Below are 72,089 nucleotides of genomic sequence, written 5' to 3'. Positions count from 1 at the left end.
GTAAGCACGAAGCTTAGTGAGTTCCCCAAAATATAACTTACGCACATACGCCTTTCCAGGCCCGGACCTTCCGGTCCATTTGTCTCAGGGGACTTCCGCCCCTGCTGGGTAAACCTTCCGGTCCTACCCACGCCAACCTTACGGTCCACATTGCAACGCCTTCCGGCCCATAACATATTCGCCTTTCGGCCCATAACATAATGCCTTCCGGACCACATAAATCATATATAGCACATATAACAATTAACTTATCACACATAGCACATATGTCTCATATCATATCCGACCTTCCGGTCACACAGTCAAACCCTTCCGGGTACAGTATAGTGAGAAGACTCACCTCGTGAATATCGAAAGCTAGCAAATCCCGAAGTCACTCGTGCTCGATCCGCCGAGCTACAATCTCCCTATAACATCATACATCTCTTATTAACACTTTTATCTTCTAAGTTTGACTATCCCTAAGAAGTCAAACATAGGTCAACTCTGGTCAACGGTCAACGGTCAACTTTAACCGGACTCGGCGAGCGCTAGGGCGACTCGGCGAGTCTAAACGTCCTCACCAATTCTCTAAGATTCCCTTTCTACATGTCGAGTATCCCCACTGACTCGACGAGTTCCTCCTGGAAGAATCGCGGGGCCACCCCGACTCAACTCGCCGAGTCTGAAGAACAACTCGGCGAGTCCCAGTTCGACTCCGACCACCTGTTAACCCTCTCCAACTCGCCCTGACTCACCGATCCAACCCATAACCCGGACAGGACCATTCTAAGGCAATCTTTAAGCTACTCGCCGAGTCTGTTCATCGGACTCGGCGAGTCCATGCCATGCAACCGCTCAAACTGCTTTCTAAGGTCAGATCTGCTCCGGCAATTCATAGGTCTGGCCTTCCTAGACTGGTGCATCACGTAAAGTCCTTATTTCGGTGCTCATAATACACCCCATGACTCATAATTGACATTTTGACCTAAGGCATAAGGATTCCAATCCAAAACCTCCATTGATTCCCGAAAAGCTCAGGCATGTGACACTCTGGACCTCCAAGGGTCCCAATATAGGGTTCCAATCGCTTGGGGGACTAAGGAAACACTCAATCTAGCCAAAAAAGGGTTCCATAAACCCTAAATCCATATACACATCAACATAGAAGGGAACAACTCGAAAATATTACCTGAATAACGTTGCTCTGTGTCCCCAACCCTCAGAATATGGCTTCTCCTGTTGTTCCCTTAACCAAGTGTAACAGCCCGGAATCTCAGGTATTGTTAAAATTATGTTTTTGGGGTGTTTTAAGAGGGGACTCGGCGAGTTGGAGCCTAGACTCGCCGAGTAGGATCGCAGACCTGGTCGCGGGTCCGCGATTGGACTCGACGAGTCCAGATATGGACTCGGCGAGTCTGCGCTGTTTAGCGAAAACCCTAACCGTTCAGGTTTGGGACGTATAAAAGGGACTTATTGGCCGTCATTGTTCATTTTAGCCTTCTGAGAGGAACCCTAAATCGATTGTGTGCATCTGGAGCAAGGTTAAAGGCCATTGGTGATTTTGAAGGAGTTGTTGTGCAAGGAAGAGAAGGGCTTGGCTAAATGAACAGCAAGGGAGTCACGTTCTGAGGATTGGGGACACAGAGAGTACATCATCCAGGTAAGAATTCGAGTATACTCTGCTATGGTGATGTGTTTAGAGAATTAGGGTTTATGGAACCCTTTTGTGGATAGATTGAATGTTACCCTAGTCCCCCAAACGATTGTAACCCTGTATTGGGACCCTTGGAGGTCCAGAATGTCCCATGCCTGTGCATTTCGGGAATTGAGGAAGGTTTTGGATTGGAATCCTTATGCCTTAGGTCAATATGTAAATTATAAGTCTTGGGGTGTATCATGAGCACCGAAATGAGGACCTTACGTGATGGACCAGTCTAGGAAGGCCAGACCTATGAATGGTCGGAGCAGTTCTGACTTTAGGAAGCAGTTTGAGCGGTTGCATGGCATGGACTCGCCGAGTTCGATGAACAGACTCGGCGAGTAGCTTGAAGAATAACTGGGACTCGTAGAGCTGTTCTTCAGACTCGGCGAGTTGAGTCGGGGTGGCCCTGCGATTCTTCCAGGAGTAACTCGTCGGGTCAAGGAGGATACTCGACGAGTAGAAGGGGAATCTTAGAGGATTGGAGGACGTCTAGACTCGCCGAGTCGCCATGGCACTCGCCGAGTCAGGCCGAGTTGACCGTTGACCGTTGACCAGAGTTGACCTAGGTGTGACTTCTTAGGGTCAGTTAACCTAGAAGATAAAAGTGTTAATAAGAGATATGTGATGTTATAGGGAGTTTGTAGCTCGGCGGATCGAGCACGAGTAATTTCAGGATTTGCTAGCTTTCAGTATTCACGAGGTGAGTCTTCTCACTATACTGTACCCGGAAGGGTTTGACTGTATGACTGGAAGGTCAGCTATGATATGTGATATGTATGCTATATGTGGTAAGTTATTTGTTATATGTTCTATGTACGTCATGGGCCGGAAGGCGATTATATTATGGGCCGGAAGGCAATATGTTATGGGCCGGAAGGCAATATGTTGTGTGATGGACCGGAAGGTCGGCGTGGGTAGGACCGGAAGGTTTACCCAGCAGGGACGGAAGTCCCCTGAGACACATGGACCGGAAGGTCAGGGCCTGGAAAGGCGTATGTGCGTAAGTTGTATATTAGGGAACTCACTAAGCATTTATGCTTACAGTGGTTATGTATGTGTTTCAGGTACTAGCGAGGACCGTGGGAAGGCGCCGGCGTGATCTGTACACACTGAAGGATGTTTTTATGATCTTGGGATTTAGACAATTTGTATTTGACATGACACGTAAATTATTTATGCCTTGTTTTGAATGGAAATACTTTATTTTAAAATGAAAAATTGGTTTGAAAATTTACGTTGTTACAATTGGTATCAGAGCCTTGGTTTGAGGGAGTCGGGTACACCTTCGGGCGTAACTGAACTCAAACCGAGGATTTGAGGAAAACTTTTAAAAATAAAGGCATAAACTTTTATAAATGATTTTGTGGTAAGCAAGAAAGAAGCAGTGTGTACGATCAGTCAGCGCCCGAACGGTAAAGATCCCCAAAATACCTTACAATGTTATGTTATGAGATGAGTTATGATATGAATTGTTATGCATGCCAGAAGACTAGGTATTCATGGTAGGACTAGAGTGGCTTGAATTGTGATGCCTTAGTCTAGGGAAGTTTGCCGATATGAGATGCTTTGCTAGTGTATGAGTAGATAGTGCATAACAGAAGTAGAGTACTCACTACCCGGGGTTTGGGGAGGAAGATTTGGGATGAATGCTGATGCGGTGTGGTCGGTAGTATTGGGCCCGTACTAGCGAAGACACCGGATCAGTGGGAGACCCAAGTAAGAATCCCTGGGATCGGAGACTGAGTAGGGTTGTGTTATCGAGTGCGATTATACTCGATGGAGTCTCTGATAGTTTTATGTTGTATTTCAGAGACATCATGGTTAGACCACGCCACGGAGCGAGTTCGAGCGGTGTGAGTGACGAGGAGATTCGTCAGATGATTCACGAGGAGGTAGCCACGGCGATCCGGGCTGAGATCCCGGAGATGTTTGGGTCTATTAAGACCACCCTAATGGAGACGTTTGAGGAGCGGTATGCCGCATTGACTGAAGCTGCAGCTACCGCAGCTGTGGCCGCTGCCAGGCCACAGGGGGGTGACTCGTTGCTGTTCCAGGAGTTCAGCAACACGAAGCCACCTGAGTTCGATGGGATGCAGGATCCGATTGCTGCGATGAGGTGGATCACGGATATAGAAGGGTGCTTCTACACTTGTTCATGCCCGGAGCACCTGAGGGTACGGTTCGCTTTGAACCAGCTCCGTCTAGGAGCGAAGGATTGGTGGAAGTTCGTGATGGCGAACTTCACTTTGGCAGAGATTACAGCAGTGACATGGGAGGGGTTTACTGCTATGTTCAGGGACGAGTACGTTCCCCCGGTGGAGAGGGAACGATTGGTTCAGGAGTTCTTGACCCTCAAGCAGGGTGCTGATTCTGTTGCGGTGATCACGCGGAAGTTTCATGAGAGGACGATGTTCTGCCCCGAGCTTGTGTCCACTGATCAGGCTCGGATGAGCCGGTACTTGGGTGTGTTGAGGAGGGATATCCGGGATTTTGTGTCAAACTCCACCTACCATACTTTTTTTGAGCTTCAGGCGAATGCTAGGAAGCGCGAGATTGAGTTGGAGACCCAGGCCAGGGAGGAGGCCGAGTCTCAGCGGGTGGACCGGCGGCCGGCTCAGTCTCAGCCGGCAGCCAAGCGGACCAAGTCCGCTGATTCGAGGACGGGAGGTCCGAAGGGCCGCACTTGCGGAAAGTGCGGCAAGGGTCATGATGGGGCGTGTCGATCTGGTGCTTGCTACAAGTGTGGCAAGGAGGGGCACATTGCTAGGGAGTGCCCCAAGGGGTTTACGGTTTGCTTTCATTGCAACCAGACAGGCCATCAGAAGGCCGAGTGCCCCCAGCTTCTTCAGGGATCTGCACCTGCTGCCAGAGCTACTGCGAATCGACCGGTGAAGGCCGAGGCCCCGAGGGCTCGTGGGAGGGCCTTTCAGCTGACTGCGGAGGAGGTCCGCGCTGCGCCCGATGTTGTGGCAGGTATGCTGTAATTCATGTATTTATTTTAAATTCAAGATGTTATGCTTATGTTATTATATGCGTAGGTACCTTCCTTGTGAACTCTATGCCTGCTTTAGTATTATTTGACTCGGGTGCGAGTAGGTCCTTTGTATCGTTGGCTTTTAGTCAGCATATCAGCGTTAGTCGTGAGTCGTTGAGTCGGCCTCTGAGAGTTTCTATAGCTGACGAGAGAGTGATTTGTGCCACGAAGGTTCTCCGGGGATGCGTGCTAGAGATTTTCGGGGTTGAGTTCCCAATTGACCTGATTCCTATTGCGATGGGTGATGTCTGTGTCATCGTGGGCATGGACTGGTTGAGCCGATTCGGCGCTGTCATCGACTGTGAGCGTCAGCTGGTGACTATACGAGACCATAGTGGGGGAGTTCTTTCGGTGTACGGCGAGGGTACCCGTTTGGGATCAGCTTTTTGTTCGGCCGCTAGGGCGAGACAGTGTCTACAGCAGGGCTGTAAGGGTTTTGTGGCGTATGTAATGGATACACGGGAGGTTTCCGAGAGACCGAGGTCAGTGGAGGAGCTGCCAGTGGTGCGTGAGTTTCCAGATGTTTTCCCTGAGGAGCTGCCGGGAGTACCTCCTGTGAGGCAAGTAGAGTTTGGTATCGATCTGGTTCCTGGGGCCGCACCTATTGCTAAGGTGCCTTATCGTCTTGCACCCCCAGAGATGCAAGAGTTGTCCTCGCAGCTCCAGGAGTTGCTGGGGAAGGGATTCATTCGGCCGAGCAGCTCGCCATGGGGAGCACCTATTCTGTTCGTCAAGAAGAAGGATGGTTCACACCGGATGTGCATTGATTACCAGGAGTTGAACAAGTTGACGGTCAAGAACCGTTACCCGTTGCCAAGGATCGATGATTTATTCGATCAGTTGCAAGGAGCATCCTGGTTTTCCAAGATCGATCTGAGGTCAGGGTACCATCAGGTGAGAGTGCGGGATGAGGACGTCCAGAAGACAGCGTTTAGGACGCGATATGGGCATTATGAGTTTGTGGTGATGCCTTTCGGGCTCACCAATGCCCCGGCTGTGTTCATGGATCTCATGAACAGGGTATGCAGGCCGATGTTGGATCGGTCAGTGATTGTATTTATCGACGACATCCTAGTGTATTCGAGATCTAGAGAGCAGCATGAGGAGCATTTGAGGGAGGTCCTTGAGGTATTGAGGTCGGAGAAGCTTTATGCAAAGTTCTCCAAATGTGACTTCTGGCTGCGGGAGGTCCAATTTCTAGGACATGTTGTTAATCAGGAAGGGATATTGGTCGATCCGGCCAAGTTTGAGGCTGTGATGAGTTGGGAGGTGCCGAAGTCACCCTCTGAGATCAGGAGTTTCCTTGGGTTGGCAGGGTACTATCGGAGATTTATTAAGGATTTCTCCAAGATCGCAGTGCCGCTCACCAGATTGACCCGGAAGGGTGTTGCATTCTCATGGGGACCCGAGCAGCAGACTTCCTTTGAGACACTTCGCCAGAGGTTGTGCGAAGCCCCGGTATTAGCTCTCCCGGAAGGGATGGAAGATTTTGTTGTATATTGTGACGCATCGATTTCGGGACTGGGTGTAGTGTTGATGCAGAGGGGTCATGTGATAGCTTATGCGTCGAGGCAGCTGAAGCCTCATGAGGCGAGATACCCCACGCATGATTTAGAGTTGGGGTCAGTAGTGTTCGCTCTCAAGATTTGGCGTCACTACCTATATGGGGTTCGATGTACGATATACACGGACCATAAGAGCTTGAAGTATTTGATGGATCAGCCCAACCTAAATATGCGTCAGAGGAGGTGGTTGGATGTGGTCAAGGATTATGATTGTGAGATCCTGTACCACCCAGGCAAGGCTAATGTGGTAGCCGATGCATTGAGCCGCAGGGCGGAGAGCACTCCATTGCGAGATGTATGTCTGAGACTGACTGTGATGACTCCAGTATTGGATGCTATTCGTGGGGCACAGGCCGAGGCTGTGAGACCAGAGATGCAGAAGAAAGAGCGGGTCGTTGGGTTAATTTCAGAGTTTGTTAAGGATGGTCGAGAGCTTCTGACGTTTCAGGGTCGGATTTGGGTACCGTTCGTGGGCGGTACGCGTATTACTTTGATGGAAGAGGCTCATAGATCGAAATTCTCGATCCATCCCGGTGCTACGAAGATGTATTTGGATTTGAGGAAAGAGTATTGGTGGCCCTGTATGAAGAGGGACATCGCATGGTTCGTTGAGAGGTGCTTGACCTGCCGTAGGGTTAAGGCCGAACACCAGAGACCGCATGGCAAGTTACAGCCATTGGAGATTCTTGAGTGGAAGTGGGAGCAAATCACTATGGATTTCATCACCAAATTGCCGAGAACTGCCAGGGGAGTTGATGCAATTTGGGTGATTGTGGATAGGTTGACGAAGAGTGCACACTTCCTTGCCATCAGCGAGAGTTCTTCAGCGGAGAAGTTGGCGGAAATATATGTGAAAGAAGTAGTATCTCGGCATGGAGTGTCGATCTCGATTGTTTCAGACCGTGATGTGCGCTTCACTTCCAGGTTCTGGAAAAAATTCCATGAGGAGCTGGGTACTAAATTGCATTTTAGTACCGCATACCATCCCCAGACAGACGGTCAGAGCGAGCGGACGATTCAGACGCTGGAGGACATGCTCTGAGCGTGTGTATTAGATTTCGGGGGTAGCTGGGATGCGTATTTACCCTTAGCAGAATTTTCCTACAACAACAGCCATCATTCGAGCATTGGTATGCCACCCTTTGAGCTGTTGTATGGCAGGAGATGTCGAACCCCCATTTGCTGGGGAGAGGTGGGGCAGAGAGTGATGGGCAGTACAGAGATTGTGCTTCAGACGACAGAGCAGATTCAGCAGGTTAGGCAGAGGTTATTGACCGCCCAGAGTCGACAGAAGAGTTATGCAGATAGGCGCCGATCCGAGCTTGAGTTTCAATTCGGCGACTTCGTTCTCCTGAAGGTCTCTCCTTGGAAAGGAGTGATTCGATTCAGGAAGAGGGGCAAGTTGGGGCCCCGGTATATTGGGCCATTTCGTGTGATTGCAAGGATAGGCCGGGTGGCCTATCGTTTGGAGTTTCCAGCGGAGTTGGGGCAGATCCACGACACTTTTCATGTGTCGCAATTGAGGAAGTGCATAGCCAATGATTCGGCAGTGGTCCCATTAGAGGACATTCAGGTGGATGCGAGCCTGAATTATGCTGAGAGACCAGTGGCCATCAGGGATCGGAAGATCAAGGTTCTGAGGAACAAGGAGGTACCTCTGGTGTTGGTTCAGTGGCAACACCGGAAGGGATCGGAAATGACTTGGGAGCCGGAACGTGAGATGCGGGAGCAGCATCCGGAACTATTTTCAGAGTGAGACTTCGAGGGCGAAGTCTAATCCTAGTGGGGGAGAATTGTAACAGCCCGGAATCTCAGGTATTGTTAAAATTATGTTTTTGGGGTGTTTTAAGAGGGGACTCGGCGAGTTGGAGCCTAGACTCGCCGAGTAGGATCGCAGACCTGGTCGCGGGTCCGCGACTGGACTCGACGAGTCCAGATATGGACTCGGCGAGTCTGCGCTGTTTAGCGAAAACCTTAACCGTTCAGGTTTGGGACGTATAAAAGGGACTTATTGGCCGTCATTGTTCATTTTAGCCTTCTGAGAGGAACCCTAAATCGATTGTGTGCATCTGGAGCAAGGTTAAAGGCCATTGGTGATTTTGAAGGAGTTGTTGTGCAAGGAAGAGAAGGGCTTGGCTAAAGGAACAGCAAGGGAGTCACGTTCTGAGGATTGGGGACACAGAGAGTACATCATCCAGGTAAGAATTCGAGTATACTCTGCTATGGTGATGTGTTTAGAGAATTAGGGTTTATGGAACCCTTTTGTGGATAGATTGAATGTTACCCTAGTCCCCCAAACGATTGTAACCCTGTATTGGGACCCTTGGAGGTCCAGAATGTCCCATGCCTGTGCATTTCGGGAATTGAGGAAGGTTTTGGATTGGAATCCTTATGCCTTAGGTCAATATGTAAATTATAAGTCTTGGGGTGTATCATGAGCACCGAAATGAGGACCTTACGTGATGGACCAGTCTAGGAAGGCCAGACCTATGAATGGTCGGAGAAGTTCTGACTTTAGGAAGCAGTTTGAGCGGTTGCATGGCATGGACTCGCCGAGTTCGATGAACAGACTCGGCGAGTAGCTTGAAGAATAACTGGGACTCGTCGAGCTGTTCTTCAGACTCGGCGAGTTGAGTCGGGGTGGCCCCGCGATTCTTCCAGGAGTAACTCGTCGGGTCAAGGAGGATACTCGACGAGTAGAAGGGGAATCTTAGAGGATTGGAGGACGTCTAGACTCGCCGAGTCGCCATGGCACTCGCCGAGTCAGGCCGAGTTGACCGTTGACCGTTGACCAGAGTTGACCTAGGTGTGACTTCTTAGGGTCAGTTAACTTAGAAGATAAAAGTGTTAATAAGAGATATGTGATGTTATAGGGAGTTTGTAGCTCGGCAGATCGAGCACGAGTAATTTCAGGATTTGCTAGCTTTCAGTATTCACGAGGTGAGTCTTCTCACTATACTGTACCCAGAAGGGTTTGACTGTATGACCGGAAGGTCAGCTATGATATGTGATATGTATGCTATATGTGGTAAGTTATTTGTTATATGTGCTATGTATGTCATGGGCCGGAAGGCGATTATATTATGGGCCGGAAGGCGATTATATTATGGGCCGGAAGGCAATATGTTATGGGCCGGAAGGCAATATGTTGTGTGATGGACCGGAAGGTCGGCGTGGGTAGGACCGGAAGGTTTACCCAGCAGGGACGGAAGTCCCCTGAGACACATGGACCGGAAGGTCAGGGCCTGGAAAGGCGTATGTGCGTAAGTTGTATATTGGGGAACTCACTAAGCATTTATGCTTACAGTGGTTATGTATGTGTTTCAGGTACTAGCGAGGACCGTGGGAAGGCGCCGGCGTGATCTGTACACACTGAAGGATGTTTTTATGATCTTGGGATTTAGACAATTTGTATTTGACATGACACTTAAATTATTTATGCCTTGTTTTGAATGGAAATACTTTATTTTAAAATGAAAAATTGGTTTGAAAATTTACGTTGTTACACCAAGCCTCCTCCTCCTTGCAAAATAACACTTCTAAGATCAATAATGGTCTTCCACCTTGCTCCAGATGCTCACAATCGAATTAGGGTTTCACTCAAAGGACTAGGGTGAACAATGACGGCCATAAGGCCCCTTATATATGTCCCAAACCTGGAAAGTTAGGGTTTTCGCTAAACAGCGCGGACTCGCCGAGTCCAGTCGCGAACCTGCGACCAGATCCGCGATCCTACTCGCCGAGTCTGAGCTCCAACTCGCCGAGTCCCCTCTTAAAACACCCAAAATCATAAATATAACAATACATGGAATTCCGGGCTGTTACAGTTTCCATAAACAAATGTTCATTTCTAAAATAAGTAAATAAGTTTTCCTGAATAGAAGTCTGTTGCTAAAGCATGTAATAAAGTTTCCATAAATAGAAACATATTGCAAAAATGAGTATTAATTTTGCATAAACAAAGTTCGTTGTCATAATGAGAGATAAAGTATGTTGCCCAAATGAGATGCAATGTTCATATTCTCATGAGAAATAAATTTTGTGACTAAAATGAGTAAACAAGTTTCATTGCTATAATGAGCAATAAAGTTCGTTGCTACAAGGAGCAAACAAGTTTGTTACTATAAGGAGCAACCAAGTTTGTTTCTAAAACATGTAAATTAGTATTTAGTAACAAATGTTTGTGGTTATAATGAGATACAAAGTTTATTGCTATAACAAGTAACGAGTTTGTATATGTTTGAGCAAACAATGTGTGACAACCCGAAATTTCTTTTGGTCAAACCCTAAAACTCAATCACTTCGTACCGTGATTTAATATCATTGTTTCTTATTTTTAAGAAATATAAAGTTCGTTTAATTATTTTATTATTATTTTTAAACGAACGGGTGAAAGAAAGTGTCGTCTCGGGTTTTTATTTTGAAAACCGCAAACACTTCGCGTATTAGAATCACCCGACTAAACTTTTATGTTTTGGGTTTAGGAATCACCCAAAAACCGTAAACTCATGCCTATGTATGAGTTTACTCCCCAATAAACTAGTCATTGTGTTTACTCCCCAAATAGTGAAAAGAGTAAACTCCCAAAAACTCTCTCAACTATCATCCAACATTTAATTCCAAAACTCCGATCTTGTAAGTGTTCTAACCATTTCAAGTTAGTAAAACACTTAATCTAGTGTTTGTGCATCTATTCATCCATTCATTTCCGGTTTTTGTTTAGATTTTCCAAAACACCAAGAACACACACTAAGTGTTCTTGGCCCTTTTAGCTCGAATCAAGCAGCATTATAGTAAGTACTCTCATACTTAAGTGCTTGTAAGCTAGTATATCAAACAAACATCAAGGAAATCAGCCAAGAACACCATGATTGAGGTGTTCACGGTCCAAGAAGATGCTTGGACCGCAAACACCATAAGGTCCCTCAAATTTGGCTTAAGTCCCATTTTAAGCCCTAGTTTGAAGCCCTAGACTTACCTTAACATAGTTGAACCTTCCATTGATATGTTTAAGCTTTAAAAAACATCAAATACCACAAAATATAGGTGTTTACGGTCTAAGGATGCCCCAAAACCGTAAACACCCAAAAAGGTATTTAAATGAGTTATATTCCTTTCTTAACCCTAAAGACTAACTTAGATGTTTACCTAGTTGTGATAAGGACTTAAAACAATGGAAATACCACTTCCCATAAGGGTTTACGGCAGTAAACCCAAGGGAAAATACCCTTAGGCCATAAACACCTCAAGGAGGGTGTTTTGTGGTCTTAATCCATTCCAAGAGCTAAACCACTTAGCAAGGTTACTTCTATGGACTTGTTAAACTCCAAAACAACTCATGGATTGCAATATTTGGAGTTTGGACCATAAACCCTAGAGTTTACTGCCGTAAACTCCAATGGTAAAGGTCATTTAGACCGTAAACTCCCAAGGAGTTTACCCTTGGACCCCAAACACTCTAGTTATGCACTACTAGCACTCAGATGCAAACCTCGTGAACTTTAACACTTGAAACAAAGTGTTTTCAGGTTCTAGAGTGTCCCAAATCATATTATTAGTTATAATAAGACTAATTAGTTATACATATGTTCATTATATGATAACTAGGCTTGTGCGTGTGTACAAGTCTCCGTTTGCCACCTAGCACGGTATCCAATACTTCAATCCAATCCACTCACCACAAGTGAGTTCATACCCCTTTAATTAACCTTTGAAATGATTTTAAATGTTTTAAATACTTTATGGGGGGATACAAGTTAAATACTTATAGTTATTACATAAATCACATGTGATTACATTAATCACATGCGATTAATAACTAGAAAACCAATGATTTTATCACTGTTCTAACGGTTTATCAAACTGTTTTACTTCAAAATGTTTTACAAACTCTTTTGCTTATCAAATGCTTTTATTAAACTTTGTTTTACTTCTTATAAATTTCATGCCCATATATGTATAGATATATAAGAAATGTTTAAAGGGCTTAGGAAGGCCATCCGCCCTATTTCTAGATCAATGAGTCAATTCATTTATGAGTCAATACTTATTACTATGAGAACATATACATTACATTACTATGAGTACATATACAACTATACTATAATGAGTACATATATAACTATACTAGAGAAGAACATATACAACTATACTAGAGAAGAACATATACAACTATACTAGAGAAGAACATATACAACGATACTAGAACAAGTAACATTACATTACATATACATGAATACGTTAACAATTGTGATCCACTGTATCGGAGCATGCCTTAAATGTCATGGCCCGAGTTGTAGCCAGAATTCTCTTGGAGGGAGAGCGTGAGTTTGCGTATAGATTTATACAAAATTGACTATCCTACACCTTGCTGCTAGCTACAGTCGGACCTGCAGGTCTGTGGGTGCCAAACGTCATATCATTTTACGACCTACATTTTTCGTTGTTTATCCAGTCGATAGTATGGTACAATTAATCACATGATGCCTTAATATAAACCCGGTTTAAGGTAGTTAGTACAGCAGTAGTTCCTATAATACAACACTACAGTACTACATTAATTTACTCTTTACAAAATTAGTGATCTTTTCACTTAATCATTTATGTACAAACTATATTTTGAGAATGATAGTTGCACTTGAGTAAATTACACACTTTTACAGCAAACGAACATACCAAACAGTTAAGCCTTGGTAGAAGGCTACTTTAATAGAAAGTATAGGTTTTTTTGAGAGATTCAAACTTTTACAAACACTTACAAATATTTACATACATTTTACAAACTTACACTTGAGACATGTTCAAACTTTTTGATAACAAACACCGACACTAAAATACTTATGGACTCACTAGCTTTATGATGATAAACTCTTTCAAATTAACTTGTATTCTCAGGTCATCAATAGACAGGTACCGAGACCAGCTTTTGGGAAGATGGAGCGCATCCAAGACTCATCTTATTATTTTCATTTACATTATTTTTGGTGTCTATAACTGTACAGAACACGCTTGTATTAAAATTTTATATTTAATGCAATGGATGATGTTGTTTGCTTATTTACTGTTATGCTGTGTTGTGATACTTTACATGACGTCCTCCACCCCAGAACGTTTCCACCATTCATGGTTTTGGGGTGTACAGATTGGTATCAGAGCATTGTTTATAATGAATCAAGTATATCAACCCATAAAAGATATACTAAACTATAAACCCATTTGGGATTAAAACACTCTGACCAAAAGTCTATACATCAAATATTAAAATATTTAATTAAGTATACTAGTCTACATTCATACTAAAACCAGTTTCATAACGACAAGAACAAAAGTATTACAATTGTTAAATATCATAGGTAAGCTCGGGGATGTATGGTCAGTCCTGTGAATGGCATAGCCTGATCAACTATGCTGGTCCGAGGAGTGATTAGCATATGCCCTAGAATGGTTGTGATATGTTAACAAGTCTAAAAACTTACCAACAATACCACACATCGATCAGTAAAGCCTAAAATACTATAGGAGTATTTTGTACTACTACGAGCTACTTATATACTACATTCTTATACCTCTCTTCTCGCGTAGATTTAAATGGCTGGATTCCATCACGGCGACCCGTACTTTCCGAATGAAGGCAACGCAGGATGGCTCGAAGCAGAGTCCGCTGATGAGCACCAAATTCCGTTGGATGATCATCAAGCTGAAGGCTTCTCGGATGGATAGGACTCTGAGCCCGAAGTCAACAACCTACCTCTAGTAGGACAAGCCCCGAACAACAACCCTCAACCAGCTTTTCCAGGTCCCACTCCCTTGTGGGTAAACAACTTGAATCGCTGGAGTGATGAACAAGGTCAACCCTTACCTTACTTTGGGGACCGAACCTTTTACCACGTTAGCCATGGTGGCTCTGCGGATCGAGCTCTGCCCGTCATGATCCGCAGAATAGCTCGCAATGATGAACAAGGTCGAGCGGCCATCGACCGAGTCATGGAGATTGATGCCAACTCTAGTGTCAACACAGTCCACATCCGCCGTCTCGAAGAAGACATGGAACGGACCCAGAGAACCAATGAAACCCTCCAGCAACATCTGGTTGCCTCTCAAGCAGAAGTCATGGAACTTCGAGCTCGTCAAAGGGCTCATGAACGACACCTTCAAGAAGTGATCCGTCAAATGAGAGACACAGGGTTCTCCCGAGGAATACTCATTGCCGTTAGAAGATGTCTAGTACATATTTATCTTTTGGGTTAAGGATTAGCCTTTAACATCTGTGCTCTAAGTAGAACTTATCTGTAAAATATTCCTAACTTTCAGTACTCTAATTAGGAATCTACGAACCGTCAAACTTTCCGTATAGTATGATGTAAGACCTACTGTTAGGTCGATTTTCATTGAACTCATTACATCAGTAATACCAGTATTATTGACAACTACCTACTCTGTGGGAAGAATCTTTACACTTGTGTTTTCTTACTAATCTTCCTTGTTATGATCTCAAACACTCATTCAACTATTGGGCTATGGTTAGTTAGTCCATGTGTCACTCTCACCTTACTTACAAATTGATTATTACCACTTTGCTTATCTTTATAAACTTATAGCTGAAAGATGCCTTGTCACACCCCAAAACCAAGAACGGCGGAAATGTTCTGGGGCGGAGGACGTCATGTAACGTATCACAACACAGTAAATGTAAATAAGCAAACAACATCATCCATTGCATTAAATATATAATTTTAATACAAGTGTGTTCTGTACATTATAGACACCAAAAATAACGTAAATCAAAATAATAAGATGAGTCTTGAATACGCTCCATCTTCTCAAAAGCTGGCCTCGATACCTGTCTACTGATGATCTGAGAATACAAGTTATTTTGAAAGAGTTTATCAGCATTAAGCTGGTGAGTTCATAAGTATTTTAGTGTCGATATTTGTCATCCAAAATGTTTGAACATGTATCAAGTATAAGTTTGTAAATTGTATGTAAAGGTTTGTAAGTGTTGGTAAAAGTTTGAATCTCTCAGAAAAACCTATATTTTCTATTAAAGTATCCATCTACCAAGGCTTAACTGTTTCGTAAGCTCGTTTGTTGTAAAAGTGTGTAATTTCCCAAGTGTAACTATCATTTATCAAAATATAGTTTGTACATTAATGTTTAAGTGAGGTTGTCACTAAAATATGTAATGGGTAATTCATGGTAGTACTGTAGTTTTGTATTATAGGAACTACTGCTGTACTAAGTACCTTAAACCGGATTTATATTAAGGTATCATGTGATAAATTGCACCATACTATCGACTGGTAACAACGACATATGAATGGTCGTAATAACGGAATGACGTTTGGCACCCGCAGACCTGCAGGTCCGGTTGTAGCTAGCAGCAAGGTGTAGGTTAGTCAATCCAGTATAGATCTATACTCAAACTCACGCTCTCCCTCCAAGAGAATTTTGGCTACAACTCGAGCCATGACATTTAAGGCATGCTCCGACACAGTGGATCACAATTGTTAACATGCTCGTGTATATGTAATGTTTCTCGTTCTAGTATAGTTGTATATGTTCTGTTTCTAGTATAGTTGTATATGTTCTGTTTCTAGTATAGTTGTATATGTTATGTTTCTAGTATAGTTGTATATGTTCTGTTTCTAGTATAGTTGTATATGTTCTGTGTTACCCCGATGGTAACTAACTATTGATGTACTGATAAGTATGAATATGGAAGTACTTTTATGTCTATACATGTATATATGATATATAACTAATATTGAAACGACCCTCGGATGGTCACCCGAAATCCCACCAGACCACATCCAAATCGAGGAAAAGGAAATAGGGCGGATGGCCTTCCTAAGCCCTTTAAACATTACTTATATATCTATACATATATGGGCATGCAATTTATAATAAGTAAAACAAAGTTTAATAAAAGCATTTGATACGTAAAAGAGTTTGTAAAACATTTTGAAGTAAGACAGTTTGATAAACAGTTTGAACAGTGATAAAATCATTAGTTTTCTAGTTATTAATCGCATGTGATTAATGTAATCACATATGATTGATGTAATAACTATAAGTATTTAACTTGTATCCCCCCCCCCCTCCATAAAGTATTTAAAACATTTAAAAGCATTTCAAAGGTTAATTAAAGGGGTATGAACTCACTTGTGGTGAGTAGATTGGATTGATGTATCGGATACCGTGCTAGGTGGCAAACGGAGACTTGTTCACATGCACGAGCCTAGTTATCATATAATGAGCATATATATATATAACTAATTAGCCAAATAATAACTTAACAAAATAAGTTGAGACACTTAGGAACATGTAAACACTTTGTATAAGTGTTAAAGGTCCTAATGGTTGCATCTAAGTTGATACGGGACAAGGAAAAAGGGTTTGAAGCTTCAAAAGGCCTTTTATAAGAGTTCACCACCCAACAAACCCCACCTTTGGAGTTTACGGTCGTAAACCCTTGATTTTACGGCCGTGAACTCCACACTTGGTGGTTTTGGGTGTTTTAAGGTGCTATCTAAATCCTAGAATAAGCCTAGTACTTGTGGAATAATTCTTGAAGTAGTTTAAGGCCTTAGAATGCTCCATAGAGGAGTTTATGGCCTAAAGACCATATCCCCTAGAGTTTACGGTCGTAAACTCCTATGGGGTGTTGGTTTTAATTCTTTTAAGTCACTTGCACATGTAGGATAGCTTCTATGTTTTTGTTTAAGGCTAAATGGGACATTAGGCACACATTTGTGCCTTTACTTGGAGTTTACGGCCCAAGAGATGTTCCTTGGCCGTAAACTCCCTTCTAGGGATGATTTTGATGTAATTTACTCCCCATTCAAGTTACAAGTATCAAAGGGTAATTGTCTTAAAGCCTTAGGGGTGTTTAGGGCACTCTTAGCCCTTGAAAAAGGGGTTTACGGCCCAAGAGCATATCCTTGGCCGTAAACTCCTATATCTTGTGGTTCTTAATTGATTTCTAGCCTCTAATGTTCATACATATTGTCCTTAATTAGATACCTAACATGGAAATGAGACTAGGTAGCTTTTAGGCTTCGTTTTGGAGTTTACACCCCAAGAACGTTCTTGGGCCGTAAGCTCCCGGATCTTGTACTTTAGACATGTAATCTATGTTATAAAGCATAAAACAAGTAATAAAACACATCTAGGAAAGTAGACTCACAATCTGGGATGAAAACCCGAAGATCCGTGAGAGAGAAAATGGCTTTTCTCTAGTTGGAAATGTGAATAATGAATGAATTTAGTTCAGAAATCTATTTATAGTCCTGAAATATTTTGACAGAAAATATTTTTATCCCGGAAATGATTTCTAATATATCCGAGTGTTGGAATAACAGTGTTGCACAAAACCGTAGCGCATCCACTCTCCTAATGTTTACTGAAGTGTAAACCCTAAATTACTCCAACTTATACGAAAAGTCTGAAAATCGACTATGACTGTTATAACTTCTATTGAAGTGATACTGTTTGTATAGAATGGAAATTTCGGGTTGTCACATGCCTCCTCGCAAATCTCCCCGAAATAACCCTACACCTCCACCGCCTCCTCCACCTCCAGTCATCGATAAAGCAGCCCTAAATGTTGCCGTAGCTGCAACAGTGGCAACTGCCATGGCACAGTGTCACTCTATTGATGCCACCAGAGGTGGAACCCCTGTTAACTCTATTCCGGTGGAAACTTAGTGCGCTCGAGAGAGTGATCTTACAAGGATTTCACCAACTGCAAGCCGAAGTCCTTCCATGGGACCGGCAGAGTCATTGCCCTCTCGCAATGGTTCGAGAAGACTGAATTAGTCTTCGAAATTTGTTCATGCCCTGCTGCGAGCAAAGTCAAATATGCTGCATGCACCTTTGAAGGAAACGCCCTGACATGGTGGAACGGCCACGTTAAAGCTCTAACCCTCGTCGTCGCCAACGAGATAGGCTGGGAGACGATAAAAGACCTCATGATTGAGGAATACTGCCCAAGGGGTGAAATCCAGAAACTAGAGCAGGAACTTTGGAGCCTGACCATGAAGGCCACCAACATTGTTGCTTATATCGCCAGATTTAGCGAACTGGTGGCCCTCTGCGCCAATATGGTTCCCACGGAAGGGAAAAAGATCGAAAGGTACATATGGGGGCTAGTGCCTCCATATCAGGGGAATGTCCTATCATCAAACCCCGCTACCTTCGACAGTGCCAAGCGACTGGCACAGCGACTCATTGACCATGGAGTCAAAACCCCTGCAACAACAACCATCCTAGCCATCCCGGAACCCTCCAAACCCGCCGAAACTAAGCGGAAGTTTTGGGAAGACAAGAAGAAACAACGAGCTGCTAAAAAGCAGCAAGTTGTGGCTGTTCATGCCGCGATAACCCCTGCTGCTGATACTGCTCCGGTGAGACAGTATGCTAGAAGTGTGCCTAAGTGCAACAAATGCAACTTCCACCACAACGGCCCATGCTATGAAATGCAGTGCTCTAACTGCAATAGGAAAGGACACACCGTCCGTTTCTGTAAATCCCCGGCGAGGCCGATCACGCAAGTCCCCGGCTTTGGCGCGAGCCCAACCTGCTATGGATGTGGTGAAATAGGCCACTACAAGAGGGACTGCCCCAAAGCGACGAATGCTGGCAGAGCAGGGAGGGTACTGGCAATAGGCCATGGGGAAGCAGTTGCTGACCCGACGGTGGTAACTGGTACGTTCCTCCTTGATAACTCCTATGCATGCATTCTATTCGATAGTGGAGCGGAGCGAAGCTTCGTGAACCATAAATTTGCCCGCATGCTTAAACAACAACCACACGCACTTAAAGAACAATTCACAGTAGAAATGGCTAATGGGAAAACAGAAAACACCAATAGCATATACTTAGGATATACCCTAACTCTAGATAACCATTCATTCCCAATCGACCTTATGTCGGTCTCGATTAAAAGCTTCAACGTTATCATCGGCATGGATTGGTTGAGCCTTCATTGCACCGACATCATGTGCTTCGAGAAAGCAGTCCGTCTAAACCTCCCGTCTAACGAAACTCTTATCGTCTACGGCGACAAATCCGGTGCGAGTCTCCGTATTATATCAAGTATTCAAGCACATAAATATCTGCGTAAAGAATACCATGCATTCCTTGCTCACATTATCGACACGAACCTCAAAACGAAAGAACTAAAGAACATTCCAATAGTGAACGACTTCCCCGACATTTTCCAGAAGAGCTACCAGGATTACCTCCGCAACGACAGGTCGAGTTCAGAATCGACTTAGTCCCAGGAGCTGTCCCAATAGCCAAGTCGCCCTACCGATTAGCACCAGCATAGATGCAGGAACTATCTGGTCAACTTAACAAACTGCTCAGCAAGGGCTTCATAAGACCAAGCTTCTCACCTTGGGGAGCACCAGTCTTGTTTGTTAAGAAGAAAGACGGATCATTCCGTATGTGTATCGACTACAGGGAACTCAACAAACTGACGGTCAAGAATCGATACCCTCTGCCGTGCATAGACGATCTATTTGACCAACTGCAAGGGGCGAGTTACTTCTCCAAAATTGATCTGAGATCCGGATATCACCAGTTACGAGTACTAGAGGAGGATGTTCCAAAGACAACCTTATGAACTCGTTACGGACACTACGAGTTTGTGGTGATGCCATTCGGATTGACCAATGCACCCGCAGTTTTCATGGACCTGATGAACAGAGTATGCCGACCTTACTTGGATCAGTTCGTCATCGTTTTCATTGACGACATCCTGATCTACTCCCGAAGTAAGGAAGAGCATGGCGATCACCTGCGACAAGTTTTAGGAACTTTACGAACGGAGAAACTCTATGCAAAGTTCTCGAAATGTGAATTTTGGATCCGAAGAGTCGAATTCTTAGGACACGTGGTAAGCGAAGAGGGAATCCACGTGGACCCATCCAAAATTAAATCCAATGAGAACTGGTCAGCACCGAAGATGCCTACAGAAATTCGTCAATTTCTAGGCCTCGCTGGCTACTACAGCAGATTCATACAGAACTTCTCCCGAATAGCGAAACCTCTTACAACCCTGACCCAGAAAGGCGTGGCCTTTAACTGGGAAGAGAAACAAGAAAGAGCGTTCCAAACGCTCAAACGAGCCTTGTGCACCGCACCAATACTATCTCTCCCCGAAGGGATAGAATACTTCGTAGTCTATTACGATGCATCGAACCAAGGGCTCGGGTGTGTTCTAATGCAGTGAGGTAAGGTCATCGCCTACGCTTCCAGATAGTTGAAGACACACGAAGTTAACTACACGACCCATGATCTTGAACTAGGAGCCGTGGTGTTTGCTCTTAAGATCTGGAGACATTACTTGTACGGGACGAAAAGCACTATATTTACCGACCACAAGAGTTCACAACACATATTCGATCAGAAGGAGCTCAACATGAAACAACGAAGGTGGGTCGAGCTACTCAGTGACTACGAATGTGATATTCGTTATCATCCGGGTAAATCCAACGTAGTAGCAGACGCCCTAAGTCGGAAGGAATATTCTGGTCGCAGGGTCAAGTCATTTTCAATAACCATCCATTCACACTTGTCTAAACAAATTCAGGCGGCCCAACTTGAAGCCATGAAAGCTGAAAATGTGACGAGTGAATCCCTCAGAGGAATGGACAAGAATTTAGAAGCCAAGGGTGACGGAGCTTTATATTTCATGGACCGGATCTGGACACCGAAACACGGTGGTTTCCGAGACTTGTTCATGACTGAGGCGCACAAAACTCGGTATTTCGTCCACCCAGGTTCAGATAAGATGTATCTAGATCTTAAAAAGCTATACTAGTGGCCTAATATGAAAGCAAAGATTGCTACCTTCATAAGTAAATGCCTTACTTGCGCAAAGGTTAAGGTCGAGTACCAGAAGCCCTCCGGTTTACTGCAACAACCAGAGATTCCAGAATGGAAGTGGGAGCAGATCACTATGGATTTCATAACCAAGTTGGCCAAGACAACGGGTGGACTTGATACCATATGGGTCATCGTCGATAGATTGACCAAGTCTGCACACTTCCTGCCTATCAAAGAAACCGACAAGATGGAGAAACTTACGAGAACATACATTAGGGAAATCGTACGGCTACATGGTGTGCCTATATCCATTATCTCCGATAAAGATAGTAGGTTCACCTCAAGATTCTGGCAATCACTGCAACATTCCCTGGGAACAAGGCAAGACATGAGCACAGCCTACCATCCACAGACCTACGGACAAAGTGAGAGAACAATCCAGACATTAGAAGATATGTTGCGTGCTTGTGTAATTGACTTTGGAAAAACATGGGATACCCATTTACCCCTCGTCGAATTTTCCTACAACAACAGTTATCACACGAGCATAAAGGCAGCACCATTTGAAGCCCTCTACGGCCGAAAGTGCAGATCCCCTCTGTGCTGGGCTGAAGTGGGTGATACCCAATTAGCCAGAGGGCAAGCTTCTGACAGTACTCTCACCGGTCCGTAGATCATTCGGGAAACGACAGAGAAAATCGTTCAGATTCGTGAACGATTGAAAGCCTCTAGAGACCGACAGAAGAGCTACGCTGATAAGCGAAGAAATACTTTGGAATTTCAGGTGGGAGACCGAGTCCTTCTCAAAGTCTCACCTTGGAAGGGCTTGGTATGCTTCGGAAAGCGTGTGAAGCTTAATCCGCGGTACATAGGGCCTTTCGAGATTCTCGCAAGAGTCGGCCCAGTAGCTTACAAACTCGACCTACCTGACACACTTCGTAACGTACATTCTACATTCAAAGTATCTAACTTGAAAAAGTGTCTGTCCGACGAGACTCTTGAAATCCCACTCGACGAGATCGAGATCAACGGGAGCCTCAACTTCGTGGAAGAACCTGTAGAGATCATGGACCGTGAGGTCAAGCAGACGAAACAAAGCCGTATCCTGATTGTGAAGGTTCGCTGGAACGCCAAGCGAGGACCAGAATTCACTTGGGAACGCGAGGATCAGATGAAACTGAAATACCCTCATCTCTTTGCTTAGTTATTTGTAACTAATTTATTTGATTAGACTTTAATTTCGGGACGAAATTCCCTTAATAGGGGGATGATGTGACAACCCGAAATCTCTTTTGGTCAAACCCTAAAAGTCAACCACTTCGTACCGTGATTTAATATCATTATTTCTTATTTTTAAGAAATATAAATTTCATTTAATTATTTTATTATTATTTTTAAACGAACGGGTGAAAGAAAGTGTCGTCACGGGTTTTTATTTTGAAAACCGCAAACACGTCGCGTATTAGAATCACCCGACTAAACTTTTATGTTTTGGGTTTAGGAATCACCCAAAAACCGTAAACTCATTCCTATGTATGAGTTTACTCCCCAATAAACTAGTCATTGTGTTTACTCCCCAAATAGTGAAAAGAGTAAACTCCCAAAAACTCTCTCAACTATCATCCAACATTTAATTCCAAAACTACAATCTTGTAAGTGTTCTAACCATTTCAAGTTAGTAAAACACTTAATCTAGTGTTTGTGCATCTATTCATCCATTCATTTCCGGTTTTTGTTTAGATTTTCCAAAACACCAAGAACACACACTAAGTGTTCTTAGCCCTTTTAGCTCAAATCAAGCACCATTATAGTAAGTACTCTCATCCTTAAGTGCTTGTAAGCTAGTATATCAAACAAACATCAAGGAAATCAGCCAAGAACACCATGATTGAGGTGTTCACGGTCCAAGAAGATGCTTGGACCGTAAACACCATAAAGTCCCTCAAATTTGGCTTAAGTCCCATTTTAAGCCCTAGTTTGAAGCCCTAGACTTACCTTAACATAGTTGAACCTTCCATTGATATGTTTAAGCTTTAAAAAACATCAAATACCACAAAATATAGGTGTTTACGGTCTAAGGATGCCCCAAAACCGTAAACACCCAAAAAGGTGTTTAAATGAGTTATATTCCTTTCTTAACCCTAAAGACTAACTTAGATGTTTACCTAGTTGTGATAAGGACTTAAAACAATGGAAATACCACTTCCCATAAGGGTTTAGTAAACCCAAGGGAAAATACCCTTAGGCCTTAAACACCTCAAGGAGGGTGTTTTGTGGTCTTAATCCATTCCAAGAGCTAAACAACTTAGCGAGGTTACTTCTATGGACTTGTTAAACTCCAAACCAACTCATGGATTGCAATATTTGGAGTTTGGACCGTAAACCCTAGATTTTAATGCCGTAAAATCCAAGGTTAAAGGTCATTTAGACCGTAAAGTCCCAAGGAGTTTACCCTTGGACCCCAAACACCCTAGTTATGCCCTACTAGCACTCGGATGCAAACCTCGTGAACATTAACACTTGAAACAAAGTGTTTTCAGGTTCTAGAGTGTCCCAACTCATATTATTAGTTATAATAAGACTAATTAGTTATACATATGTTCATTATATGATAACTAGGCTCGTGCGTGTGTACAAGTATCCGTTTGCCACCTAGCACGGTATCCGATACTTCAATCCAATCCATTCACCACAAGTGAGTTCATACACCTTTAATTAACCTTTGAAATGCTTTTAAATGTTTTAAATACTTTGTGGGGGGATACAAGTTAAATACTTATAGTTATTACATAAATCATATGTGATTACATTAATCACATGCGATTAATAACTAGAAAACCAATGATTTTATCACTGTTCTAACGGTTTATCAAACTGTTTTACTTCAAAATGTTTTACAAACTCTTTTGCTTATCAAATGCTTTTATTAAACTTTGTTTTACTTCTTATAAATTTCATGCCCATATATGTATAGATATATAAGAAATGTTTAAAGGGCTTAGGAAGGCCATCCGCCCTATTTCCTTTTTCTCAATTTGGATGTGGTCTGGTGGGATTTCGGGTAACCGTCCGAAGGTCGTTTCAATATTAATTATATATCAATTGTACATATATAGACATAAAAAGTACTTCAATATTCATGCGTATTAGTTATATCATTAGTAAGTTACCATCGGGGTAACATCGGATCATACTACTACAATTTCTAGATCAATGAGTCAGTTCATTTATGAGTCAATACTTATTACTATGAGAACATATACATTACATTACTATGAGTACATATACAACTATACTATAATGAGTACATATAGAACTATACTAGAGAAGAACATATACAACTATACTAGAGAAGAACATATACAACTATACTAGAGAAGAACATATACAATTATACTAGCGAAGAACATATACAACGATACTAGAACAAGTAACATTACATTACATATACATGAATACGTTAACAATTGTGATCCACTGTATCGGAGCATGCCTTAAATGTCATGGCCCGAGTTGTAGCCAAAATTCTCTTGGAGGGAGAGCGTGAGTTTGCGTATAGATCTATACAAGATTGACTATCCTACACCTTGTTGCTAGCTACAGCCGGACCTGCAGGTCTGCGGGTGCCAAACGTCATATCATTTTACGACGTACATTTGTCGTTGTTTATCCAGTCGATAGTATGGTACAATTAATCACATGATGCCTTAATATAAACCGGTTTAAGGTAGTTAGTACAACAGTAGTTCCTATAATACAACACTACAGTACTACATTAATTTACTCTTTACAAAATTAGTGATCTTTTCACTTAATCATTTATGTACAAACTATATTTTGAGAATGATAGTTGCACTTGAGTAAATTACACACTTTTACAGTAAACGAACATACAAAACAGTTAAGCCTTGGTAGAAGGCTACTTTAATAGAAAATATAGGTTTTTCTAAGAGATTCAAACTTTTACAAACAGTTACAAATATTTACATACATTTTACAAACTTACACTTCAGACATGTTCAAACGTTTTGATAACAAACACCGACACTAAAATACTTATGAACTCACCAGCTTTATGCTGATAAACTCTTTCAAAATAACTTGTATTCTCAGGTCATCAGTAGACAGGTACCGAGACCAGCTTTTAGGAAGATGGAGCGCATCGAAGACTCATCTTATTATTTTGATTTACATTATTTTTGGTGTCTATAACTGTACAGAACATGCTTGTATTAAAATTATATATTTAATGCAATGGATGATGTTGTTTGCTTATTTACTGTTGTGCTGTGTTGTGATACTTTACATGACGTCCTCCACCCCAGAACGTTTCCGCCATTCATGATTTTGGGGTGTGACATAATGAGTTCCCAACCAAGCCTATGACTGATGCCATATCAAGATCTATGCTTATCGTTCCATAGATTATATGGTATCATGCACTCTAACAATCGGGCGAGTAAAGAGTTGTCAATTCCTAATAGTGCTATCCATAATGACCATTAGCTGACAGAGTTAATGGTTGGATTAAAGTATAAATCGATGGGACTTAAGACGATAAGGCCTCATGTTTCATGTTGCATAGACATACATAGAGAAATATAGCAAAATATAGCAATCAAGTTTGATACAAATCATTTCAAATACCACGAACAAATAATAGTTTTCCAGACATGCTTTTCCACCCCAAAACATAAAAAAATCAAAAACAGTGGAGTAGTGAATACTCATTATTCATTGAGATGATGCAAATGGTGCTTTGAACCACATTCCACTGGTACCAATACCAATTCCTTCAATAATGGTATACACTAGTAAGTCTCTAATCGAAATATAACACTAGTATACTTACTACTATAATAGAATTATGCCAATATTGTGTCAAAATTTAATATTTTTAAGTTACAAACATTTTTCTGAAATGATGAAATTTTATAACTCATGTGATTAAGATAATTTTGGATATTATTTTCCATATTCTTGCTAATATTAATTCAGGTGTTTCACTACATTTAAAGGTGTTTTAAACTCCTAAAATCCAAAAATATTATCAAACAGTTTCCAAAATTAATGAAATTTTACATTTTTGTTCCAAATACATAGAGGTCTTACAGAAATTTTCCCTTTAATTTTGGATGTGATTAACAATTTTTCCAAATTTTTACACCTTCATATCAATATAAATTCGTGAAAAATAGTATCCATATAATTAAAATTCCCAAACATTTTACATTACTTCCACTAAACATACTTAAGCTGGGAAAAAAAATATTAAAATGGGTTTCTATACAGTTTATCCCGATTTTATGATTTGTGTGCATTTATTCTAACAAATATGGAAATAAATAGAAGACAGTTTCGAAAATTGCCCAAACTTTGCTTAACATTGTTATTAAAAATATAAAAGCTATGGAAAATATAAAAGCTATTTTTCAATTAGGTTTTCTACTTTTCTTTGTTTTATTCTCTTTAATAATCATTAATTGGTGAATAATTATCAAATAGTTAAAATAAATTACCAAAATTTTTGTAAGCTTCATTTACAATGTAGATAATCCGAGAAAAATACCACTGATGATTTTTATACTGTAATACGATTTTGTGGATTTAAGTATATTTAATCTTAGAAAATAGGAGAAAAATAGTATACTGAATAGAAAAATCATCAACATTTTTATTTAGAGTTCTACTATATTCTAAGTTATTATGGTAAATTCGCAGCTTATACTATCTCTGCAAGACTTAGAAAAATATTTTTAGAATTTTTCAAATTGTATTCCTATTTTTCTCTGATTTTTGTATTTATAATGGACTAAAAACAGGAAAAATAGATTTACTCATCCAAAAATTATGAAAATTTACCAGAACACCTTTTATTACATTAGGATGCTACATACAAATTTTGATGATTTTTCTCTTCTGTATACTATTTTTCTTCTATTTTCCAAAGACTAAATACACTTAAACCCAATTTTTATTAGAATAAATACACAAAAATCATAAAATTGGGATAAATAGTTTAAAAATTCATTTTTATATTTTTTCTAGCTTAATAATGACTAATAACAGTGTTACAAAAATTTTGGGCAATTTTGGAAACTATTTTCTATTTATATCAATTTTTATTAGAGTAAATGCTCAAAAATCATAAAATTGGGTTAAATAGTTTGGAAATCTATTTTTATATTTTTCCCAGATTAATAATGTGTAATAACAATAGTATAAAAAGTTTGGATAATTTTGGAAACTGATTTCGATTTATCCCCATTTTTATTAGAATAAATGCATAAAAATCATACAATTGGGTTGAACAGTTTAGAAACCGATTTGTATATTTTTCCCAACTTAATTATGTGTAATGACATTCCTATAAAAAGTTTGGGGCATTTTCTAAACCGATTTCTATTTTTCATGAATTTTTATATATTTAGAGAATTAAATATATGCAAAATGGTTATGCATATCCATAATCCATGAAAATTTATATAGAAGTTTTTTAAAACGTTTAGAACCAAAATCTGAAGTTTGGTAATTTTTATTAATTGTTTAGTATTTTTCATGATTTTATAATTATTCAAGAAACTAAAATGATGAAAAATAGTTAGACAAATCAAAAATTCAAGAAAATTTATCTTGAGGTCTTTGACTTCAATTAAAATTGAAATGCAAAGTTTGAGAAATTTTAGAACTAAATTGATTTAGTTTTGAATATTTAATCATTGGAACACCTCTTAAAATGTTAAATATTAGCATTTCAATAATGGGAATTTTCCACTTAAATTGGTATACAGCAATTGATTCATTGAGATTAAATTTTCATAGAAAAATGTTTGTAACTTATCTATATTAAATTTTGACACAATATTGGCATAATTCTATTGTAGTAGTATGTATACTAGCGTTAGATTTCGATTAGAGACTCACTAGCGAATACCATTATTGTAGGAATCGATAGTGGTACGAGTGGAGCGTAGTCAAGGCACCATTTGCATCATCTCAATGCATATTGTGAGTATTCACCACTCCCCCTATTTTCGGTTTTTAAATGTTTTGGGGTGGAAAAGCATGTCCTAAACTATTATTTATGTTCGTTATATTTAATTGACTCAGATAAACTTGATTACTATATTTTGCATATCGTGAGTATTCATGTACTCCCCTATTTCCGGTTTTTATGTTTTGGGGTGGAAAAGCATGTCCTAAACTATTTATATTCGTTGTATTTATTTGACTTGTATAAACTTGGTTGCTATATTTTGCATATTGTGAGTATTCACACACTCCCCTATTTTGAGTTTTTATGTTTTGGGGTGGAAAAGCATGTCCCGAAAAACTATTATTTGAATGTTGTATTTAAATTGATTTGTATAAAACATTATTGCTATTTTATTGCTATATCTCTCTATGTATGTCTATGCAACATGGAACATGAGAACTTATCGTATTAAGGCCCTTCCCTTAACTCTAACCATTAACTCTTTGAGCCAATGGTCATTATGGATAATACTATTAGGAATTGACAACTCCTCACTCGCCCTATTGCTGGAGTGCATGATACCATATTCATCTATGTAACGGTAAGCATAGATCTTGATAGGGCTTCAGTCATAGGTTTGGTTGAGAACTCATTGTTTGCTCATACACATACAAACTCGTTACTCATTATAGCAATAAAGTTGTTATTTATTATGGCAATAAACTCGTTTATCAAATATAGCAATCAACTTTGTTTCTCATTATAGCAATGAACTTTGTTTCTCATTATAGCAATGAACTTTGTTTCTCATTATAGCAATGAACTCTATTTCTCATTACATCAACGAACTTTTACTACTGGAAACTTATATACATGTTTTAACAATGAAATTGTTTGCTCCTTGTAGCAACGAAATTGACAGTTCATTTTAGCAATGAAACTTGTTTACTTGTTTGAGTAACGAACTTTAACTTCCATGAGAATATGAACGTTGCATCTCATTTGGGCAACATACTTTATCTCTCATGATGACAAAGAACTTTGTTTTTGTACAAACTTATTTTCTCAATTTAACAATATACTTTTATTATTGGAAACCTTATCAAAACATTGATTTCAATTCATGGAACCAATATTATTTTGTTTATCTGTGAGTACTCACCAACTATTTTTATAGTTGACGCTCGTTTTACATGCTTTTTCAGGAATCATCAAGTAGGTGGCACTTAGGGACACTTCACTTTTAGGAGCATTCGCATGTGTTGTATTTCTATTTTCATTGTAATTTCTTTTAAAAGTTGTCCAAACCCATTGTAAATTTGTAATGATATTTAATACTATAGTTGGTGTTGTCTTTTAACTTTTGCTATGAAATCGTTTATACTGTCACGCCTCGTGTTTCCGCTTTAGCGGGGTGTGACATTTTCGAACTTCGGTCCGATGCAGTGGGCAAGGCCCAGTATGTGATTTATATGTATTGTATGGTATGTGGTAGTTTGGGGAGCTCACTAAGCTCCGTGCTTGCAGTTTCAGTTTTGGTTTCAAGTACTTCCGCAAGTAAAGGGAAGAACTCGGAATGATGACATCGCACACACCACAACTTCAGTTTTTGTCCTGGGAGTTTGTTTTGATACTTAGTCTGATTTGATACAGTTGTATCACGACATTTATTATGGCTTGAGATATTTGATGTATGGTTTTTATAATATGACGTTCAGTATATGATTTTTTTTATTATTATTAAAACAAAATTTTTGGGTCGTATTTTGGAATGTTACGTTAACCCCATTATTTATCTGCCAAAAATCCCCGGTACATAAAATAACAAAACTCATAATTTTTTTCAAAAAAAAAATGTAACACTAAAACTGATCGATCTAATATGCAAATGCAGCTAAAAATGGAGAAAAAAAACTGTATTTCAAGAAAACCATGGCAAATAACCATTCTGTAGAGACATTAATCTCTCCATGGAACTCCTCGTTAGCTACTCTGCGAAGGGATTTATGACCTGCCAAAAACTCCCTCCTTGGAGGGGTTAATGTCTCCGCAGAGGACCCTGCGGAAGGATTTTTTAAACAATGAAAAATGAAACTTTTTATGATTCCGCGGAGGTCCGTAGAGGACCCTCCGCGGAATCCATGTCTATAATTGAAAAAGACATTTTTTATGATCAAATTATAAAATTGCCGGCAGATTTTTTGTCTATTGGCGGAATTTAATTAAGGCATGTTGTATACAAAATTTTCCCTATCTTACATGGTATTTTGCAACGGAATAGATTTTTGGACAGATACAGCAAAGTTATACGCTCATTTTTTGAGCAGGCAAACATAGTTAATTAAGGCATATATACGATCCATTACATTTTTAATTCTCATTTTGCAAGCTGGAAAATTAACGTTGTTAAACTATAGTGCTATGGTAGTTTTCTATAATAAAAATAATAATAAAAAAAACAGATAGCAAAGAAAATTTCGTAGCACCTGCTATTAAAATAATATAAAAGCACATGCTGTTAATTAACCAAGGTTTGTTAAACGAGAGAGAGAGAGAGAGAGAGAGAGAGAGAGAGAGAGAGAGAGAGAGAGAGAGAGAGAGAGAGAGAGAGAGAGAGAGAGAGAGAGAGAGAGAGAGAGAGAGAGAGAGAGTTGACCAACACTTTATGTTCTATATATTGCTGCACAACAATGGATGCAACTTATATCTTTCAAGCACTTCAACCTTAATTCTTTGAAAATCTTGTTTCCTACTCTCCTTTGATCATCAAAATAATGTCTGCACTAAATCAGTTTGAACACCTCAGAATACCACTAGAAGATATAAGATCAGCAACCAACGACTTTTCTGAAGTCAATTGCATCGGAGCAGGAGGCTTCGGTAAACTGTACAAGGGAGTACTTTTCCTTTCGGGGGAGCCTATTACAGTTGCTGCAAACCATTTAGATCGTACATCGGGGCAAGGAGACGCCGAGTTTTGGATGGAAGTCACGATGCTTTCATCTTACAAACATAAAAATATTGTCTCCCTCTTGGGGTTTTGTGATGAGAAAGGTGAGAAGATCCTAGTATATGAGTATGCTTCTAACAACAGTCTCGACTTGCATCTTGATAGCAAAGATCTAACCTGGGTTCGACGCCTTAGAATATGCATCGGGGCAGCTCGCGGACTGGAGTACCTTCATTACTCTGTTGGGGCCCAACATAGAGTACTACATCGTGATATAAAAAGTTCGAATATCCTATTAGATGAAGACTGGAATGGCAAGATCGCAGGTTTAGGTCTATCAATAATTAGTCCGGCTAATATACCAAACACCTTTCTTATAACCAATAGCATTGGCACGTATGGGTATACTGATCCTGAATATATGAAGACCGGGGTACTAACAAAAGAGTCAGACGTTTACTCTTTTGGTGTGGTGTTGTTTGAAGTTTTATGTGGGAGGTTATGCTACCAGATCAATGATAAACCTCGACAATCACTTACCAAACTGGTAAAACAGTATTACAAACAGAACAAGCTGAATGAAATTATTTGGATTGGTATAAAGGATGAAATAAACCCTGCTTCTTTGAAGGCCTTTGCAACAATTGCTTATCAATGTTTGAAAAGCAAACGAGAAGAGCGTCCATTAATGGCGGATGTCTTGACTAATCTTGAAAATGCACTCACATATCAAGTACGCTCCTTTTTTTCCCTTTTACCCGTTCATTTTGTTTTTATTTATAATAGCCATAATCTATGTTTTTTATTATTAATTTCATGAAAACTAAAAATAGAAAGATATGCTTAAAACATCTTATATTGCTTTATAATTATAATTGTAATATATATGAACAGAAAATAATGTTATTTGGCTTAGTAAATTACACAAATGATGAAATTTACAACTTTAGTTCTTTTTTTTTTCTGAACCGTTAGTAGTTACAAATTAGTATTCAGGAAATCGTCAAGATATACAACTTAAAAGTCAAAGCCTATGCAAGTGAGCTAGTCCCACATCAGCTACACCTTAAGTTTTGTTTGTATTTTTCATACAAGCTCCACATTTTTAGTATGTCCTATCAGCACCAAATCATTTTTCACTCATCCTCACCTCACCTACAAAACTAATTAATAAGAAATGACTTAACACCCACCATCCACCATGCTTTTTAATTTTTAATTTCATACATAAATTACATGTATGTGCACAAAAAGCAACAACAAATACATCGTCTGGTATGGTATACTTTTTCCATAACATCAACCCACCCCAACCCTAGGCGGTGTCGTGTTCACCTAAGGTCGACCAACCCACCCCAGGCTGTGGTTTGGGTCCATACGGTTTTGTCATATTGTAATTATTGGTTGATTTTGTTATGTTTATTTATTCTAAATTGAGTCCTAGATCATTGTTTTTTTCACTTTTCCCACTTTTGTACTTTTATTATTGTATACCATATTAGCCACTTTATATATAATATAATAAATATAATACCCACCTCTTTTATGTTTGTTGAACTACCTTTTGGCTTTTACCCATACTATGTATAAACGCTTTGTTTATAGCGCCGACACCGGTGACGCCAGCTGGATTATGGCTTGTACAACTACATTCAATTTTGGATTTTTGGTCTAATTAAATCTTTTAATCGTTTTAAAAACCCAAGTTGACTACTAAGATAAGGCAATATATTGATTCCCACGGTGAAGTACATATAATTTGTCCCTTAATTTACACACGGTTGATCAACCCAAAACATTGGCAAAATTTTCTTTCTGCACACAACGGTAACATGTATGAATATCCAATAGGGGTGAACATTTGGATTGGATTAGATCGTACCGGACCGAACTGACTCTTGGACTAGACCGGTTTGTGAGAATATTGTGGACCGTTGACCGGACTGGATGAGACTTACCGGTCCAGGTCCGGGTTTTCTAGTTTTTGGAACCGTTTAGACCGTTACAGTTTTAAATATATATGGTATAACTTGTTTAAACGTGTTTTTGGATTTGATACATTACAACTCGTTAAAATAAATATTTTTTTTGGGTTTGATACGGTATAATTTGTAAAAATAAATATGTTTTGGTTTCTTGTGTCCTTTGAACCGATCAAACTTTGATTGTTTATTATTTATATCATTTATATGAAGTATTGTAACTCATTGAATATAACATTAAAAACAACTAAATTATTTTGTAAACTCATCTACAAACTCTAAAGTACATGTTGAAAAAAACCACATGTCAATTTGACTTAAAACAAATAAGATATACTTATTTAAAGAATTTCATAGATTACAATAAAGAATTTCATACATTACAAAAGCTTTAATTTCTTGCAAAAAAGTTGAAATATTCAAGCTTTGATATTTCATTTTTGAAAGATTCTAATTCAACGAATATAACACCAAAAACAATAAAATTATAGTCTAAAATAATCAACAAATTCCAAACTATATGTTGGAAAAAACTGCATATCAATACGACTTAAAACGAATTAGATATTCTTGTTAAAGAATTTCACATATTACAAAAGCTTAAATTTTTTCAGCTTCGATATCTTATTTTAGAAAGATTATAACTCATCAAATATAACACTAAAAACAACAAAATTATAGCCTAAAATCATCTAAAAACTCTAAACTACACGTTAGAAAAAAACCAAATGTCAATCCGACTTGAAGCTAATGAGATGTACTTGATTTAAAATTTTCATAGAATACAAAAGATTAAATTGATTACTGAAAAGCAGAAATATTTCATCTTTGACATCTCATATTTGAATGATTGTAACTCATCAAATATAATACCAAAACCAATAAAATTATAATCTAAAATCATATACAAAGTCTAAATTATACGTCGGCAAAAAAAACCTAATGTAAATCCGACATTATACTTTTTTACAGGATATATATATATATATATATATATATATATATATATATATATATATATATATATATATATATATATATATATATCCTGTAAAAAAGTATAATGTCGGAAACCAATTTTTACCTGGAACCGACAGGAACAAGCCGGTTTTGCTCAAATCTTAAAACCAAGAACGGACCAGGAAGCCCAAAAAATTTGTACCATCCGATCCGATCCACAGACCAAAATGATTAACCCTAATATCATATATCTATAGGTTTAATGTGTGCTTTTGTGGGTATGTGAGTGTGAGTGTGTGAGATTTGAAGATTAAGATTTATGTACTTTAAATTATGTTATTAGTGGAATGAATTTCGTAGATTAAAGCCAGGCGATTATGATGACAAAAATTTCATGATTTGATGGATTTGAGATGGAGATGAAGATGTTGGTGATTTGAATGGTAAGGCGATAATGATGACAAAATCATTGAATTTATGAACTTCTTCATCTTTCTCTATCACCTTCTTGGACCATCAAAGCTTTGGAAATTAACAAACACATTGACGAATGTTGTCAATTGTTAGAATATAAACGATTGGCTGACGATGTATCCCTTTTCTTCATTTTCCATTAGAGTATACGGTGTGGGTCACAACGAGAAACGAATTGGCTGAGTTGGTACACGAAAACGGCGTCACGACGCGGGGAACACCGCCCCAACTCGTTGAAGCTTGTTATGTTGGATGTTGTGGTAACAAGGAAGAGATAAAACAAGAAAGATGATTGGCTATCTCCTTTATCAGCCAATCAAATAATCTTACATACTTATAAAGCTTGCATTTTTCCTTGATTGTCATGCATTTGAAACCCCCCACAATAATTTGCTAAAATCTCATGCATTTGAAACCCCCAAACCTTTTCACCTTCTTAATAATTAATCACACATAATCAATGGAAATTCATATGAGATAATAATTTGCTAAAACCTCATGCATTTGTATGGTATTAGAACATGTTTGAGTTTTTGGGTTTTAGACTATAGTAAATGGGTAAACCGTTTGATACGTTGGATTTGAAGCTATTTTATTCGAATTACCCAAAACAAGAGATAAATTAATAATATATGTTCATGCATGTTTTGTAAAAGCCCCAATCAAGATACTATATATCATGATCATACAATTAAGTGTCTTTTATTTCATTTTTGGCTTTATAACAAAAGTTTGTTTACGTGGCGAAGAAAGAAAACTTGAAAATTAATATTTAGGTTGGATGTTTATATAAGATTTGTTTCAAATATATAATATAGATATAAATACACAAATGTGTGTCAAATACAACCCATCACAAATTTAATGTTATAAACTACAATATAACTCAAAGTGGTTTTCCAAATATAATGTTTATACTATAATATAATATATTAGAAGAATACCATATATTAGACGAATCCCACATGTTGTGCAGAAATTTAGTTGTATAGATAATATATTATAATTATATTTCATTTAAAATATGTTAGGGTCATTTGGTTATTACATTGTTGTATTAGGCACTATAGTCTCATATATTTTGAATGACTCTTACAAAAATAATGTCTGTAATTTGAATATAACCTAATATCTTATGATGTTTATTGAATGATATTATCTTCAATTGAGCACTTTTTAATTGGAATCAACTTTATTATAGTTAAAAATTTTGGCTCCATTTTTTCTTTTCCTTAGTTCTAGAATATGATTTTTGATATTAACTTAAAATATGTCACTATCTTAAAATAGATTGAGAATGAGATTTTTTAAATTTACTTAAAAAATGGCACCATTTTTTATTTAATAGTAAAACTAATAAAAATCGTTAAATATGTATTTTTATGAGGTTCAACATAAATAGACGATCATAAATGAGAATTCATATCTAATCAATCATCAACTAATTACATTAGATACTAATGTGTACATAAAAATTACATTTAAAATTTTAAACTAATAGAAAAAAAATTCATTATTTATTATGATAAAAAATCTATAAATCAAAAAATATACATGCTATTTAATCGCATACAAATTTTATGTATGACTTATTCACAATACATTAAACCATATATTACCATATTAAACTACATAATTATCCCACTGCACAACGCGCGGACATTCGCCTAGTTTTATATATTTTCTCTCTCTACCTCTTAACATGGTATAACACGTGGAACACCATTTCCCCCTTGGTGTTATGGATGAGGTGGCACCAATTTGGTGTTAGATCCAGTTGTCCACACCCAATGCTCTTACAAAAGAAAAAAGAAGAACATATTTTTTCGGCCTAATCAATTCCATTCGCTTTTCAGAAAGAAAAAAAAACATAAGAACAAGACAAAAATAAAAAAGTTTGCTATTATATGTTACTAAATGTACCTATTAAATAAAACTTAACTAACCCCTAATTATCCTCTAATACCAATTACATCAAAAAAGGTTTTCACTTTTTTTTAAAATTTTTTGTCAACTTGTTGTATTTTCTTCTTCTTCTTCTTCTTCTTATTATTATTATTATTATTATTATTATTATTATTATTATTATTATATAATTTTTAATAATATGAATTTTTTAATATTTTTTTGTTTTGTAAAAAATACGTTAAGATTTTATACATATGTTCAAATTTAAAGAGTCATTCGAATTTCAACTTTAACAACATATTCGAAAAATGATTCATGCTTTGGATACCATGTTTGTACTCAATTATCTGATCCGAGTCTTAAGCGAATGTTAGGTTATCTCAACCGAATATGGTTAGATGAATTCAAGAAAATATTTGTATCTATTTGGTTTAACCAAATTTTACAATTTCACAACCACATTAACAATGGAGTAAAGAGTCCACATGTAGAGTTGAAACAAATACTTTGATTCACTAACTTAGATTGTTTGAGCGTATTGAACTCAAGGCCGGCCCAAGGCATGTTCAGAATGTGCTTGTGAACAGGGCCTACCAAAATTTAGGGCCCAATATTTTTTCTCGATTTCATAGTAGGTTATGTTTGATTCTTTTTGCTGAAATAGTTTAATGATGTCTGGTGTATCACGCAAGAAAGGAAACGACGCAAGTGGCAGAGAGAATCATAAATATTTTGGGAAAAGGGAACGAATCTTTGGTTCTTGCTATAGTGATTAACTGATTTAGATTTAGGCATTGGAAACCAATTAACAAACAAGTATTAAGGCTTCAAAGTCACTCGTGAGCGGCCTTGGAAATCACTCAATTAGAAGCCAAAGCTTAAGTTCGTACTTCTTTCTTCTTACCTCTTTATTCATAAACCTCAAAACATCAGGAATCAAAATCAGGATCGAGGCTTCAAATATTTGATGCAAATTGAAATATGGAGTGAGGCTTCGAACATAAGAATTCATGACTATGTCTAGGGTCAAAAATCATAAGGTATCATACCTTTTTTTTTATCTGATACATTTTCTAGTGTTTTTTAACAGTAAAACCAGTTTTTTTTCTTCTTTCTGATTCATATAATCTCGAATTTAGAAGCATCGAAAGAACAATCCATGGACTTTCAAACAAGCTTTAAGGTTTAAAAGTTTTTGATTTTAAATTGTCTTGAAGAGTTTGAAGTGTCGAAAATTTTAAGGTATTATACATTGTTTTTTATCTATCTGATACATTTCTATATTGTATCGAAGTACTTCAGGGTTTTTTTTTTTCATTCTTTCTTATTCCTATTTTCTCAAATTTAGAAGCATTCAAGCACCATTATGACAACTTTCAATCCATCTTTGATCTTGAGGTTAAGAACTTTTAGATGTAGATTTGTTGAAGTGTCAACATTTAAAATGTAACTTTTTGTTTTTTGATATTTTATTGGAATAAAATTATAGTTTTTCTTTTATGACAATGTAATATAACTTATTGATATCATTTTTGATTTTATTTCAATTATTTAGAGGACAAAGGTGCTAAATTTTGCTATTTGAGTTTTATAATCCAAGACAAATAGAAGTAAATCAGACTTTTTCTCAGTATAACTTTTGTGCGTTATTTTGAATCACAATTTAATTTTTGTTTAATATTCTGCAATAGAATATGAAAAATTATAATTTTTTACTTTAATTTTTAGATCGTACAAATTTTTAGGACCTATTTTTGGTAAAATTGCACAGATCCTTTGAAATCTTGGGGCCGGTCAACTTTTAGTGGAATCATAACACACAATGATAAAATACATATTTGGAAAAATAAAATAAAATTAGTTTAAAGCATGGAAACAAAGTACTATATTTGAAAGAAGATTTTGTTTCCTGCCATGCTTTAGAAAAAATCACAGAAGAATTGGATTAGCCTAGGAAACAAAAATAACTGAATACGTTTGTTATTTATAGTAATTTTCTAATAATAATAATAATAAATAAATAAATAAAAACAATTAAACATTATTAATAAAGCAAAAAAAAAAAATAACAAAAGCCAAAATAGACTAAAAACAAAAACTTAAATACCATGATAGTAACAAATGGGTACAAATAAAATAATCCATAAAATTGGACTAAAAACATCTAAACTAAAAAAAATACAATGGATTGTCACGTCAGCATTTTATTTTTTTAATTAAGTTTTACTCTTTAATATCCACACTTCATTAAACAATGTCGTTTAACTTAAATTAGAAAACCTAAAAGATATAATACGTAAAAATACATTAATTAAAAAAAAAAGAAAGCTACAAATAAATTATTAAAATAAATAATACCTACAAATTATATTTAAATTTGTACTTTTTCACAATGGTACATTTAAATCTCTCGTCCCTCTTCCAACATGGTACTTGCATATTTTGAAATATATTTACATGGAAGAGGGACGAGAGATTTAGATGTACCATTGTGTTTACAAATAAGTTATTTAAAAAAAAGACCTAAAAATTATACCAAAACTATGGTGAATTTTATTTGTTGTTTAATGAAAAAAAAATACATAAATCAAATTAAATATAATATGTAAAGATGATTATATATATATATATATATATATATATATATATATATATATATATATATATATATATATATATATAGTTTGAAATTTAATTAAAAATAAATATGTTAATTCCAATTGAAATACTAAATGACAATACAACTCTATCATTCAATTCTCGTTTATGTCATCACCCGACAATTTATTCAATTTCTATTTAATCCTAGTCATCATCTATTCCATGTTTATTAAACGGGAACACTTCATTCAAAATTTATTCAATCCTAGTTAATTTCAAAAATACAAAATGTGTTACGTGTTGTGTAAGTCTTTGATAATAATTTTCCAACCAACAATTTTTTGTTATGTTTTCATCTTATTGAGTATCTAAGTCCCTACTTTCCATCTATTTTGTATTTTCCATTAACTTCTGTGATTCTATTTTTTTAATCTACACCCTACCCTAAACAACCCCATACTAATTACTTAAACTGTAACGTCCTAAAATCCCAAACTAAATTTTACCTTTTTAAAATAATATAACATCTATTTTTAGCAAAGTTACAACCATTTAATCATAAACCATTATTCCTTAATCCGATTTAGTAAGAAGATAATGTCGAATCTTAAATCATCAGTTTGTTGATGTGTGTGTACAGTCTTGTCTTTGCAATCCAATAAGTACCTACAAAATATTTAATCCACAAATATAAGCACAAAGCTTAGTGATTCCCCCAAAATACCACATACAACACATTACAATAATCAACTAAGGGTTATCCACAAACTCTAGAGACTCTCAGCAGGCCCAATGGGCTAACCACACGCCCTATGGGTTAACAACATATCTCACGGGTTATCAGCAACCTTGAGGACTATCAACAGTCCCTTGGACTTATAGCCGTCCAGTAGTTATCATCAACTCCCTTTAAATATAATAGAAATAACCAAATAAGACTCGGCTGGTCGACAAGCATATACTACCACATACTTAAGTATAGTGAGAAGACTCAAATTGCAGTCTAGAAGATAACTGTAATGACCATAAATCCAATAACCGGCTCTACATGTGACAAATGCAAGAAACATAGACCAAGTCTCAATCTACAACTCAAAATATGCAATTTGACCTAAAGTCAAGCTTGGTCAAAGTTAACGATGAACGATTAAAAAGTTAATGGTTAGCCTTATTCAACCTATGAACCACGTAAAATGCAACTCTACGCACCACGTAGAGCATAAGGTGACAAAACAGGAAAAATCAAAGCTACACCCTGCATAGGGAAGACTACGCCCCATGTGGCGCTTGTTGTCCAATTTCTCCATTATGCTCTTAATACGGAAAGCCAATCCTTCAGAATTTCATATATGGACTTTTACAATGTCTTAATGGTTAAAAATTTCTAACTTTACCTATTAATGCACTCCCATCAAGCAAGATCTAAATTTTATGCATTAAAATGGACAAAAATGCTAACACCACAACTATGGCTTAAAGAGCAAGCATCAAAGCACAATTTCTCAAGTCCAACAAGTCCCAAGAGTGTTCCATATAGATCAAAAGGTGATGGAGTTTCTTTAACTCCCAAAAACAAGCTCAAGGAACAAAAATTAACAAATATAACAATTAACAAGATCTATGAAACCAATGAGCAAGATATAAGCTTTTTACACACAATGATTCAGGAATGACGTAACCTTCCTGGATCTCTTCTTGAACCCTTCTTCTATACACTTTGCAACCACCTTGTTCTTCAACATTCAACCTTCCAATGGAGAATAAGGGCATAAATAATTGCATGGCTCAAAACAAGTAAGAGGAGGCTAGGGTTTCTTAAGGAATGATCTTAGGTGATGGAGGCTGTTCATGAGAGGGTTTAATAGAAGTTAGAGCCCTTAAATAAAACTCAAAACCAAACAATTAGGGTTTTGATCTGCCTTGGTTACGCCATACATACCATAACCTATGCCACCCATAGGTCATTAAACCTTCATCCAAAAATTTAGCATCTACACTCTACATAGATCTCTTACGCCCTACACAGGGCAAAACACCCAACTTCCAAATCAACTTCAATAAACCATAACTTCTTCGTTTCAAATCCATTTTTGAAGTTCTTTATATGCTCCGAAATGTATTGAACAGCCCCATAATTCTATTTAGTTACTTTTGGTTTAACACATGTTGAACTAAAACCATAATCCATGCAAGAAGCCCAACATATAACTTTTCCCTTTTTACTCTTTGGTTCCCACACACAAATCAAGTGCTTAGATCTCATAACCATTACTATCAACCTTCAAAAAGGTCAAATCTTTATTCCCTCAAAGTCTAAAGCTTTTACATGATCAAATTACGGTCCGCAAGCCCTAAATTACAAAACCTCCTGAAACAGGGTAATAAATTAACTCAATGGAACAACTACCCTTACCGTTCTCATTATTCCAAACATATTTTATGATGGTATTTTTCAATGAAGTAGCACCATAATCGAGTCCAAGATTATCAAAAGGTTTGGTTTAAATCAGCCATCAACAATCTATCCAAGAATATCACATGACGTCATTTTTCATTAAACTCAAATTTGGCATCCAAAATCCATACAAATTATTGTTTGGGTATGTTGTAATATCAAAGTATCCGATCCAAGTAACAAATTTTAATGTTGCTTTATTCTCAATGGTACTGACTGTAACGACCAAAATTTTGAAACAATTAAAACTTTTCAAAAACAACCCATTTTAATAACATTGTTACAAAAAGGTTTTCAATACATTATTTAACAGAGTATTCCCCAGGTTCATTTCATAAAACACCAACGCGAGGAACTGTACGATCACGCCTTTGCCTTGCCACAGACTCCTGAGAACCTGAAAACATAAAACCACAACTGTAAACCCGAAAGCTTAGTGAGATACCCCAAAATACCAACCACATATACGCCCTTCCAGGCCACGACCTTCCGGTCCAAAACATATCGCCTTCCGACCCATAACGTAATGCCTTCCGGCCCATAACATATTGCCTTCCGGCCCACAACATAAAAAGCATACATATCATAACAGAACATAGAACAACCATGCATACCGGGTCATACTCCAGACCAAGTAACCATGCACATAACATATAATCATATAACAGTTCACAGTCAGCAATCGATCAACAGATCACATAACATATCATTACCCTAACCAAGATACCAGCCTAGCCGGTCACTAGCATAACATCACCCTACGAATCAGTCAACATACTAAATGCACACATACGCCTTTCCAGGCCATGACCTTCCGGTCCACATCGTAATGCCTTCCGGCCCACAACATGTAATGCCTTCCGGCCCACAACATATAACGCCTTCCGGCCCATAACATAATGCCTTCCGGCCCATATCCTGCACTATCATAACAACAGACGACTACCCGGATTTCCATCCGATAAAAGGGTTGGCCTTGGTGCCTTAAACCCTATCGATATAGTGAGGATAACTCACCTCGAAACTGTCGACTGAACAGATAACTCAAGCTGCTCCGATCACTGATACGATCTCCACCACTGGACAGCCACCAATGCACTGAACTCAAAACGATAAACAACAATTACCAAAGTACCCCTGGAAACCACTGGATAACCCTTGGTCAAAGACAAGGTCAAAGTCAACCCCTGACTGACCCTACTTGCCGAGTCAACCCTATGACTCGCCGAGTTCCCATATTCAAAACTTCACTCAATTCGCGACCTAACTCGCCGAGTCACCCCGAGACTCGCTGAGTCCAACAACTCTGAGTCCACTCGCACACAACTCACCGAGTCATCCCTTGACTCACCGATTCTCGACTCAACCATAGAATATCGAGACTCTTCGACAAGACTCGCCGAGTCCAGAACAGACTCGCCGAGTCCCAGGCCATCTTCATCCGACTCGCCGAGTTGTTCTTCCAACTCGTCGAGTCCCAGCTCACCTTCAAGCAACTCGTCGAGTTCACCCATGTGACTCGCCGAGTACCACCGGTCTGAATCCATACAAAAACATTCTAGACCATGCAATTGATCCAAAACATAGATCTAGCCTCCTACAACTCATCCATCACGTAAAGTGGCAAACTTTACGTGAATCCAAAGAGATCTATGCATTATGCAAATTAGGGCTAAGGTTTGGGACAAGATAGCTTCATCTAACACTCAACACAGGGACTTTCCTGCATTCCAACCCTTCTCCATTCCAGATCTGAGGTAGCAACCTCAGATCTAACCTCTAGACTCCAATATCACCCAAGATAAGCTTCCTTCAAACCCCAAAATGAAGAAACAAGATAACAACAGCCTAAGAACGAGATATTACCTCAAAGGAACGCCCCAATCTGCAAGGAAACTCGAATCCAAGCAAAGCCCCTTGCTCCACACCTTCAAACTCCCAAACTTTCTTCAACAAATACTTCTCCAAGCTCCAATCCACTCAACAATGGTGCTTCTCCACGATTTTAGGGTTTCTGGGACTCAAGGGGGTGATAAAGAGGCTGGGGAGGAAACATAATGCTCTTTATATAGGGCTAAACCCCGAGAATTAGGGTTTTCTCCACTCAGCGCCTACTCGTCGAGTCCATCTCATTGACTCGCCGAGTCAGCTGCTTAACACACGACCAAGTCGCGACTCTACTCGCCGAGTCCATCCATGGACTCGCCGAGTCACTCTTTCCCAAATTACACTTTTAGCCCTTCAACTCTACTCTTGCTATATCGGGATGTTACACTGACAATGACATAGTTTATTGAAAAAGCTTCAAGTTTCGACTATGACAAAGACAAAACAAGTTTAAAGTAAAGGCCCAACATTGTTTTGTTTCTTAAACCTTCGTCTCATTATATATATATATATGAAAACTAACGAGTGAAAGACATATAATGGGTAGGGTTATGTATTATTATCAAAGAGAAGCATAAATACAATGAAAAGGGAAAGAAATAATATATAGACTAGCTACTTAGGGTTTCCTAGCTAAAAGGCCCAATCATAAAACCCAATCCAAAATATAGCCCAAAATCTTATTAGTCTAACATCCCCCCTCAAACTCACAATGCAACAAAAATAAGCATTGAGAGTTTCTCACATAGAAAATGGAATCGAGGAGCATTCAATCGCTTCGTAAGAATATCAACAATCTGCAAAGAGGAAGGAATATAAGGAAGGGAGATTGTGTCCTTCTAGAGATGATGTCATGTGAAATGAAAATTAATCTCAATGTGCTTTGTGCGCTCATGAAACACTGAATTCTTGACATTCATTATCGCACTCTTGTTGTCATAATACAAAGGAGAAGGATGAGAGATGTGAATGCCCTTATCTGCAAGAAGCCATCTCAACCAAACAATCTCACAAGTGGTGATAACCACGGCTTGATACTCAGATTCTGTAGAAGATCGAGAGACAGTATCTTGTTTCTTGCTTTTCTATGATATCAATGGATCTCCAAGAAAAACACAATACCCAGTAGTAGACTTATGATCATAAATATCACTATCCCAATTTGCATCATTACAGGTACACAACTCAAGAGAGGATGTTGATGGAAGCAGAAGAGTGTGAAATTGAGTACCACGTAGATATCTCAAAATACAAAGAACAATTCCCCAATGAATAGTAATAAGAGTGGTGACAAATTGGCTAACCACATGAACTGTATGAGCAATATCTGGTCTAGTGATAGTCAGGTAAACCAAATTCTATACAATGGTACGATAAAGGCTTGGATCTGATAATTGGACACAATTGGTTGGTAAGTACTTTGCATTACTCTCTATAGGCGTTAGGCGTATCAATTGTCAGATTATCCGTGAGTCGTGCACGTTCAAACAAATCTGAAATATACTTCTTTTGAGATAAAAGATAACCCTTTGGAGATTGAGCAACTTCAATCCCCAAGAAATAACGTAACAAACCTAAGTCTTTCATAGCAAAAAGGTGAGCCAAATCATGCTTTAAAGAATCTATACCATCATGATCATCACCAGTAATAATCATGTCATCGACATATAAGGAAAGAATAATTTGACCTATATTTATATATCAAACAAATAGAGCCAAATCATGGTTACTTGGTTGAAAAACAAGTGAAGTGCATAGAAAATTTCTCAAACCAAGCTTGAGGGGATTGTTTGAGGCCATATAATGTCTTCCGAAGTCGACAAACTTCACCTGGTTGGTGAGAAATACCAGAGGGAGGAGACATGTATACTTCCTCATGAAGATCACCATTCAAGAACACATTCTTGAAATCCATCTGATAAATCTTCCATTGGATAATGGAAGAAACTACAATCAAGGTGTGAACAATCGTCATTTTTACAACAAGAGCAAACATCTCGTCATAATCTATACCATACTTTTGTGCATAACCTTGCACGAGAAGTCTAGCTTTTTAACGCTCAACGGTTGCATCATACTTTGTTTTGATTTTATATATCCAATGACAACTAATCGTGTGCTTTTCCAGGCGGAAGCAGAACTAGATCTCATATATGAGTCTGATAAAGAGTTGCAAGTTCCTCATCCATAGTGGTTTGCCAAAGGGGATCAGAAATGACCTCTTTGTGGACTTATTATTACGATAAGGTCTCGATGGAGCGGGGTCTTGATGATGTATAAGTAAAGGATTAGTGATAGGTGATGGATCAGTAGTTGGTGGTGGATCAGTGACATGTGGTGGATCATCAATGTCAATGATAAAAGGATCAATAACACGAAGCTCCTCTCAGGTTACATCATGTGATTGAACAAGAATGCTAAACAATGGAATATGCTCCAAAAAAGTGACATTGCAAGAGACATAGGATTTCTGATTTGATGGATCATAGCACCTATAAATTTTCGGACCAATACCATATCCTAGAAAAAAAAAAGAGCTAATTTTGAAGAAAACTTTTCTCTCTCGACCTGAATCTTCAAGACAAAAAATGTACACCCAAACACTAGTAATGAAGAATAATCTGGAAGTTGTTCTAACAAAATTTCATAATGAGACTTTCCTAGAGTGCTCACAGTAGGAGTGAGATTAATAACATAAGTGGCGGTTTGAACAACATCTCCCCAAAAGATAATGGGAACTTGAGCAAAAAGTAGTAAGGATCTTGCAGTTTCTAGGAGATGTCGATGTTTTCTTTCTACAATGCCATTCTCCTGAGGAGTGTTTGTACAAGATGATTGATGTACAGTGCCATAAGATGCTAGTAATAGTTTAAAATGATTGAAGGTAAATTCTCCTCCCAAGTCATACCAAAAACATTTTATAACAACAGAGTTTTGAGTCTTGACAGGAGATCTGATGCCACGTACATGAGTGTAAACATCAATAAATGAAACATAATATTTAGCTCCCGATTTAGAGGTGATCGAAGATGTACCACACACATCAGAATGCATGATATCAATGGAGCAACAAAACGAGTGACATTGTTATTAAACGGTAAAGAATAAAATTTTCCCAGTTTACAACCACAAAAATCAGAAATATCATCAGCTTTCAAAGAGCCTAACACACCAGTGGAAACCAAAAATTGTAAATGAGATGCTGACACATTTCCCAAATGAGAATGCAAAATATAAAAAACAGACGATGATGGGTTTAAACGAAAAGATGACAAATCGACACTAGATGTAGGAACATCAACAACATGTAGCTACTCCAAAACATATAGATTCCCAACTATATGGCCTATCCCAATCACCCTCCTTGACCGAATGTCGAGTACACAACATAATGAATCAGAAAAGAAGACCCATCAACCAGATTTACACAACTGACTAATCGATGCAAGATTCAAAGCAAATATGGGAATGTAAAAACATATCTTTTAAAGATATATAAGGAGTGTCAATAGAACCAACACCCTCTACAGACATAGGTATAGCACTAGCAGACATAAAAGAGACAGGTGTATGGGAAGATAATGAAGCAAAAGATAACAAATGTGGTGACGTGTGATGAGATGCACCAAAATCCAATATCCACAAGGATGAATGAATACATGACGTGTTGGATGAAGACAAACCTGAATGAGACATAAAAGGTGACATGGTAATTGGATTGGCAATAATGAACTATTTGAACTGCTCAACAATTTGCAGATCCAAGCTTGATGGTGGTGTAAAATATGTTTCATTCTCAACTGAAGGTATAGCAGCAGCATAATGTGGTGGTCTAAAAGATGCAAATGAGAGATTTAATTATCCAAAAGACATGTTCTGCTATGAAGGCTGAGACTATGCAGATGATCTCATTTGATGTTGTTACTGATTTCTCTTGCTTGTCAGTAAAGAACAATTGCCTTCCAATGGTTCTTTTTCTTACAGAAAGCAAACTCATCAAATGCAACTTTGAGACGATTTTGGTTTGAAGACCAAGGTCGTTGTGGAACGGAAAAGATAGCAGAAGTGGCTCTCTTAGGATATTTTTCAGCATGGGACTTGATACGAGTTGCTTCATCATTCAACTCATGAACAACCGAATCAACAGTGGGAAGAGGTGTGCGATGTAAAATTGATCCACACAGGCCTTCAAAATCTGAATGTAATGCTATCAAGAATTGAACCAAGCGTTGCTCTTCTCTTCTATCAATATAAGGCATAAAATCCTTCAACACATCAGGTTCTGTAAGAGCCAACTGATCCCACCAATCCGACATAACTGCATAAAATTCATGAATATTGAGATTGTTCTGTTGGAGGGCTCAAATATCAAAATCTAAGTGATCCCAAACCTCCTTTGCTATGTCATACTTCGCCAACTAAGCACCGATAGACTAGATAAAAAAATTATTAATCCAAGTAATAATCTTGGAGTTATCAGTCTCCCATTAATCTAGTAAAGTTGCATAATTCATAGCCTTCTCGTCTGTTGGTTTCTTCTTGTCACCTTTAACAACCCCCACACAGTCTTGTCTCGCAAGAAATTATTTATAACATAACTCCAATAAGCATAGTTCTTCCATCAAGTTGGATAGTAATAGACTGAAGAGAATCATCTCTTGGGGCCATATTTCCAATATCAGTCAAACGAAAATAACCAAAAAAACAATAAATACAAATAGCATCAACGACAACTAATATCAACAAGACCAACAAACAAAACAAAACCCTCGAAGTCGTATAAACAAATGAATCAAATCAAAATAAATACAAAAACTAGTAAGAAAACCATACCCAAAATTGCAAACAATACGTGAATAGTGTTGATAAATAGTAACTTTGATGAATAGTGTATACCTGATACAACTCGCCCCCAAAACGAAAATACAGTGATCAACCGAACTCTTATCTATGAAAACTAACAAGTGAAAGACATATAACGACTAGTATTTTATATTATTATCAAAGAGAATTACAAATACAATGAAAAGGGAAAGTCATAATATATAGAATAGCTAATTAGTATTTCCTAGCTAAAATGCCCAATCATAAAACCTAGTACAAAATAAAATCCAAAATCTTATTATATATATATATATATATATATATATATATATATATATTTGATACATAAATATTAAATTTTATAATGATGATTAATAAATATCATTTAAATTATACTTAGTCAAATAAAACAAAGTAGAATTTGATAAACCTAAGATACCAGGGACTAAAACTGATAAGTAAAAAAGTTCAATTCCATTTTGGAGAAATGAATAGTATAACTAAATATCTAGAGTCATTTTGTTCCAAATTAATGGAGTTGGATCGAGCATGTTTAATATCTACAATAGAGTAAAATTGGAGTTTGACGTAGGATTGGTGATGCTTTTACCCTTACAATCAGCGCCTTCCATTCTCGGCCCTCTTATGTATTCTGAAAATGGTCAGGTTTCATTTTGTGTCCTCTTGATTTTAAAATTGGATTTAAATGGTAAGGTTTCATTTTGAACAACGAAAAAAATAACAAAATCAATTGATTTTTGTAGATAGATGAAGATGCAGGTTTTATATCCTTCCAAATCCAAATTTAGCTTTATTCTTGTTGTAGATCTGATTTTTATTTATTTATTTATGTTACTTTTTTTTTTTGCAACTCCTAAACAACAAAAATGGTGTTCAATTTTGGGAGGATGAAGATAGAAATGAAAGTATCCTCAGAGACACGTCATCCTATATCCCACATTTGCAGTCTTTTCCATTTTGCAACCTTCATGTGGCTTGCAAGACGTAACATGTTATGATAAGAATCAAGCACCTCTTTCTTCTTTTTTATGTTTACATAAATCTCTAATCTTGCATTACATGAAATCTTTTATCTTGTCATGATCTCAAACACCTTGATACTTCAGATTGTTTGTGGGATTTTAAGAGTCCTTCAAACATTGTCTTTGTGTAACAATGTAGGGGGCTTATTCCTATGTCTATAATCTCATTCGAAGACCTTAATTTCCTTAATTATAAAAGATTCCTGATTTTACACATACCGATATGACAGTGAAGAAAAATTAATAAATATCAAAAGAATGTTATAACAATTATTAAAAATTAACAATTAAAAGAGCATGAAATTCACGACCAAACTAGCTTACAAGGATCATCCGCAATATCAAAAAGTTTTGGACTATGTCCAAAATAAATGACATTAATCCACTAGAAACATTTTTGTAATTTTGTTAAAAAAATATTTTACATGAAATTTAATAAAAATTAACTTAAATCAGTATTTTTCCCTATGACAAAAGCTTATTTGTTTGGCTTCTACCATGTAAATCACGTTTATTCATTTAGTTTATAACTTCTTTACAAGAAAATTACATAAATGGACAAAAAAAAAACTTATTGTAGCTCGTCTCTTGGCTTGTGGTGTAGATATATGCTGAAGGGACCAAAATATCACTAAGAGATATACAGTTAGCTACCAACTACTTTGCTTCAAACAAATGCATTGGGGAAGGAGGATTTGGAAAAGTTTACATGGGAGAACTGTTACATTCTGGTGGTCATATCATGACCGTTGCTGTAAAACGTTTAAATCCCACAAACGAGCACGGAAACCGTGGGTTTAAGAACGAGCGTAACCTTTCCCAATACAGGAATGGTAATATTGTCAACCTCTTGGGATATTGTGATGATGACAACGAGAAAATACTCGTGTATGAGTACGCAGCTAAGCGAAGTCTTGACTTTTATCTAAACAACTATGATCTAAGATGGGTTAGACGCCTTAAAATATGCATTGGAGCAGCTAGCGGACTGGTGTACCTTCATAATCCTGATGGTTACCAAGAAAGCGTATGGCACCTCGATATTAAAAGTGGCAACATCCTACTAGATGAAAACTGGAATGCCAAAATCACAGATTTTGGTCTATCCAAGTTTATTGTTGCTAACCAAGAAAAAAAAACTGTTATATCCGGTGCTGTAGGGACACCTGGTTATTGTGATCCAGTATATATAGAGACAGGCTCACCAACAAAGGAGTCGGATATTTATTCCTTTGGCGTGGTGTTGTTCGAAATGTTGTGTGGGAGGTTGAATACTCCTAATAAATATGAACATCGGTCTTTAGCAGAACTGACAAGAAATTGTTACGAAAAGAGCGACCTAAGTGGAATTATCTTTGGTAATATAAAAGATGAAATAAGTCCTAGTTCGTTGAGATCGTTTGTGACAATTGCTTATCGATGTCTGAGGAGAGATCGTGAAGAGCGTCCATCCATGAAAGAGATCCTGACAACACTTGAAATTGCACTCGAATGTCAAGTACGTAGCTCATTTACTTTCTATGCACTTATTTCTTTATAGTAATCTAAATCTATCTAATTTTTTCATTATTATTTTATGAAAACTAATATATCTTGTTAAAATAACAATGGATGTGATCCAAAGGATGGTGGTTGGATCTTTTACTAGATTATGTTTGTTTACACTACTATGTGTCCAAGTATCATAAGTAAAGTATTATATATAACTAAATCTACACCTCTATTAAGGTTGCACCTCTGAATCTTACACCACCACCAACTCCAAGTTCAAAGAGCAACAATGAGTATCAAAGATCCTTGAAGCCCCTGCTTTGGGAAACAACCCGAGCAACTGTAGGAAGTTTATGGGACGTGTCACATAAACATGGATCAAGGTATGTGGGTTTATTTGATGGAAGTTGATCCTAGTGCTTATAACATGGATGTATCTATGGCATAAGCAAAAGTATCATATTTTGCTTTAGCTTAAAACTGGTGAAACTTCTTACTTTGTAGGGTTCCTGAAATGGATATTAGTGAGCTTGATATGTTGTTTTCCAAATACAAGGATAGCGCTCAGCCAGGTTACAAGACGCCTAAACTAGAAAACCTTTTTTGGGTTAGTTGACTCACACTTTACTTTAACTACTTCTCATGAAATAATGAAGTAAAAGAAACATCTCATTGCTTAATTCTTGTGATAAAATCTTTCACATAATTTATAAGCATTCATAAGTAAATTTGATAATTTTCTTAAATTTCGATTACAGGTTCATCCGGACAGAGCAAGTAGTTGCAGAATTATGCTTCAAGACATAAAGCTTCCTATAGCTGATATCATAGTAAGTTCATTAATTATGAGTATGCCAAAATATGGTATGGAACCAAAAAACCGATAATCGAGCCAAGTCAAAACTTTTTTCATTCAAGCTAACAACAACCCCATTTATTTAAGAAAGTAGGTTGTGAATCATTATCCTAACAACATGCTCAATTTCGAACTAGGTTCACTTCCCTATGGTTAGTATGCTAATATGCTTGTAAATTATTATAATACATTCAACTCTTCAAGTGTAATGGATTTCTACGTTAGCATTTCATGGGTCCGGATCCGATGTGAACCTAAAATATCGTAAAAACTACCACTAATCATTCTTTTTATTTTTTTACATTAAAAAAAAAAAATTTGAACTGTAGGCCTGTCTTAGATTTGTATCATATGATTTTGGATGAAAACATTTTAGATCATAACACTTTCAACAAAATCAAGTTTTTATCTTGTAACAATTTTGGATTATAACATTCTTGCAATTGTATAATTTTGAATTTCAAAATTTATAATTAAGGACCATAGCATTTTTGTATAATAGCATTTTTGTATAATATCATTTTCAACAAAATAAGGTTTTTTCATATAGAGTTTGGTTTATAAAAAATGATGTTTATAAAACTTTGAATCAAAACAACAACATGAATTATATCATTTTGAATCATATAATATTTTAAATTATTTTATTCCGGCGCAAATCATCATTTTGGATCGTAACTTTTTACATCATAACATTTCAACCGAATTAAGTCTTTGTCTCGTACAAGCGTTAACTTTTTAGATCATGACGTCTCAACCAAATCAAGTTTTTGTCTTGAGAGTTGGATCATAACATTTTTTTGGATCGTAAATTTTTTAGTAATATGGACAGCCCCTTAACGTTTCTTATAATAAGGAGGAAAAACCATTTTACATTATATTTTATAAAATCTAACGTTTCCTTAAATGAAAGTGAGAACACTTAAAAGATATTTAAAAAAAAAAAAACTTTTTGCAAACTCACAAGTAGAGAATCATTTATTTTTATGACATTTAGAGACATTTTTTTGGATTTTTTAAAAATGTATAGAATTACATATTTTTTTTTGGGACCAGTCTCATGTAGTTTTAGGCACCCATCTCAGAACATCTGTTCTTTTTAGACCGGTCCCGCAAGGTCTCATATCGTCCCGTGTTTTCTCAAATTGTCTTTTTCTAGGTCCGGCCTTATTTTAGAATGGCTCGGTCTTAATGTATTTTGGGTACAGCCGATCTTTTTTTTTTCATGTATAATCTATTTGCAGTTTGCCACGAGAATGACAAAAATATCGGGGATGGAATCTATGTTGGGTTTTTGCCAAGACTTTCAAACAACATGCTTGCAGGACTTGTCCAACCAACCAATTTTTTGGCCTGGGCAAAAACAAAAAATAGGTGCTTTGAAAAACATATTTCCACTAAATTAGTAAATTTTGCGAAGACATAATATGCAATTGATGAACGTCGAAGTATGTAGTTATAACAATCATACATTTCAACTAATTAGACACTAATTAACTATAACAAATAAACAGTTTTGTTTATTATAAACAAACTTGAGATAAATTATAAAGCAAAAAACTAAAATAGTTAGTAGAAGTAGAATCTGAGACCTTTAGTAAATTCAAAACTATAGTTAACTTTTTAAAAATAAATTAAATAATTTTATTTATAAAACATGAGGTAAATAAGAAAACAAATAACATTAGTTACATGGATTAAAACATGAGAACTTCAGTCTTCATTAGTAAACGAACCACATTCAAAGACAAAATGTTCAAAGATGCACACGGCTGCCAATACAAAACTACTAATGTACGTTAATGAAAACAAATCTCAAACACGAGGCTCCAACCAAATGCATGTGCCCATTGCAGCATTATTTAATAAGTTGTGTTTGTGTTCAGAATGCCATCCTTGCGTTAGATTCTTCCGATGTGAATGTCGATCAAGTTTATGATCTTAATGAATTTTGTCCAACAAATGAAGAAATGGAGATGCTATCGGTAAAGACTTCTCACTTCTTTCCTATGTTAGTTTGTATTCTTTCTAATATATCCATACGTAACAAATTAGATGGAAAATTATGTTAGACAGTATATATATATATATATATATATATATATATATATATATATATATATATATATATATATATATATATATATATATATATATATATATATATATATATATATATATATATATATATATATATATATATATATATATATATATATATATATACACTTTTTTCTGACTTGTCCTGAGCGAGCAGTTGAAAATATTTAAATCTTCAGGACCAATCCTCTTCAATGCACATTTCAGATTTAGTTTTTTATGGCATAATGTAAACAAAAATAGTTACTTTTTTTAGTCTTTGTGATTTTACCTTTTTTTTCTTTTCAAAATGCACATATACCACTTTCTTGAGTAGTTATTATTGGGCATATCTTTAAGGCTAGAGGGAGTGGTAACACTCCTAGCACATTGTCACATAGGATTTTTAGTTCTTTTTATGACACATTGGCTTGCCATGTATAGCACAAAAATGTAGGGAGTGTTAGTGTTTGATTTTAAATAGGTTTTATTTTGAAAAAGAAAAAAAGAACAGAAAAAACAAACAACCAATAGTTTTGTAGTCAAAAGGTAAACAGCCAATAACAACTCAATAATCTTTCTCTCTCTTCTCGTTGAGTCCATAACGACTTATAGCTAGCGACTCTAGCAAGTCTTAAGAGAATGGTTTAACATTGCTTGGCGACTCTTTTGGCGAGAGGGGTGGCGAGGCCACTCCCTCTAGCCTAATTGACCATACTTTGATTGCATGAACCTCCTTATGTTGTTTATTTTTCTTTGCATCTTTATCATGCATGTTATTTTTTCGATCCTTAATCCTAACAATAGTGGCTAGAGTTATTCGTAATCTGCAATCATATTTCTACATCTCAGAACTATGCGGGAGACAAGGAAATACTTGGAGAGTGTGAACAGGTATTTTTAATCATAGATTGGAAGTTTCATTGCAGAAAGATATATATAATCGCACCTTAGATAACACATTTAGTTGTCCTTTTAGTTCTTCTTGGAGTGTGCAAAGATCCCAAGGATGAATTCAAAACTACAAGTATTTGCATTTGCAATTACTTTTAGCCGCAGGGTGAATATTCTCACAAAATTAATCCTTTTGCTATTTGACAAAAGATTTATGTCTGGCTTAGCTTGTTTATGTCTTTTCGTTCAAAAAAATCGCAGGTTAACAATTTTAGAGACACCCTAAATATTATCAAAGATGTTAATAAAGAGGTGAGTTTCATTTAGGTATTTAATATTTAATTCACTAGAGCTCATACCCTCTTAAATGAGGAAGTATCATGTTAGCTTTATTTAGGCTACCCTCATGCACCCTTCATATTACGAACATATTTATACTTGCACCAGTTTGTTTAGTCTTAACTTCATCTGCAAAATTTAGATCAAGGAATCAACAAAGCTGGCTAAGATAATGCAAATAATTCTCATGTTAGGGAACAAATTAAATGCAGGCATAGCTCAAGGTACAACACAAAGCCATATCTTAAATATCTTTATATATCGGAGGTTATATTTCCAATCCTTGTTTCATACAATGACATATATCATCTATGTTGCAGGATCTGCCGAAGGATTCAAATTAGGCAGCCTTGAGAGATTGGGTTATACATGGGCAAGAGACAAGAACATCACATTATTGCATTTCTTATGCAAGGTACAGCCTTGACTCTTAATTTTGATCATATATCACTTAATTACTAAAAAGATAGCTATAAGTAATATCCACTTAACCAAGCATCCGCACATAAATCCTTTGAAATAAAGTAACCTCTGGTTGCCCAAACAATCTTTCAATAGATCTGGAAATCAAGTTTGTGACAAAATCGATCACACTGGACCACAAGATAGCCAAACAAGAGAAAATCTATTTCCTAATAACTAGTATACATGCCAAGCCAATGGTACTGATTCAAGCCGAATAGAATTAAACAGAAATTCACTATGCTAAAACAATGTATAAGAATACAGTAAGAAGCAAGACACAATAGAACTTTTACATGGAACACCCAACCTAGAAAATACAACTAAAACAAAGCCACTATATGGCCGTGTTGTTTACCAATAAGTCTGTCCTAGTTTGAACATGAGATAACTGGTAATCTTGATATCCTTCCAGATAAAAACCCATATCTCTTAAACCAAATTGCCTCCATAAATGCTTTAGTTAGAAGTATACTTAACTTAAACGTAGTCCACCTTAAGTTCTTTTGTTACAGCCATATAGTCAACTGTAGACCGTAACTATTGGCACCACCATCTAAACTCCTCTAATGGTTCCACCGCCTAAACTGAACACATACTCGATCCACGATTGATCTCCCATACAACCTTATGATGACCTTTCCACGGGTTCATAATGTATTTTCTAGCAATGTTAACTGTATGAATATTGAACATATTAAGACTTCAAAACAAATTTCAGTAAGAAATCTAAACACAAGCTGAATGATACAAAGAGTTTTATAGTTAGTTTTAGAGATTAAACAGATACAATCAACAACCTATTAACAAAATTAAATTGATCAAACAGAGAAATAAATCAGTAATCGAAAGCAACCAGATCACTATGTATGATCTGGGAGAGTATTTTCTCAACACAACTTTTAACTAAAGAGCTTGAAGAAAACCCTGAAATATACGCTTCAGAGAATGAAGATGAAGAACAGCTTGGTAACATGACATCTGATGGATTAAAGAGTTTTTATATACAAGTTCCAGCCCATATATGTTTTTAGCTTCACATAGCCTACATTCCAGCTGCTTCAGCCCACTAAACTGTAAGCCCATGTAACACATTAATGAACGTTACTGCAACATTTAATTAAGAAACAAATAATAACAAATTTAATACGCAAAACTTATTATTAATACAAATTTGTTATGAAACGTTTAGGTCCTTCCCCTCTTTTTCCACATACAAGTATCCTTTCCGACTCTAGAAGTGCCTTGTGTAAAATCAATTTGGATTAACAAATCCATCAACTACACAAGCCATATCGGAAATCTAGCATTCCTATCTAACAAAGAAATATTGTGCTTTAGTAATACATAACTAATCAAGCATATCAACAATTCTAAATAAATTAATAACAAACCCGCAAGATCTGATGCTAATTGTGGAAAAAGTCAACCAAAGAACATCATCAATTTCCTTGAGAATATTTATACACATGGAACAAACGATAGTAATTTAGAATTCGAGTTTGCACCCAATAATGATTATAAATTGACATGCATTATAATATAAAATGAAGAGAGACACCAGAAATTTTAGGTGGAAAACCCATTTTAGAAAAGTCAGAGCGACGCCGAGAACAAATTCACTCTATCAATGGGGTGTTTAAGGTAAACAGTTTTTATTTTCCGTCTTTCGTTTTCCCTTTTCAGTTTTCATTTTTCGTTTTCGGTTTTCATTGGAAAATTTTGAAAACACGTTTAGTTAAAACTTATTCATTTTGATTTTCAATTTTAGAGAATTAGAAAACGCGTTTAGATGTATATATTTCTATCAGTTTTCATTTTTAGAAAACGGTAGCCAGTAGGGTGGGCGTGGGGGCAGAGGGGGGGGGGGGGAATGGTAGTGTTGATGATGGCGACGATGGTGGTGGTCGTGGCAGCGACAGTGGTGGTGGCGGGGGTGGTGATGCTGGTGATGGGGTAGTGGTGGTGGTGATGGTAGGTCGGTGATTGTTATACTGGTGTTTGTTGGGTGGGTGTGTGTACTTCTGTGTTTGTGTGTGTGTGTATATAGGGGTGGAGGTGGGTGTGGGTGTGGGTGTGTGTTTGTGGGTGTGGATGTGAGTGGGGGTTGGGGTAGGTGTGTATTTGTAGGTGTGTGTGTGTGTTTGTGGGGATGAAGGTGGGTATGGGTGTGTATGTGTTTGTGAGTGGGGGTTGGGGTAGGGGTGTGTGTTGGTGGGGTGTGGATGTGGGTGGGGGTTGGGTTGGGTGTCTGTTTAGGGGTGTGTGTGTGTGTATGCGTGTGTGTGTGTGTGTTTGTAGGGGTGGTGGTGGGGGTGTGTATGGTTGTGTGTTTGTGTGTATGTGTGTGTGTGTGTTCGTATGGGTAGGGGTGGGTGTGGCTGTGTGTTTGATTTTTTGTGTATGTTTGTGTGTTTGTGGTTGTGTGTGTGTGAGGGGGGGGGGATTGGGTAGGGGTTGGGGTAGGTGTGGGTAGGTAGGGGTGTGGTGGGTTGGGGGGTGGTAAGGTGGGGGTAGAGTGCGTGTTCATATTTTAGAAAAATTTTGGAATTAGAAAAATATGGAAAACAATAATTATTGGTTTTCCAAAAATTTCTAACTTTTTTGTAATTTTAAAAAACGGAAAATTTTCATTTCCCGTGAAAAATTGAGAAAAATAGACAAATTAAACGCGTTTTCAAAATTCTCATTTTTCTTTGAAAATTTTTCTGGAAAACGGTTCATTTTTCCGCAACCAAACGCATCCTCAGATTTTCACATCTTATAAGTACATGAGCTCTGACTATGTATTTAAATTGCTAGGATTTTATCTCTCCAAGGATAAATATAGATATAGATAAACCAACAAATCTATCCTAGTTTTGCTGATAATGTGACAAACATACAAACACATAAGAGAAATTAAGAACACAAGGATTTAACACTACTGTTCAGAGTAATCATTTTTTATCCACATGCAGACTATAGAAATTTTATTAGATTCGTAGTTGTCATAATGCTTTACAAAAGTACAATAAGATGTTTTAATAATATTAATAATAAAAAAAAAAAAACATGACCAAGGACTGCTTAGGTGCAAGGGGTGACTCCTTTTTTTCCACATATGCTCTTTCGGGAGCGGGATCCCAATATCCCATTGTTAAGTTTCAATAGCGGCAATAAGGTCAAGATTTATCCAATTACATCGGCAACTTAGACATAAAACAATGTGCATTTTTGTCCCTTAATGTTGTGTTGATTTAAAAGTAGGAGTGGGTTTGGAGACACATATTCACAAAATAAAATACTTTACAACACAAAACATAAACAAATTTCAGGAAAATTAAGAATGAGCGAATGCAAAAGAAGACCATTTACAAACAAAATTAACAATGTTTTCAGTATCATGGAATGTCATTTTTATAATGTTATGACTTTGGGTGCATACATACTGCTATTCCATATTTACAGGTTATTGCCGAGCAAACGCCTGAGTTGTTGTATTTTTACAATGATATGACTCACTTGCAAGATGCATATTGGGTATGTCTAATACCTTAAAATTAGTTGAGTTTCTTCCTAGCAATGTGGACGCCTAAGGCTGACATGTAATCTTTTTTCCATTTGGGTAATCACATCAAACCATTAGATACAAATTAAAGATTTGTATGACGAGAAGTCTGCAATAATCAATAGTTTTCAGAAGGTTAAGCAGGAATTCAGTTCTTCAGTCAGTGATGGGAGCGTATCTGCTAAATTTCGAAAGGTAATTAAATATATGTTTGTTTAATTTTCATGTATCTTTAGTATAATGGGTTGGAAATTGTGAATGAGGATGGCCAAATATTTTATTGAATTGAACACTAAACAATCAAGATAACAATTAATGACTTAGATTAATGTGGTTTAATCATTGAGTTGACAACATTTTAAACCCATTTATGTATCTCATAACTGGAAAGACTATTTAGCTTCGTACCAGGCTTTGAAGGATTCCATAATCAAGAGTACTGAATTTGGATCCTTTAGTGAGTGACCAACAACACTTTCAACCTCTTACGATGTGTGATTTCTGTAATTTATCAGGGTCAATGGAAATTTCACATATGTAGTAGTATCCTAAATCTAAATATTTTAAGCAGTGTAGATTTAGGAGCTCCTTTATATGTAACCTTTTGTTTGTTTCCTTTTCCCAAATTATATACGTCCCCCGTATGATTAAGGATGTATGTGTGGATAAAGTGTTACATATTCCATATGTTGGGTTTAAGGCCATACATATTGTGTCCACATGAGAAAGATAATAATTCATACAATTAGTAATGACTATTTTCAATATTGGCTATATTTTCTTTCAAAAAAGTACACTAATTCTACATCTACTCTCCAGGCCTTGAGGCCATTTCTTGATAGTGCTGATGCAAAACTCCCATCTTTGATCTCCCTGTTTGATGAAGTGGTAAGTCTTTTAATCAAGTCCTTTAATTATTATATATGTTCACTCTAACATCATTTAGAAATGAACAAGAAAAGTATTAATTTACTTTGTAACAAGAATACATGTCTTGCAGTATCTGGACATAGAGTCACTTGTCATATATTTTGGAGAGGATCCAGATTATTATTCATGGAGACAAGGTTTGTTGTAGTTTTTAATGGCACTATCGTGATTCTCAAAGTATAAAGAAAGGTTTTATTAGCTATTAATGGTATATGTGTACCATGATATAATTTGTATCACAACATAATAAGAGAAGTCTTGTGACACTGCTATTAACAGAAAAGTAAAAGGGTATGTATATGTAGGGCAAGTTGGATAGAATATTGTCGCCGTTATCAGTTTTAGTCAGAAAAATGGTTTATAAGACTAGTGATTCAAGTGTAGAGGGATTTTGTTGGAGTTCCTTTCGCATTTATATTGACTAAAACTAATCACGCCAATCAAAGTCTATCTAATAGACCCTATATATACCTGCCTGGCCTCTTAATTTTGTGTTGACAGCAGTGTCACAAGAGTGATGTTATTATGTTAGAAGAAAAATTAGATCATCCAACACATATACCATTAATATGGAAATGCAAATATAATGTTGTTAAGTATATAGATATAGTTATTAAAATCAATAAGCTACGTGGTTTTGTATTAAAATCAAATTCCATGTATCCTAAAACATCTCGTACTAAAAGTTCTCTAATTTAATCGATCATGCCAAAAATTTACTCCTTGATTTTTAAAACGAGCACACTTGGAAGAGAGAATGAGTGATCTTATCTATTCTAATAAATGAATGTTTTTTGCTACATGTCAAACTCTCATTTAAACAATATTCTAAATAACGTAAGGCGTGACTTGGCGGCAATGTCAAGCCTCAAACTTTTTCGAATTATATGGCGAGTCACGTCGTTTGGAAGGCGTGCCATAAGTCGGCAAATTTATATATAATTAATAATTTTATATAAATCTTCTACTATTATTCATTTTTATATACATATATGACTTAAGGCGACAATTTGTCAAAGCTCAGCAGCAACTACATGCCTTGGAGTCGTGGTGAGCCATGGCGGAGCCATGACGAGCTTTTTAGAAACTTACATTTAATTTGCCAAATGTCATTTTGTGGCTATTTTGAATTATTTTTTTTCTATATGTTATTTTATTACTTTTTCTATTTTATTAAATTTCACATAATATTTTAAATATAATAATTAAATAAATATGGTAATAAATGGATATCAATTTCATTAATAAACTTACGTTTTCATTTCAAAAAATTTAAATTGAGGCTCATTAGTTTTTTTTTAATTATTTGTTTAAATTTAAAAGATAAAAAACATTTCAATTGTAATATTTTTTTTTATTTCCTTATAAATTCAAAGTTCTCAAATATTTTAACTTTTATATTTAATTTTTTTTAAATTAACTCATATAATACATGGGTCTCACAACTAGTTAAAAAAATAAAGAAAGAAATGTTAGAAAGGATGGAAAAAAAAACTAAAGAATTTATAGTTGATGTGATATTTTAAGATACATGATTTTGATAAGGCTAATCAATTATCATACAAAACGACGTAGATTAATAGCTTTAATACCAAAACTTATATACTTAACAATAAGATGTTTGCTTTCCTATATATATATATATATATATATATATATATATATATATATATATATATATATATATATATATATATATATATATATATATATATATATATATATATATATATATAAAGAGAGAGAGAGAGAGAGTAAATTACCGAAATCATCTCTATGGTTTGGTCAAAATTGCATGTTTGGTCCTTAACTTGTTTTTGCACTTGGATCGTCCATGTGGTTTGATTTTGTTGCGTTTTCCGTCTCTATGATTTGGTCAAAATTTCACGTTTGGTCCCTAACTTTATGTGTGTAAGGGACGAAAAACGCAACAAAAATCAAATCACAGGAACGATCCAAGTGCAAAAAAAAAATTAGAGACCAAATGTGCAATTTTGAATAAACCATAAGGATGATTTCAATAATTTGCACACATATATATAAATACACACACACACACACATAGAGAGAGAGAGAGAGAGTAAATTACCGAAATCATCTCTATGGTTTGTCAAAATTGCATGTTTGGTCCCTAACTTGTTTTTTCACTCGGATCGTCCATGTGGTTTGATTTTGTTGCGTTTTTCGTCTCTATGGTTTGCTCAAAATTGCACGTTTGGTCCCTAACTTTATGTATGTAAGGGACGAAAAACGCAACAAAATTATATCACATGGACGATCCGAGTGCAAAAAAAAAAAAAAATTAGGGACCAAATGTACAATTTTGAATAAACCACAGGGATGCTTTGAATAATTTACTCATATATATATATATATATATATATATATATATATATATATATATATATATATATATATATATATATATATATACATTTGTGTTTGTGAGACTATGAGACTATATTTTTTGTATTGAAATATTTTGATTTTCTATGTTTCCAAAAAATATAATATATGAAATATTATAATATTATAAAATAATATTGTTAATACATTTTACACTAATGTATTCATAAAACATATAATGTTACAATAATATATAAGTTATACTTTTATGAACAATATAATATGAGAACAATTTAGTAGAGAAAAACTCATCCCTAGGTGTTACAAAATTAGTTTCGTCTCAAATGAACATATATATATATATATATATATATATATATATATATATATATATATATATATATATATATATATATATATATATATATATATATATATATATATATAAAATCTCTAATCACCCTCTCTTGCATGTTTCATTGTCACCACGAATACTTCTTTTTTCCAAGCTCTGTAAAGAAACAAACTAGATTATAATAATAGTGTATCGCAAGAATCTAAATTTATAAAAAGAAAAGATAACAACATATCTATTCTCCAACTAAGAATAGTCGAGCTGGTTTTTTTTGTTATTGTTCAAGTAATTAGATAATATGTGGTTAAATTGTTCTTTCTTATTTTGTAGAAGGATCTATCATGATTCTTTCCGTTTGTTTTTACAGTTATAACTTCTCTAGTGAATTTTATCGAGTTGTTCAAGAAAGCACACAATCATAATAAAATGAAGGTTGATGCTAGAAAGATGAAATTGGAGACAAATGGTGATGAAGAATGAGGCAACAATTATAACTTCTACCAAAAGAAAGTCATAACATAGCAATCAATGCCTTACTTCTGTAACCCTTAAGCTAGTGCAAAGTGTTTAAGTTTTTTCGGATTAATATAAATAAGATAGTAAGGTTTGACCAACATGTGAAATCATTAATAAAACCGTAAATCTTTACACTCTTTATGTTGTTTATTCTCCTGATTTTCGTGCTTATATTACTCATTGATCTTCATATGTGCACATAATTGACACATAATAATGTTTTTTTTCATGTAGATAAACTTAAGTTGTACAAGAATATAAAATGTATGCTATGTGATATTTAATAACTTGAACCAGACAAATAAACAATATAGTATTCCGAAATAACGATAATACAAATAAAGTATCATCAATAAGTGCATGTTTCACTTCCTCGTATTCTTATACGAGAGCCAAAACAGGACAGAAATATAGGCGATACAACCATAACCTATATGTTAATTATGAAAAGGTAAACCAATCCATTTATAATGAAAAAATAAAAATTACCAAGAGGTAAACCCCTTCATTTTCCATACTACCAAAAAAACAAACTCACTAATAAGACCAATTAGTTGCAATTGAGTTTTGAAACATTTCTTAAAATCCCCGACATTAAAAACACTTACTCTCACTTGAAACCTACAAAAATGATGTTTTGCTTGGGGAATTAGAAACAAGTTAGCTACTCTTGTTGGTTTTTGTTGCAATATATCAGGCTTACTTTTTTGTTTACATCTACATTATGAATAAAGTGGAAGAAAATGTTGTCAAGAGTATCCAAATCATAACTATTTTTAATATTTTTAGTAATAATAGGATCCTTTTGGGTTTTCCTTAAGAGTCATTTGAGAAATTAAAAGGAAACATAATTTAGGAGAAACTAGTTTATTAATTTTTCAAGATATGATAAATTAATTAGAAAATATTTTGGAATTAATTAATTAAATGGGTTGAATGTTAATTAATTACAAGTTTAATTAATTGGAACATTCCAGAACCCTTAATAATAAGGGATGATTTTAAGGATAACCCTTATCAGGCTATTTGAATTGTTATATGATTAAGCAACTACAACATGGGGAGCTAGGGATAAAACCCAAGATGTACTTTCTCTCCTTTGAAATTTTGGCTCCCTCTTCCATTTCCTCTCAATCGACTAAATTCACAACCCTTCTAGGGTTACTGAAAATGTTGATTTTTCCTCCCCTCTCCTAAGGTTTGTTGTAACACTGTTTTCCCATAATAGATTAGTGGATAGTATAAGGGAGTCAAATGCATGGTTTTTGAGGAAAACCATATGCCACAACATGGCATATAGAGTGCCACGACGTTGCATACAAGATGGAGAATGTGTATTTTGGGTAGGCACCACGACTTAGCAATAGAATGGCCACAATGTGGCGAACGTTGACCATGGATTTTTAGGGTTTCTTATATGTTTAAGCACCTTAACTCCAGGTTAGGGCATCCTTTTCAGCCTCTAACCTCTCCATTTTGAAAACCTTAGCCCTCTTTATGTGTTCTTGGTGTTTCTTGGCCATTTGAAGACCATTTTCTCATATTTTGGTGTGGAGCTTGAAGACCAAGTTTCTTGCAAAGTGTTTTGGTTAAGAGCTGACGTGTAGATCTAGCAAATGGACTTCATTTATGTACCATTGTGAGTAAACAACATCCATCTTGACCTCTAGTTTGCTAGCTATTGTAGTTTGATCATTTATGTCCCTTTTTGATCCTTGTAAGCTTGGGCAGAACTCCAACACCTCTTGAGCTTATTTTATCATCTACTAATCTTGTTGGACTGGGAAAGTTTGCATCTTGATCTTGTTTTTGAAGCTATGCATATTTTACAAAAGGTTTTATTCTATCAAGAACTTAGAGTTATGGATCTTGATTTGGCATGGAGTCCTAATGGATAAAGTTTGAAAATTTATCCATTAAGTCAGTAAAAACAACTAGATCTAATGTTTTAGGCTTTGGTCTGATGAAATTAAGCACTTAATGGAGATTTTGGCATTCTGCCAGTAGCCAAGGTGTGGCCTAGGGTTTGCCACGACGTGGCGATGCTCAAAATCACGACTGTTTTGTCTTGGCATTTCCATGACATGGATAAGTAGGGTCCACGACGTGTTAATGTCCTGCATATTGGTTGTTATGACCTTGCATTTCCACTACGTGCCCAAGGGGATTCACGACGTTGATGGGTTTTGTACACTTCATCAATCCTATGGTGTTCATGCAAACCCTAAAGCTTTGGAATCACAAACACCATGAGCAACAAGATGAACAAAGAGAAGTAAGAGAAGGCACAAAACGTCCAAGAACTCTTAGGGATCACTTCACCACGTTTTTGGGGCCTTAGGGGTTTCTTATATAGTTAGGCTATTAAGTTTATCAAACAAGGAAACCCTAATTTGACTGCATAAGCATCAAGCAGCCCATGGACTCCCTCATTAGAGGCCTTGGACGAATTCTTATTGGTTTCCCCATAGATTTTGTCCACTCCAACCTCTATGGAGTCCATTAGCCCATTTATGCAACTATCATATAATTTGGAATATTAGTCCCCTTTATTTAATTAATCTCTTTTAGTCACAAAACTAATTCTTAATTAATTCTTGACTAATATTAATTAAACAATATGATTTCTTCTTTAATATTATTCTTATTAGTAAATCATAATCAATCCTCTTTCTCCTTAGTTCATCTTATCAGTTGCTTTGGTGAAGGTAACCCAAAAGGACCATGCTCATAATCAGGTCAAGTACATGCCAAACTAGTTATGGGCTTAGACACCTAATCCAACAGTCTCCCACTTAGATAAGTCTAATAACTAGTTTGCATATGGCTTCAGAACCTGATCAGCAATCGTAACTTTTAAAAGCCGCTGTCAACTCTAATCTTATCAGTAACATATCCTTTAGATAAGGGATCATATATTCCTCCATTATAGATATTGTATGAACTGAGACATGGATTTTAATCATAATCTCTGTGCATGTGTTGTTTCCCGATTTCCGATTTATGAATACTGACAACATACTACAATTGAACACATCAACTAAGTCACAACTTGGCCAAGCGCTTAGGGTATCATCACTAAATCATCGAGGGGCTCATATATATCGCTTTTATCCCACTTTGGGTAAAAGGAACGGATAAACTTCAACCCAAATGTTTGCTTGTACCTACTCATCAAATCACACACAACAATATGTTTTATAACACCAAGTTACTGGTGCGTTTTCATATTATCAATGTGCAACCGACTTACAGAATACAACTGACACGTCTCGGTTTCAAGAATATAAGATATTATCGTCTCACTAATCACTCGTGATAAAATCCATGAAGCGATTCAAGTGAGCGTGAGTTTAATCCAATACTCTAACCTTATGGGAGCACTCATGAACTCTGCAGCAAACTTGTGCTATGTCTAAACACTTTAAACAATCTACAGACGGATTCATGAAAGTCTTCTTTCATATCTACTTCCAAAATATGATCGATTTTGGATGGTTTGAATAACCTAGTTATTCTGGAAGTCAAAACATGCAAAGTGAAACACAATAATAATCGAATCCAATATGGACCCAAACTTTTGAGTATAAATAAAACTCCTTTTATTTAGTCACCATATTGATTACACATTATTCATTGTATAATGTTTCGGATAATCAACTTATTACTTGAATTATAACAACATTTGTCCCATGCTCCAAGCATGCACACTATGTTTACCTATGGTACTTACTTTGTGAAATAGATCAATTGAACACATTTCCAATGATACTCATCTCACAATTCCTAATCCTTATCATTAGTGTAAGAATACAAGAGTCTCGCCACTACTAGAATATGTTAGATTCTTACATTTTATGCAACGATCCCTTCGTAATGTCACAATACCAAAATCACAAAGACTTTTCCAATAATATTACAAAGTGCTCTATTGGAGATTGTTACAAGGCAATTCCATAGATATGAAGTCTCACATTCAAAGTACATTCCTTTGAACATCCTTCTTTCATAAAAGTTTCTTATCTAGACATAGATTCTTAACGTCCAACTCCCAATATGGAAACATTTCCATATTTTCCATATGACAACTCATTCTAAATAGAGTCTTATCTATGCATAATAAAGTCAATATGGTCCATTCGTTACTATACTTCCAACTGCCGACAAGTGACCATGCTTGGCGAACCTTAGATCGTCCTTGATAGTTGTTTAATTATTTTAGTCAAATTCGGTTCTAGTCCTTTTTCCCTCTTAATTCCCTAGGCATTTGGAAAATTTAGAATGTTCGAATATTACAGCATATGCAATCGATCCTATACCCAAAGCGTATGGGACACAATTCATAATGAAAAAAGTGATACTTTACCAGTTTTTGCTATAATATTGCCATATATAGAATTCATTTATGTTGAATCTTTTCAACATAACATCCATATATGTCCTTTGACTAAATTTGATTAAAATTTCTTGATCCAAGCTTTTAGATTTTGAAACAAAGTATAATATTCTCTCCCTTAATTATAGAAAAACAATTTTTCAACCCCTACAACTTTGCAAACTAAAACCTTTTGTTTTCTATAATTAATGTTTCTATCTTCCAACACTTAAAATAATAATCATGTTCCCACTAACATGATGGTTATATCCATACCAGCATAACATTTATGCTCCCACTAGCTTTGACACGTATTCAGAAAACAGTTGGACTTCTAAAAAGCAATACTTACTAACTTCCAAAGTTCATATTTCTAAGACGATATGCTTCGATAAGCCTTTATCTAAGCTTCTCAAAACTCATTCACCTTCCCTTAGATAACTCATATGTGTGTCTAAACAATTTCAACACTTATAGCAATAAGTCTTAAATGTTTAAACTAATTGCCAAATCTCACAATTCGAAATATGAAGAGGGATGCCATAATCATAATTGAATTTGAGAATGTAATTTACACAATCTCTATCTCCTTAGAATCTTCCTAGTGAAAGCGTTTCCTCACAATCATTTTCATGAAGGAGAGAAACCTTATGACACTTAGATTATATGGTGTATGTGTTCCTATCCATGTGAATTTGTCATAACCATAATCATAAGATAATGTTCGTGACAAATCCAAACTCTTATGGACTGAACTTGTTCATTCTTAATTTATTGCCATCAAGGATCCCACCATTGCTTCCAAGTTATTGTGCAACTCACCCCTACCTATCAATGTACTTTCCATTGATCAGTGATGTGCACGAAAGTACCCACTAATTTTAATTTTTATAACCTAACAAACTTAAACTAACTATGCACTTATAGGCAGTGTATCTAGTCAGATTACAATATAGCTTGGGTAAGTTAGGTGTCGATCACATGGAACGATGTTACTAATTAATCTACTTACTATTAAATCAACCTAATTATTAACAAGTTTAAAAGGGGTTTTTATCTGATTTTACAAGATCAGATGAACTTTACTCAAATTCAATAGGTAAAAACACACTCTTGTTTAGTTCGAATCCACTTCGTCCTTATGGCTAGCTAATTATTATGGATTATCAAGTTGGTTTTAATTGTATTAGTAATTTAGTTCTAACTTTACCAATAATTAATTAATTCATGTCAAACTATGTATGGTCACACACAATTAAACACATAATCAATTATCAATATAAATATGCTATGTAAGATTTATTATCAAACGCAATTATAGTCACAATCCACGTTCTCTAACACAGCTAAGTTTATTTACTCGAATTACTAACTAAGATTAGTCAATCTTAGCTCCAACAATTTAATGTTCACTAAATCATTAGGTAAACAAGTTCATGCAGTTAATGGTCACTAAGCTACACAGAACATGTAATCAAGCTAGTAGAGAAACAAACACAAGCATGCTAGGTAACTACAAATCAAACACAAGAAATTTACCAACTAAATAAATCCATAAAAATTAAGCTATTCATAAGTTAGAAGCTTCATCTAACTAAACAAGAGTAGCTAGATTCAGCTGCTCATAATAGCAACTAACACACTAACACACATCAATGTGTAATGAAACATGTTCCTAGGTAACAAATAATTAAACTAAATTATGGACCTTCACTCTTTTGGTGTTGAAAACCTTTTTCCAGACCCTTTCTTCTGCTCAAAATCGCCTTCTGGAACTCCTTTCTTCAGCCAAAAAGTCTCCACTTCGTAATGATCAAGAATGCTTAAATATCCTCCAAAATCTCGCGCCACGTCGTGGTCCCCAAGTTATCCTTATTGGGCAAGGATTCTTCCATAACGCGATCTTTATCTTCTGCAATACTCGTGCCACGTTGTGGCTATCCTGGCCATGTCATGGGTTTAGTAATTTTCATGGATTTATTCATCTCTTGTGTTCCACGTCTCCCATGTTCTACATATTGTCGCTTTTGGTCCCTTTCTTCGAAAATACTTTTAATTGACTGAAAATAACAATTTAAAGTCATAAGTACCATTATTCTAAACATTTTATCAACTTATTAATAAAAATGTACTTAAATATTGCCTAAAAATAGTTATAAATATGGCAATATCAAAATACCCAACAATTAGGCTTTACTTGCCCTCAAGCAAATTTAAACTTAACCCTTGATTACTAACATCACGTAGAACAATCCGACTCCAGCCCAACCATTTTGCCAAGGCCTCAATGCATGCATTTGTGTCTAAAATTTCCCTAAAGTACCCCCATACTTTAAATACTCACAATCTTCATAAACACTCGCCCACTTCTTTCGACCAATGCTCATTTTATGCAACCCTCCGAATCCATCCCCATAAATCTTACTTAACCTCAAGGTATTTTTGTAAAGCTACCCAAGTATACATAACTAGAGAATTACAACTTTTAGAAGATACCACAACATGGAGCTCTTGAATTCTTCTTTTCTTCAATATTTAATCTTCATTTTCTTTGAATTCACTTCTTCATGATTTATGGAATCTTCAATTTTTGAACTTTTGGAATTTTGATCTTTAAATTCACACTTTAATTGCTCCAAAATTCTTCAACTTTTCTGGTAATTCCTCTTTTTTTTTCACATGTATCTCACTTTTTTTTCACTCAAAACCTAGATGCTTAAGCAGGGGCGCTTTACTTCAACCTTTATTGGTTAATACATATCTTTCCTGGATACATTTCAGGTTTAGGTTGCTAAACATTTTGCACCCCTCAAACCAAGTGGGGTTATGTTTTTGTTCCATGATTTCACTAAAATAAGGGAGGCCACAAATGCACTATAACGTATATCGGCTCAACTAAACATTTGAACTTTTATCGGATCATCCCATATAACACTAGCAACTACAGTTTATTATTAATACTATATTTAATTATTAAAGATTCCAATTTTCAAATTTTCTAGTAATTTCTACCATCAAATTTTTATCATTATCTAGCAATTTACTTTTTGTACCCCTATCCCACACTTATTTCATACAATGCCCTCATTGTATGCATAGAAAAAATCAAAAATAAAGAAAAGGGAGAAAAAGGAACAGACTCCCCTGGGATAGCGTGCATCTGGAACACGGATCTCTCAGAAATATAAAGTTGGTGTAGAAATGGATGAATATGTAAATAAACCACGAACATGACTCGAAACTTCAATTCTTCAAAGTGGGTGCTAGTAAGTAGAAAAAGAAAAAAAAAAGTGGGAAGGATAACTGATACACGTCATGGCAAAGAATACCACGTCGTGATAATAGATGAAGACGCGAACAGAAGGCTGCTTTAATTCTTCAAATTGTATGAGAACCACGACGTGGTGTAAGGAGCCCACGTCGTGGAAACTGAACATCAAAAAAAATGCCTCATCGCCTTATTCATCCTAGCAGCTTTACCAGTGTCTGTATGGGTTAAGACTCTTCTATGTAAATATACTTCCCAACTGTAACCTCTCTCCTACTAACGTACCCCACACTTATCTTGAATTGTGGGTTCTAACTCACAACTTTAAGCTTCCTTGACTTGACTAGACAAACACGACTCTTGATTAACCTTATATGCTCCTGAGAATTCCAATGCTAATCTGAAAAACGGAACAACCCAAAAGAAATAAAAGAGTAACATCATAGTTCAACAAAGTCTTACATCACAAACCAAATTCAAACATAAAACAAAACTACTTAAAACAAAACAAAAGAAAAGAAATAGAAAAGAAAATCAATCATCATCTCCTTGTCCCTGCGCTCCACTTGGTCCTGCCCCGTCATTCTGCAGATGCCAAAGCTCCTCCCATCTTGGAAAATAAGGATAATGTGGTGGCATAGAAGGTGGCCAGGTCACACCCAAATGCGAATAAATACCCTCAGTAAGCTGGGTATGATAAATAGCATGCCCCCGGAGATTATCCAAATAAGTTCCCACCCGAATCTGAAAAGGGTCGGTGGGTACTACTTGTACGTGCTGTGGAGCAGCACGCTCTCTTTCCATCTCTCCTCTAGCTCGCACATTTCAACACCGCGGTCTAGCTGGCGGTTGCTGCCCTGGCTGCGCCTCCTCCTGCTCCTCATTTATTGGCAATATAACAAAACAGCCCCCGACATTCACCACTACCCGCATAACTCCCAGGACTTGGATGGTTAAATCAGTATACGGGAATTGGGTAAGATTCCTCACAAATTCGTGGGTCAAAATATGATACGACCTAGCAAGGCGAGTAACCAAATGTCCCCCCGTAATCGGACTCCCGGGCCTAGATTTAGCCGCTTTCTTCCCCATGAATCTCGCCAACATATATGGTAAATCATAGCAAACCCCATGGGTAATAAGAGTCCACAGATAAAACAAATTCTGAATAGGGACTTTATCGCCATGATGCTTGTGATTTATAGAAAAAGTGATAAGGCGATGCAAAAATCGGAAAACAGGATTCCAAATTTGTGACTCACTCGAGTCACGAGTATTATACTCATGGTTGGAAATGCTCCGCCAGAACTGGACATCCATAATACCGGGATTAAAATCCCGAACACATCCAAGTAGGAATGGTATTAAAAACGGAGATTGAGTCTCCACTTCGGTATAAAGTCCCATCCGCCAAACGAACTCTCGAAGACTACATTCCCTATAAACACCACCC

General features: G+C 36.4%; 1 protein-coding gene across 2 annotated transcripts; it reads left to right on the top strand.

Annotated features, from left to right (window-relative positions):
• The first annotated feature begins 30,814 nt into the window (after window positions 1–30,814).
• On the top strand, window positions 30,815–63,130 carry LOC144997998 (uncharacterized). Of its 2 annotated transcripts, XM_078957843.1 has the most exons (16): window positions 30,815–31,774; window positions 49,780–50,673; window positions 50,904–51,049; window positions 51,171–51,273; window positions 51,425–51,496; window positions 53,409–53,507; window positions 54,454–54,495; window positions 54,581–54,661; window positions 54,757–54,807; window positions 54,977–55,058; window positions 55,155–55,249; window positions 58,747–58,818; window positions 58,925–59,041; window positions 59,666–59,734; window positions 59,847–59,913; window positions 62,845–63,130. In XM_078957843.1, exons 1-16 carry the CDS (start codon window positions 30,866–30,868, stop codon window positions 62,955–62,957), a joined length of 3,012 nt encoding a protein of 1,003 aa, XP_078813969.1. In that variant the 5' UTR covers window positions 30,815–30,865; the 3' UTR covers window positions 62,958–63,130. The 2 variants fall into 2 exon arrangements, with proteins under 2 accessions (XP_078813969.1, XP_078813970.1); XM_078957844.1 differs by lacking the exon at window positions 54,581–54,661.
• The last annotated feature ends 8,959 nt before the right edge of the window (window positions 63,131–72,089 follow it).

The sequence above is a fragment of the Lactuca saligna genome, chromosome 5, assembly GCF_052625555.1.
Source record: "Lactuca saligna cultivar CGN05327 chromosome 5, ASM5262555v1, whole genome shotgun sequence".
In the NCBI taxonomy this organism is placed as follows: Eukaryota; Viridiplantae; Streptophyta; class Magnoliopsida; order Asterales; family Asteraceae; genus Lactuca; species Lactuca saligna.
Note: the sequence above shows the minus strand (reverse complement) of the source record. Positions and strands in the feature narration are given on the sequence as shown.

Bases quoted from the DNA above. Each gene is read 5' to 3' on its own strand.
- LOC144997998 (XM_078957843.1), top strand. From the start codon at position 30,866: ATGTCTGCACTAAATCAGTTTGAACACCTCAGAATACCACTAGAAGAT. The intron at 50,674-50,903 runs GTACGTAGCTCA...ACCTCTATTAAG, and splicing joins AAATTGCACTCGAATGTCAA to GTTGCACCTCTGAATCTTAC. The intron at 54,662-54,756 runs GTGAATATTCTC...AAAAAATCGCAG, and splicing joins CAATTACTTTTAGCCGCAGG to GTTAACAATTTTAGAGACAC.